The following is a 72,089-nucleotide window of genomic DNA, read 5'->3' on the forward strand; positions in this document are numbered from 1 at the left end:
CCTTACTTTGATCCCTAAAGCTTCATAACTCTCAACCTTCATGAAGTCTGATTGTTTAGTTCTCTGATCCATTTTAAAGCTACCCTCAGTGATCTTCTAGGAAATTCAACTACTCATCAAAGTGAGCTGGAGTTGATTTCTGTTACTTGCAACTGAAGATCCTTAATAGATGCAGGCAGAGGCTGAACATTATTTGTGTTAATATTCTCCATGTTCTACTGGTTTCACTGCTACACAAATACTCAGAAAACATGTGGTGGACTTGTTGACTGTAGAAACCAGCTTCTTTTATTTCTCTACATATCTTCCTTCAAACATAATTGTAGATCAGACACCTTATGGAAAACAGTTAAAAGAGAGGCTAGGCTACTTGGGTTGAAGCCTGTTCCATTTGGGACACCTTTCTCTAGGGTAGTATCTCTGCTTCAAAGTGCCTATCAGTTTCACTCTCAGCTAAACGTTTTATGTACTTGTCCCTTGGGTATTTCATGCTATTTGGAGAATTTATATGTCATTAAGCACAAGGCGGTCCAGGTTAATTGAAATTGTTATTTTTGGAATTGAAAATTATTATGTTTTTCATTAATTGTAGCCATTCCCCAGCATAAAATTGTCACAGTCTTTGGGATTCACAGCAGTGGCTCTGAAGATTCAGCACACAGAAAGAACATATGATCTCAATGCAGAATTTTGGGCATCAGCCCTGAAGATTTGGATTCCTTATGGCACCAGTGGATCCTGGGGATCTACATTTGTAAGATAAGGGAAGAACTATGAGAACATTATTGATTTGTTTTCATTCTTAATTGCAGTACTTTATTTAAAGATCTTAGTTTATTTAGTGCCTGATTTTATCGTAAGGACTTGATAAGTAAAAACAGTATTATTGTTAGTTTTGTTTGTGATATAGTATCCAGTGAGCAAATCCAGTACTTTTGCTGGATTCAAGCAGATGTTGAAGTCAACAACCAACCCCAAGGGTGGTATCCCTCAATTCAGTCTATTCTCTGCTTCTATTATATTAGTTTGGTCTTCCTAGGTGGCGCAAGTGGTAAAGCACCCACCTGCCAATGCAGGAGACACAAGAGACACGTGTTCGATCTTTGGGTTGGGAAGATTCCCCTGGAGTAGGAAGTGGCAATACACTCCAGTATTCTTGCCTGAAAAATTTCATGGACAGAGGAGCCTGGCAGGCTACAGTCCACAGTGTTACAAAGAGCTGAACACGACTGAGCCCATACACTCCAATTATAATGATGTTGATGCACGCACACACACACACACACACACACACACACACACGCACTATCATCTCACACCTGTGTCATCATCACAGCACTTCCCACAGCAAATTTCCTTAATTTCAGTCTGCTTGTTTGAATTTATTCTCAGAAAAACAGTAAGAGTTATTTTACTAAAAATCAAATCTGGTCGCATTCCTTTCTACTGACAATCCCTCCATGATGCCCCATTGCTTACAGAATGAAATCTAAACTTCTCACCTGCAATCTTCACAGACTGATTCATGAGTTCCTCTCTAACTGCAACTTCCTGTTGCATCTCTCGCTTTCTGTAGTCGGCCACCCTAAACAAACTGTGGGTCCCCCAAAATCTCACACTCACTCTTCTTGCAGGCTTTGCTCATTTGGTTCCCTCTGCCTGAAACACACTGGTCTCCCTTTGGTCTGGCCAAAGGTCGTTTAGGTTTTCTTTTGGCTGATCCTCTTCTGTTAAACCCTCCCTGCTCCTCAAAGGCTAGGTTAGATTCCTTTTTATGTGCTGTTACTGGATCCTCTGTATCTACTGTCATTGCATTTATCACACAGTTTTGAGGTTATCTGGGTCCTTTTTTTCTGTCCCCCACTAGATACTGAGCTACAGGAGGCAGGGACTGTTTCTTTAACACCTTTTAGTCTTCAAGTCCCAGCAGGATGAGTAGCATATAGTGGATTCAGGTGCTCAATAAATGCTTAGGAAAGAAGAAAGGAAGGAAATTTATTTCAACCGGACTATAGAGAGTGCTGGAAAATGCAAAGAGCAGGATCCAGTTCTACAGAGAAAGAACTTACGAGAGGCTCATGGAGTCATGGTCTCAGCAAGATGCCTTAGGTCACGGCAGGTCCTCTCTCCTAGAAGACACTCTTGGCGTAAAAGAAGGAGCACTGGGTTCAAGCAGTAAAGCCACAGTTTCAGTGTTGGCCTGTCACTGAAAGCTCCATGGTTAAGTTACTTTGTTTTTCCTGCATCCTCAGTGTCCTAAACTTTAAAATGGAGCCAATAACAATGGTAGTATCAACAACTACAATAGCTAACAACAACAATAGTATCTACTCCAAATAGCTGTTTTGAGATGAAATAATAAACTATTTATTTAAAGTACTTTGCATATTGTAAAGCTGTGGTCTTCTTTGCTAGGCTGTGAGCTGCTTGAGGGCAGGGGCTTTGATGAGACACATCTCTGTGCCCCAGTGTCAGACACGTGGAAAGTACTAGATGAAGTTTTGTTGAATAAATAAATGAAGGAATCAAAGGATGACTCACTGACTGAATGAATGAATGGATAGGAAAGTCCAGCTGCTAGGTTGCCTAAGCAACCTAGGCAAGAAATGACAGAGAGGCTCAGAATAACCTTGCTGGGATGAATTGCATACACATTGCTTTTTCTCTCCTCCACAGAAACTTCCTTGAGGTAGGGACTGTTCCCTAACTCTCCCCACAACTCCTGACTTAATGCCTTGCACACAGGAGTCAGTGCTTAAAAAAACACTTTGAAGCTTAATGTGAATTTGTTGACGACGTTACAATTTTCCAACAGTTTTAGTCAGATGTATAACAACATCCCCATTTTATAGATGAAGAAACTGAGGGTCAGAGATGTTTACATGAACTGTCTTAAGTTTGCATGGCTGGCAAGGGACCAATCCAGGACTAGAATCCAAGTCTCATTCTTAATCCAGTGCTTTTTTTTTTTCCACCAGTGTTTGTCTTCTTGTCTCTTGGCAGTGTTTCTGGAAAGAAATGATGCATGCACATGCCCAGCAAGCACATGGTGGGCCCTAAAGCAATGACAGCCCTATGTTAATGAGCAGGAAAGAACCCCAGCAAAGAAGAGTCTTCTGATGGGTGTTGATGAATGTTTACAGATGACATCTTTGCTTTGAACGGAAGGAGACCTAATTTTTAAAATGCATTCAATTATTGTTAAGCCTATGGGGCATTTAGAAATGACCATTGCTAATCACCCAGACTATGACATTGAGACCCTGCCCTCTGCAGCAGCCATCTTTTCCAGGGCTTGATCTCATGCAGGAGTGCCAAAGCACGGAATTTATGAAGTCCTCAGAGTTTTTGCAAATCACAAGACTTTATCAAACAAAGAGAAGCTTGCCTAGGAGGTTGAGAACACACTTTCCAAACATAGCGATGGGAATACAAACAGGCCAATTCAATTTCTTTTGGGGTCATGGTTTGTAGCTTTATTGAATGTGCAGCATTCTCTTTTGAAAGTCCATGGGATGTTTTCACTTCAGAGAATAATTTCCACATCTTGTTCGACATCAAGAAATGGGTAATTATTATATCGCTTGGCGGTTATTTATCACAGTTTGAATGGAAATAAATTGCTTCAAAGTGAAATCATGCTATGTGGTTACCCGTCTGCCCTATTACTCTTTCATTTAATTTTCTTTATTTTAATGTGCATACCAATGTTTGTGACCTGTCTCGTCTGTCTCCCTCATAATTCTCTTCAACGAATTTAAATTTGTTAAGAGAAATTAAATAGTGGGTTAAAGGAAGGCTTGGGATTTGGGAAACGGGGGGTTAGCTGAGAGCGGTAATTTATTTCTGAATTGGCTCTCTCACTTTCCGTGGAATAGGAGCCTACTGGAAATCAAAAATGGATAAAACACATGGATATATTTCTTCCATAGACCAGCTAGTTAGGGCACAAGTGATGATGCCTATTTTCTGAGTCCAGTGCTATCCACATTGCCCACTCTGGCAATTTTCCCAGTGATTTCATTTCAACTAATAAAAATCCACAAAATAACATTGCCTTTCTTTCATTTTAAAAGCATGAAATCAATCTTTTCTGAGCTTCCTTTCTGAGCTTCTGAGTTTCTGCCCTCATCATTTAAACTCTGAAAATCTAAACGATAGGGATTGTTCACTTTAATTTGGCAAATGTATATTGAGGGCCCACTGTGTGCTCACTATTGGTCCTTTCTCTGAGGGATGACAGTCTGGTGAGGGAGATTTCTATACTGTATTTCCCTTTCTGCGCCTGGCTCACTGATGTACGAATGTGATGAGGTAGACACTGTTTTCTTGGCGATCACTGGAGACTTCTTAGGAAGAAGTGTGCGGCATTGGGAGTACATCTAGATAAGACTTCTTGAAGCAGAAGCTGATCTTTCAAAGGGTCTGAAGGTGAGACCTGCCAGAGATGGGGAGAGGGAAGGGGATTTGTTGTTGCTCTCAAGTGGGAGTAAAAGTGAGAGGGAAAAGGAGCCGAGATGTGAGCCCCAGCATGAAAATACACAGCCATGTCCCTGGGACTCAATTTGACAATGAGTGGGACCATTGAGGAAACAGACCACGCGGCTGGTTCAAGGAAGACCAGGGGCAGAGGTGTAGGTTGGGAAGCCTGAATCAGGACCCCCAACTAGGGTTTGGCTAGTGCCTCACTAGCCCCCAGGACAAAGTTTAAGAAAGCGCCAAGAACTCAAGTCATCAAGAAAAATCACATTTGAGTGCTGTATTTGGAAAAAAAGAATCACAACAAATGGCAGAAGTTCCATAATGAGCACATTATCAAAAGTTGAAATAGTGACAAGATCAGTAGCAGGGGAGTTGTGGAGCCATACCGGAGCCTGAGGCAAAAGAACAACATCGATCATACTGAGCCTGTCTTTAAATATGTCAATATTTTGACATTTATTTAAATTATTTTGTAATTGGTTTTATTGGAGCACAGCCACGCCCATGCACATATATGCTGTCTGTGGCTACCTTTGAGTCACAATATAGTTTTTGTAGTTGCAACAGAAACTCACAAAACCTGGAATATCCAGAGGAGGTCTGCCTAGACTAGCTGATTACTGGGCTCCCTTCCGGTTCTGATATTTGCAGACTGTGTTTTCAGTTGATTCAATTAGTCACTTTTGATGCAAGATAGGCCCTAGCCTTTGAGAATATTTTTTATGCTTTGTAGACATTATATTTTGTATTATGTTAAAGAACCTTCAACAGACAGGTTACAGTGTATCACACAAGGTCTTGGGTGATAGCTTGGTGTATTCATCCCGTCTCCCTTTTCCTCTCAATTAGACTACGGGCTGCTTGAAGATCCATGAGGGCATTCAATCAGTTTCTAAAATTTGCCAGATTGGTTACCAGTGGTTCTCAGTCCCTTTAGGAGGCACTGGAAGGGTGGTTTTAGTGGTGTCTACAATGGCTTCAAGGTGCTGCTAGAGTACAGTGGTTGGGGGTGGGATGCTGAACACCCCGTAATATGCAGAGTGTTTCATCCCAGCAAGAAAAATTGTCCCTCCCCAGATGGCAGTAGAGCCTCCGAAAAAACCTCTGTTCCTGCAGATAAGCCTTGTCCTTTGCCTCCATCTATTGTCAATTTTCTAATTTTTTCCTGTGGTTAAGCTAAAATTATGTTTTTTGTGTAATGTTTTACCATTTTAATGGAAATGCTGGTTTCAAGGAATATGAAAATGACTGGTTGAAAGGCTTTGAATGATGCTTACCAGGCTTTTCAGTTATTTCTTATGGAGTTCTATGTATTCTAATTCATTAAATTCATTAAGGGAGAAAAAAGTCTTTGGGAATATGCACAGCTTGCTATTTCCTATTATTATGCACAAAACATAGATATTTCTTGTTCCAGTAAAAAAAAAAAAAAAAAAAAACACCTCATTTTGGTAAATTGACATCTCCTGTTTTTCTGGAAAAGTCCTCTTAAAAAACGTCCTTCTCTAAGATTTTGTTTTAAAAATAGGATTTGACCATCTCTGGATTAGAAAATATGGAGCAAGAAGATGGCATTTTATCAGTAGTTCTAGGACTTTGGGAAAGACAACAGCCTGATTCCTGGTGCCCCTACCCTGGCAGACAGTATCACTCTGAAGTCACCTCTGCTGCAGAGAGTCAAGTGCTTTCTGAGGTCCACCTTGATCACACTCTCTTCTTCCTCCTTCTTTATATTCTCCTTCCTCTCCCTTTCCTCTCTTCATCAAACCATCCCTTCCTTGGTCCCGTTCAACAGCGCATTCTGTGTACCATTGTGGGAAGCAGACAGAGTTGTGGGTAAAAATAAAGACTGATAGCTGGGTTTGATTGTAGCTCTACAATCAATTAGCTGTGTAGCTTTGGGGAAGTGATTTAACCTTCCTGTGCCTCAATATCCTCACCCCTAAATTGGGAATTAAATTAATTAACACATGAAAAGTACTCAGAAAAGCATCTGTCAGCCAGTAGGTGGGGAGCAAGTATCTTTGGAAGGATCTCTGGTAGGAATGATGGGGATGTAAGTCAGAGCTGGTATGAGACTCAGGGGTCAGGTGGCCCGGATGTCTGAAGCACAGAGAAGTCAACTTTCAGCCACTGTGAAGTGGACAGCTGAGGGATGGGGCTTTAGACTTCCAGCTCCCTCTTTGAATGGCCTTTGTGTTTACTCTTCTGTTTGGGATTCTGTAGGGAGGAAAATGTTTCTATAATTTAAAAAAATGTTTAGTTCATTGATCTCCTTATATCCACTATATTTACAAATAAAGAAAATAAATTACATGGAAGGGAAGTGATTTGCCTTTAGCTTTATGTCAAGTTACTGAAAGGCTGGGATTAGAAACCAATCAATTAACAAATATTTGTTAATACTTTGTGTGTGCCAAGTACTGTCCTGAGCCTTAAGTTCACAAAACATTGTGTAGGATCTTCTGTGGTTCCTTATGTTGAGCATCTCCCTTATCCACTATGTAGCCAGCCCCACTGTAAGCTCCTCCCCTGTCACCCCCATGGGGTTCTCACTCTCTGGTCTGATCCTTGCATCTCACTTCATCCTGGATGCCTCTCCCCCTGCCTCTTCTTGTGCATCTGTTGCAGGGAAAAGCCAGTTCTGATTCCATGTTGAAACGGTTTCTTTGACTTGCTTTTCTTTGCTTTTGTTACTGTAGTCATACATAATGCCCTGCCCCAGAGAATCCTGCCCCTCTACCTGACTGTTCAACTAAAGTGCCTTTGTTCAGAACCCTGTCCCCCTGTAGATGGCAGGAAGGAAGAAATTAACATATCCCTTGCCTGAGGCTTGCCATTCTAGGAGATATTTACAAGATTTATGGGCTTTTTACTTTACTTTTTAGTTTACTTTTTACTCCCACTATCTCTGATCTATAAAAGAACCTGGCATCCAGACCCCATAGACGGTTGAGGCATTCTTCTGCCATCACCTCGGTCGGGCAGCTTTCCGGAATTATATTCCGTGCCTCAACAACTCGTCTCTTGGATTTATTGGCCTGTCGTTCATCAAGCAGAACGAGCTTGGACTTGGTAACACACCTACTTTGTGCCAGGCATATTCTAGATATGTGGGATATAGCAGTGAACCAAACAGTAAGAAATTCCTGCCTTCACAAGAGCTTACATCCTCATGAGTAGTGACTTTCAGTAATCAAACTTTCTTTAAGTTCTCTCTCCATCAGTTTCCTCACATGTGAAATGCATATCATAATAGTTCCTACCCCCATACATTTGCTTAGAAGCTTAAACTAGTTATTTGCAAAGCTAACAAAACATAGATAAATAAATAACAAATTGGTAAAATATACGGTATGATAGATAGTTATGCTGGGGAGGTGTCACACAGTTTGGTGGTTCCTCAAAAAGGTAATAGAATAACCATTAGATCCAGCAATTTCAATTCTAGATAATATACTCAAAAGAACTGAGAGCTGGGCTGACAGATAAAGAACACACTTGTTCATAACAGCATTTTTCACAACAGCCAAAAGGTTGAAACAAGGCAAATGTCCATTAAAAGATGAATGGTTAAAGAAAATGTGGTTTATATTTACACACTAGAGTATTTTTCAACCTTAACAAAGGGTGAGATTCTGACATGTGCTGCAATGTGGCTGAACCTTGAAGATATTATGCTAGGTAAAATAAGCCACACACAAAAGGACAAATATTGTATGATTCCACTTGTATGAGAGAGCTAGAATAGGCAGGTTCTTAGAGACAAATAGAATGGTGGTTGCCAGGAGTGAGGGGGATCAGGGGTTAGGGAGGGAGTGGGGAGTTACTATCTAATGGGTACAGACTTTCTGTTTGAGTTGATGGAAAAGTTCTGGAAATGGATACTGGCAATGGTTTCTCAACATTGTAATGTACTCAAAGCCACTGAATTGTATACTTAAAAGAGGTTAACATGGTAAATTTCATGTGAAGTATATTTTAACCACAATAAAAGAGTGCTACATAGGCAAATAAAGCTTGAAAGAAAAGTAGTATTGGGGTGAGGTTAACTTTAGAAGGGAGGAATTGCTGAGTCTTTAAGCTAAGACTGGAGTTGCTAAGTCTTTAAGCAAAGACTGGAAGAAGTAAGCCATGTGACTCTCTGAGGGGAGCATGTCCCTAGGTGAGGGACCCATGCCCTGCTGCCTCCCCCTGCTCCAACCCCCACCACCATGCAGGCGCAGTGTCAAAAGACTAACTAGCCAGGGTGGGTGAGATCCCTGGTGTGAATCTTAGTCACATACTTATTTTCTGCCTGACTTTATACAACAATCTTAGGTTGTTTGTGTGCTTCGAGATCCTGGGTTTTATCATGGGGATGATAATACCAACCTCAGCTAGTATTCAGTGAAATAGTACACAAGAGATCCTTCAGCAGCAAGCCTAGTACCGGCTGGTCTTTAGCAGCCACGTGAGTCCAGCCACTCCTGTTTATGGCCAGCATCTGCTCTGACATGTTTGCTGGTGCCTGTGCTATATGGATTGTTAAGTAAGTTGCTATCACCCCTACCTGGCACATTTTGATTTAGGCAGTGTTAAAATGCTAAAAAGCACTTACAGTAGTCTTTGGAACATTGATGGTAATCAAGAAATGTTAGTTTTCTTCATGCAGTCCATTGGTCATTCGTTCATTTATCAGAAATAAATAAGACACAGTCCCTGTTCTCAAGATGCTCATTATTTTACTGTCTGGAAATCTGGTAAAACCATCCCTGGGGATTTGGGTAGTGAGGAGATGTGGCCTGGAGTGCACAGGAAGAGCTGTCAGAGGATGGGACTCGAGCTGAGCCTCCCGGCCTGGCTGGGATTGGGTAAGTAATCAAGGGAGGGAGGAAGCACAGGTACAATGGTAGGATGATGCTCCTTGATCAGAAAGGGTGAGCACCTGTGGTCCAGCATTGCTCAGGTGGGATTTTATCAGCCTCAGAGATGTTGTTCTAGCACATCACAAAATACCCGTTTCTGAGGCCCTGGTAGGACCTGCGCTGGCTCTCTTCCATTTGCCCCTCTATAGACTCTTTCCTTCCTTTCCCACCCTGCTCTTTGCCTTGGGAGGCTGTCCTGTATGGACCACATCAACCCACTTCCTTACCCACTGTATTCGTTTTCTAGGGCTGCCTTAGCAAATCATTGGATGCCTTTGGTGACAGAAATTTATTTTCTCACAATTCTGGAGACCAGAAGTTCAAGATCAAGGTGTTGGCAGTATTGGTTTGTTCTAGGCCCTTCTCTCCTTGGCTTGTAGATGGCCATCTTTTCCATGTCTTCATATGGTCTTCTCTCTGTGTATGTCTGTGTCCAAATGTCCTGTTTTTATAAAGATACTAGTCATATTGGATTAGGGTGCACCCTATTCATCTTATTTTAATTTAATTGCCTCTTTAAAGACTCGATATCCACATACAGATATATTCTGAAATACTGGAGGTAAGACTTCCACATGTGGATTTTTAGGGAACCCAGTTCAGCCTGTAACACCCTTTGACCTTTGGTTGAGTTTGGCCAATGAGGAGCATCAGCAGGAAGTTAGGGGTGGAGGTGAGTGAGTTGGGGTATTTATTCTCCTAGGTATTGCCCTGTACTGTCACCAAGGACAAACCTCCCAGATCCTATCTGGCAGACTTTTCCTCACAGCCCACCTCTCTCACTCCAGGGTCAGGTGACCACTGTATCCCCTGCTCCTTCAGAACAAGGATGATGACAGAGCCGGTATTACTATCCCCATGATTTCCCTTTACCCACCCTACACCTTTATAAGCGGGCCTTTTATTAAACTCTCCTCCAGTTGCTCATTTTGAGTGTGTCATCTCATCATTTCCAGCTGAGGCTCTGACTGGTGGTGGGGGGCAGGGATGATGGGGGGAGCACAGGGAGGAAGAATTTCATGCTAATGTTTATGATGAACTTGGCTAACAACGGAGATACCCCTATGTACTCCCGTAGACCTTGATTTCTCACTGTTTTTTGGGCCATCCTCTACCTCTTGCTCTGCCCACTTAAATCAGAGGCAGCATGGAGCAGTGGAAGGAGCAGATGTGTTTGGTCTACTGAAAGGAGTGTCTTTCACCTCCATGGTATGATGGTGGGCAGGGCACTTTATCTGTCTGATCCTTTCATTTCCAGAACTGTAGACTATAATGAAAGCCTCAAACATTTTGTTGTGAGGGCTTGATTATATTACATTAAATGAGAGAGCAAATGTTCAATAAATGTTTCATCTTCTTTCCTTAATATAATTTCATTTTGGAAACACCTGTGGGAATCCTAACTGAGCAGAAACAGCAAGGAGAGAGAGCCAGAGTCAGGTGTGGGGGACTTGATGGGTCACTTAGAGGGCACTGGCTGGGTGGCTTTCCACTCTCCTCTCTTCCCCACCCTGTTTCCCCATATGTACAACAGAGACAGCGGCAGCTTCCTGCTCTCCAGTGGGGTGCAAACATGGCTCTCCCTCTAGCCTCATCTGTTGCTTCCCTCCAACCCCTCTGAACACCACACTGGCTTCTTATAGTTTCTTCCATGCTTCACGCTCTTCTTTGCCTGAGGCCTCTACTTTCATCTTCCTTCTGCTTAGGAGACCCATATCTCTCTCAACCTGATGATCTCCTGCTTATCCTGGGGAACTCAATGCCAATTGCTTTTTCCCAGGGAAATCTCTGAGATTGCTCCTCTTCTTCTCCACAAGGATCAGCTCCCCAGTATGTGTTCTCAAACCTCCTGGAACATCTCCTTCATATCATTATTAGTCAAATTGATGCTTTATCTCTGTGTCTCCCATCATGGAGAAGCTCCATGAGGACAGGAGTTGTCTTTCTTCTGACAGCTGTGATAACTGGTAAGAGCAGACTGTCTGGGTGTCTGTTCAGCTCCATTATTTGACAACCATGTGGGCGTGTTATTCTCTGTGACTCAGTTTCCTCATTTGTAAAATGGGGATATGAATAGTGCCCATCTCACAGGGTCATTGTGAATATGAAATGTGTTTGTAAATGTACATTGTTCATTATAGAGCCTGCCACATAAATGTTAGCAATTGCTGCTGAATTCTCAGCTGGTCACACCCAGATATCCATAAAATGAAAAGAGATTAAGAGGGAATTTGGGGACAAGACTAAAGTGGGGCCTGCCTTCTCCCTTTAGGGTAGTCTCAGTGGTTTGACAAATAGCCTCAGATTTGCAGGACAAGGGAGGCTCCTTGGTAACAATATTATGGCAGGGGATATGCCCTTGACCATCCCATAAACAATGGGGTCTCAGGGGTAAGTAGACTGGCCTGTTCCTCCTACTAGGATTTCAGGTAGATGTCAGGAGACCAGGCCGTTAACTTGGTTTTTAATGCAGCCCTGGACTTCTCTATGTCTGCTACAAGGTAGCCTTGAGGAGAAGGTAACAGAGATGTTTGGGGGATTTGCCTTCAAGATGTAGGTAGCTTGGGGAATGTTTGGAGAACACAGATTCTTTTTTTGTTTGTTTATTTTGATTGTGCCTTCACGTGGGGACTAGAAATCAGGAGTCCTAGTTTCTGGGTGTGTATCCTGGCAGAAGTTGCTCAACCATCTTAATTTGTGGTTTCCTAGTTTATTAAGTAGGGACAATAACACAGTATCACTTTCTTATTGATTACTTTTATCCAGGGTCAAGTGATCTCATTAACAGATATGTAAATAAGTGTGTAAGCGTGCATATGTGCGCACGCGTGTGCGTGCATGCGTGCACGTGTGCACACACACACACACACCCGTGCATATTCTCACCACAATAGCTATCATAAAGCCCATGCATTAAAACTAATCTTCATTATTTAGAGAAATCTCAAAGCCTGGTATATTATGATCAATTTACACCTTCTTTAAAGCAGTTATAATAATCCTTGTGATCTGGTTTCTTGGTTTGAAACAAATTAGAAATAGATAGGCATGGTGGACCAAAAGGATGCAATACAAAAGGGATGATACTGTCATAAATAGGGACCCCAGGCACATCCCAGAAATGACATTAATTTTTAAATCCTGGTAGTTTGGGGTCATAATCATTAAGGGCAAATACTCTTCAAAATCTCTTCGATGATATTATTTGTTTTTAAAAAGCAATAGCATTTTAAAACCTAAAGCACCCAAATGATGCTCTATCCCAAAGCCCTTACTTTCTGGTGAGAAATTTAAGGTTATAAAAACACAAAACTAGCCTGCAGCTGAGTCAGGGTAAGAGCTGCCGATCCCCTTGTCTTCTCACTGTATTACTGTGCTCCTCCTTTCATTGGTCCACACATGTACATTATTAAATGCCCAGGTGGCTCCTGGACACAGAGCCTCTGACCTCCAGGGACTTAGACACTGTCAGGAATGTTTGTCCACATGAATGTAACTGCTAAATTATTAATAGTTTTTAAAGGCATTTTTAGATATGATAATTGGTCCCTTCAGGCTCAACTTCTACTTCGCATATGCTAAGGACACAGAGACCGTCAAGACATTTTCCTTGTGACCAGATTCACAGCGATAAGTGTTATGGGTGGAATATTTTAAAATATCAATCAGGAATACTTTGACAAGTACTTACCATGTACCCAGCACTACTATGGGAATTTAGAGTGATGGGGGAAAGAAAAAGGACTCTATGATTCCAGCTTTCCAGGAAAGTATAATAACGTCAGAAAAATCATGGAAAGGGACCTCCAGGCAAGCTCACTGCCTAGAGATACAGAGCCTGGACTTGGAAATCTGCCCTGGCTAGAAACCTGGCTTTCCTGTGACCTATGAATGCACCTCTAACATATGTGCCTTATCTGCAAAATGTGGATAATAGGAATAATACCTACCACTTAAGAGGTTTGTGAGCATTAAAGAATGTAATGTACTTAGTACTTTTCCTGGAACACAGTAAACAATAAATATTCGCTTCAGAGTTTCTAGTTGTACAGGGACTGAATTTGCATAGAGTACATACAATCAGACATCAGACATCTATTGAGTGCCTTCTGTATGCCACTGTCCTGAGACAATTTGATGAGCAGGAGGGGGCAGACTCTAGCCCTGGGGCCAATCCTACTCAGGGCCTATAAAGTTTCTATAAAGTTCTCCTGGCAGAGTTGAACAGTTATAAGGAAGTCTGTGTGGCTCCAAAAGCCTGAAATAATTACCACATAGTTCTGTATAGAAAAAATGTGCCAAGCTTTAGTCTAGAGACTTGCTACTCTTGGTATGATTCTTGGAGCAGCTAGGGGAAGTGAGTGTTACCAAATGCAAGTTCAGTGCCTGACTATACACAGTGAGGCCAAACAAACTGAAGCGTTGGACTTTGGAGCAGAGAAAGGTTTATTGCAGGGTCATGCAAAGAGACAGGTGGATTGTGCCCCCAAATAACCTCAACTCCCCAAAGATTCACCAAAGCATTTTTAAAGGCAAGGTGAGAGAGGGGTTTGGTTGGCTATTGCAAATTTCTTGGTTTTAGAATTCTTTGTTCCTGCAGTTGTCCATGTAGGTCATGTCACAATATTCCTGTAAACCTCCAAAAAGACAAATGTTATTCTCTGAATGGAAAAGTGTTATACCCTTAAAGGTCAGAGACTTGAGAATAGGCTATCCTGTATATTTCAGGCTACAGGCAACATTCTTAACTCAAAGCAAAAGCAATAGCATACAAAGGTTAAAGTAAAAGAAACATATCTACTATGGAGTCAGATTTGTTCTTCCCTATAACAATAGAAATGCAGAATCTCGGGTCCCACCCCAGACCTCCTGAATCAGAATCTGCATTTTAAAGCAATCACAGAGTTCTTTGAATGCACAGTCAAGTTTAACAAGCACTGCTCTAGGGGAAGTCAAAGACACTTAAACAACTTACCTGGTGAGTAAGCAGTGAAGTGCAATATGAATGGTGAGACACAGTGGAAAAGCATTATGACAGAGACAGGTATAAAGAACAGTTTAATAAGTGTTTGCTTTGAATAAAGGGCTGGACTAAGTATTTTCTATACAATAGAAAGCCCTTATGGACTTCCCTGGTGGCTCAGGCGATAAAGAATCTGCCTGCAATGTTGGAGACTGGGGTTCGATCCCTGGGTTGGGAAGAGCCTCTGGAGAAGGGAATGGCAATCCACTCCAGCATTCTTGCCTGGGGAATTCCATGGACAGAGGAGCCTGGCATGCTACAGTTCATGGGGTTGCAAAGAGTCTGACACGACTGAGTGACTACACATATAATATCTTATTTAGTTCTAATGATGGTTAAAATGAAGATACTACTTTTAACCTCAGTTGCAAAAACCCAGACTTAGATTAGATGATTTTAAGCCAGGCTTTCAGTTAGTGAATGGCTGAGCTGGAGTTTGAATTCTGGCCCCCCACACTGCTAAACATTTGCTCCTTGTCATGTTACTCTGTTTTCTAAAAGCAACACAAAAGAGAGAGTTAGGAGGGATTTCACAGAGAAATCGTAAGGAGCTGGCTTAGTGCCTACATCCTTCAGTGTCCAATCAGGAAAACAAAATCCATTCAAAGGATGTAAAACGGAGGAAATTTAATTCAGAGACTTGGTTACACCGTGATGGAGGAGCTGGAAAGCCATCAGGAGACTGGGAGGCATTCTGTGATTAGCCACAGCAGGATACCGCTACCCCCACCCCCCCAACACACACACACGTTAAGCTTGGAGGGACACAGCGACTGGACGTCACTGCAGCCAGGCAGCCAAAGTCACCAGGGAGCACCTGAATACTGGTGGACCTTTCCAGCAGGGGGTCTGGCCACGGTGACATGGAACTGCTTGCGGTGCTGCTCAAGGCAGAGCCCAAGAGGAATAAGGGCTCCTTATTCCTTCTCACTTTGCTTCTCCACTAGCTAGTAGACAGCTAAGGTAGGAGCCTAGTAAAATAAGGCCTACAGGGATCAGGATTCTACAGTAGAGAACAGAGCTAGCAAAGGACAAACAATGGATGCAAGAGCAAAAGGACCAGCGGAGGACCTGCTGGTACCTTGTCATCTCCTCCCTGTGCCAGCAGAAGTCCCCAGAACTGTCATAAAGTCCCCTCCAGAGTCTTAGGCAGTCTCTCAGAACTCTTTTCATGTCCCATATTGCTGTTCTTGGGCTTTCTCCCTCCTTTTCTTTTCTTTTATCCCCTTGGATGCACCCTTTAGTTAAACTGTCATGTTCCCAAATCCCCTTCTGTCCCTAGCTACTCTCTTTCAGCTTTCCTTGTTACACACTCTGCTGCCTTTGGGTCAATTTCACCATACCCCCATGCCCAGTAAACTAGATTCAGTGCTTTGGGCCTCTATTTATCTAGAAGCTGGAACAGAAACTCTTTCATGGGATCTTGAGTGATGATGAGCAGGGTTCTTCAGGGTGATCTGGTGTTCCCAGTGCTATAAGATAGCAGGAAATGGGAGGCAGATAAAGCTCAAGCTGGTGGGACTTCCCTGGTGTTCAGTGGTTAAGAATCCATGCTTTCAATGCAGGGAGCACAGGTTTGATCCCTGGTAGGGAAACTAAGATTCTACATGCCAACAAAACAAGACACAAATCAACAGAGAGAGTAGAACAGTGCTTGCCAGGGACTGGGGTGAGGGGGTAATGGAGTGTTATTGCTTAATAGTTTATATATGGGGTGATTGAAAAGATTTGGACACAGTGGTGATGATTGCCCAGCAGTGTGAATGTAATGCCACCAAATTGTACACTTAAATATGGTTATTGTTGCTGCTGTTCAGTCACTCAGTCATGTCTGACTTTTTGTGACCCTGTGGACTGCAGCATGCCAGGCTTCCTGTCCTTCACCATCTTCCGGGGTTTGCTCAAATTCATGTGCATTGAGTCGGTGATGCCATCTAACCATCTCATCCTCTGTCGTCCCCTTCTCCTCCTGCCTGCAATCTTTCCCAGCATCAGGGTTTTTACCAATGAGTTAGCTCTTCGCATCAGGAGGCCAAAGTATTGGAGCTTCAGCTTTAGCATCAGTCCTTCCAATGAATATTCAGGGTTGATTTCTTTTAGTATTGACTGGTTTGATATCCTTGCTGTCCAAGGGACTCTCCAGAGTCTTCTCTAGCACCACAGTTCGAAGGCATCAGTTCTTCAGTGCTCAGTGTTTCTTTATTGTCTAGCTCTCACATCCATACATGACTACTGGAAAAATCATAGCTTTGACTATATAGACCTTTGTTGCACAGTAACATCCCTGCTTTTTAATACACTGTCTAGCTAGGTTTGTCCTTGCTTTTCTTTCAAGGAGCAAGCACCTTTTACTTTCATGACTGCAGTCCACAGTGATTTTGGAGCCTAAGAAGATGAAGTCTGTCACTGTTTCCATTTTTCCCCCATCTATTTGCCATGAAGTGATGAGGCCATATACCATGATCTTAGTTTAGTAAACATGGTTAAAATGACATTAAAAATAATAATACAAAGCTCAGGTTTAGGGGAGAGTTTGTATGATGCCCCAAAGTGGTGATAGGGAGCCACTGAAATATTGCAGTGGAATGAGATATAATTGTATTTGCGTTATGCAAACTTCACTCTGGCTGCAAAATGGTTGTTGGGTTAGAAGAAATCAATTTGAGAGTAGAGAGCCCACTTAGAAACTTGTTATAAGAATTTGGGGTAAGGGATAAAGGCACAACATTGGCTGAGCTATGGAACTTTGGGGTGGAAAAGGATGGGATATGTGAGAGGGTTTACAGTGGGCAGAGCTGGCTGTGCCCCCAGTTCTCTCCCTTCCCTGCTACTTCCCTGCTAATGGAGACCTGCTTTTGCTTGGCTGCTGACTCTTCATTTAGCCATTGCCCTAACAAGGGACCCTCCCCAGATCATGAAGTAACTCATGATTGTTCAGCCATGGCCTGTCTCCTCCCTCTCCTGGGGTTTGGGCTAATAAGGACGTGTGATACAATTCTGGCTAATGAAAGGAACTGGAATTTTTCTGGAGACTGGGGTCAGGGAGCAGAAGGTGCTTCAAGGAAGCAGTTTCTTACTCTTGATTAAAAGGAGAAATTTGTCCTTTTTGTCTCTAGTTGTAACTGAGGAAGGAACCCAGCATAGGCATCCTGGCATCCGTCCTGGGTCTAGGGGTTGGTAAGCTGAAGAAGTCAAGCCAGTCCCCTGGGGACCTAAGAACTTACCATGAAAATTCAATTGAATCTCTTAATTACCCAACTCCAGAATCTCCTGTGCCATATGACAATGAGCCACTTAAAGTTTTTTTCAGTCCTTTTTTTTTTTTTTCTTTTATAAATTTATTTATTTTAGTTGGGGGCTAATTACTTTACAATATTGTAATAGTTTTTGCCATACATTGACATGAATCAGCCATGGGTTTACATGTGTTCCCCTTCCTGGACCCCCCACCCACCTCCCTCCCCATCCCATCCCTCTGGGTCATCCCATTGCCCCGGCCCTGAGCCCTTGTCTCATGCATCGAACATGGAATGGTGTTCTGTTTCACATATGATAATATACATGTTTCAATGCTATTCTCCCAGAACGTCCCACCCTCACCTTCTCCCTCAGAGTCCATAAAATTGTTCCATGCATCTGTGTCTCTTATTCTGTCTCGCATATAGGGTTATCGTTACCATCTTTCAAATTCCATATATATGCATTAGTATACTGTATTGTTGTTTTTCTTTCTGGCTTACTTCACTCTGTATAATGGGCTCCAGTTTCATCCATCTCAGTAGAACCGATTCAAATGTATTTTTTTTAATGGCTGAGTAATATTCCATTGTGTATATGTACCACAACTTCCTTATCCATTCGTCTGCTGATGGACATCTAGGTTGCTTCCATGTCCTGGCTATTGTAAACAGTGCTGTGATGAACATTGGGGTACACGCGTCTCTTTCAATTCTGGTTTCCTCGGTGTATATGCCCAGCAGTGGGATTGCTGGGTTATATGGCAGTTCTATTCCCAGTTTTTTAAGGAATCTCCACACTGTTCTCCATAGTGGCTGTACTAGTTTGCATTCCCACCAACAGTGTAAGAGGGTTCCCTTTTCTCCACACCCTCTCCAGCATTTATTGCTTGTAGACTTTTGGATAGCAGCCATTCTGACTGGTGTGAAATGGTACCTCATTGTGGTTTTGATTTGCATTTCTCTAATAATGAGTGATGTTGAGCATCTTTTCATGTGTTTGTTAGCCATCTGTATGTCTTCTTTGGAGAAATGTCTGTTTAGTTCTTTGGCCCATTTTTTGATTGGGTCGTTTATTTTTCTGGAATTCAGCTGCAGGAGTTGCTTGTATATTTTTGAGATTAATTGTTTGTCCGTTGTTTCATTTGCTATTATTTTCTCCCATTCTGAAGGCTGTCTTTTCACCTTGTTTATAGTTTCCTTTGTTGTGCAAAATCTTTTAATTTTAATTAGGTCCCATTTGTTTATTTTTGCTTTTATTTCCAATATTCTGGGAGGTGGGACATGGAGGATCCTGCTGTGATTTATGTCGGAGAATGTTTTGCCTAGTTATATATTCAGTCCTTTTTGAGAAACAACTTTCAGTCAAAAGCATCTTAACAGATATGGCAAAAATTAGCAACCCATGGGACTTGGTGGATCTTTTGGCTGTGGGTGGAAGGGAGAGATGAGTGTAAGAGGAGTCCTTATTTTTGAGCTTGGCTCATTAGGTAGAAGATAGTACTAGTTATTAACACTAAGATGAAAAGCCTAGGAATTGGTTTTAACAGAACAGTGTAAGAACATTCATCTTTTGAAAAAGCAAAGTTTGTTGGTTTATAGGATATGCATGGGGGATTACAGTGAGCTGAGAGTGGAAAGGACAATGGTGTTTATATGTTTTTTTCTATACTGACGCAACATGGGTGGATGCCTAGTATAGAAGTTACCATCTCTGTGACACTGGGCATGTTGCTTAACTTTTCTGAGTTTCCACTTTTTAATCGATAAAATGGGCTTCCCTGATGGCTCAGGTAGTAAAGAATCTGCCTGCAATACACAAGACCCAGATTTGATAAATGGGTTGGGAAGATCCCTGGAGAAGGAAATGGCAACCCACTCTAGTATTCTTGCCTGGGAAATCCAAAGGACAGAGGAGCCTGGTGGATTACAGTCCGTGGGGTCGCAGAGTAGGACACGACTAACACTTTCACTTTCAATCAATAAAATAAGGCTAATACTGCCTAACTCATAGGGTAATCATTGTCAGGATGAAATGCAATACATACATAAACCAAACATAATAGTTATTATTTCACAGGACACACAAGGGGAGCTCTGGGTGGTGATATGCTGAAGGCTGCACTGGGTTTCAGCTGTCAGGAGAGCTGTGTCATGGTTAGAAGAGCATGGGCAGTGACAGAAAGCTCAAGCCAACAGTCTCTACTGGGGTCTAGACCTGCAGCTGGCACATATCCCATAGGCCTGGAGCCTGTTGCTGGAAAGAAAGCTTATTCCAAAGAGTAAATAAATAAAACAAACAGGCCTGCTTTATTAGAAGAAGCAGGGAAAGAGGGACCCAGAACAGTTTGCCCTCCTGTGCTTACCTTGGTAACTCCTCAAAGGGATCCCCAGGAGTCTGTGGATCCCTGTGGGAAGCGGGTTGGAAGTTGTTGATCTAGACAACAATGGCTGTGGAGAGGATGTGAGAGTGTGAGATATTCAGGGGGAGTGCCTTTGAGGGAGCATAGGGTAATAAATATGTGTAACACTGAATCAACTCATTCAACTGAAAAGTCCCTTACCTAGAGAACTCCTGCTTATCCTTCAGAATATAGCTTAAATGCTGCCTCCTCCAGGAAGGCTTCCTTAATTAGCACCCAGGTATCTTTTATCTGTGAACCCTCTGCCAGAGAAATCACTTTCTTCCTAGCTCAGATGGAAGTCCCCTACGCTACCCCACCTCTGACTCTGAGCTGTACTGTGTCTGTTTTATCTCTGTAGCTCCTATAGTGCATAGCTAAGTACTTTGCAGTTGTCTGAATTCTTTCTCTAAATGAGTAGTGGGAGGAATAATTGAGGTGCCAGCCTAAGGATTTGGAGGTAGGAATTGGGAGGCCTAAGGGCTAAAGGTAATACAGGATGCCCACCCTAAGAAGGTTGTGGTTTGGATTAAGGATGAGACAGAGATAAGGATGGGTTAGAGCCCAGATTCTGAAGGCTAAGTTTAACCTTCAAGGGGCAGGAGCCTAGAGGTAAACAAACAGGAAGAGGGGCCAGATAGAAAGTGCTGTGTGCTGTGCTTGGTCACTCAGTCAAGTCCAACCCTTTGCAACCCTGTGAACTGTAGCCACCAGACTCCTCTGTCCATGGGGATTCTCCAAGCAAGAATACTGGTGTGGGTTGCCATACCCTCCTCCAGGAGATCTTACCAACCGAGGGATCGAATCCAGGTCTCCTGCATTGCAGGCAGATTCTTTACCCTCTGAGCCAAGATGCAAAAAGTTAAGTAAGATGTCCCAGATCCTGCAGGCAGTAGGACCAAATGTGGCCTTGAAGTCAGGTCTCTGACTCTAAAGCATGGGACCCTCTTGCTCCCTCTCATCTTTCCCTTCCTTTTCCCTCCAAGGGCCTGCACAGGAATGGGCATGCCTTTCCAAAAAGACTTGTTGATGGAGTGATTGGATGAAACCTTGTCATCTTGATTCCTTTTCTGAATTTCAGCCTCTTGTTTCAGTGATATTTTTCTGACCCCACTTGGCATTTCAACCACACAACATCAGTGGGCCGCGTGTTGTTACACATCAACACAGCACCTCTTCTCCTCCCTGCCTCCCCACGCTGCTTCTCGGTGTCCAAGATCAAAGAGAAATAATGTTCAAACCGCAGATGAAGAAACAAGGCTGGCTGCCTTTGATGTCAGGCAGCAGTGCTGTAATCTGTGCCCCCGACTTGCTTTTACTGCTGATGCAATTTGCAGCTTCAGTGTGGAGTCTAGGTAATTGTTTCTCCAAACCAAATGCCACTACTATTTTTTATGTAAGTATAAATTTTAATTTGGCTAAATAAAGAGTTCCTGTCTACCCCCAGTGGATGGTGGCCTGAAACACAACAGGCCTGGGGGTTTTTAGGAAAACAGAGCCCAGGTAATCAAGAAGGCCTAACAAGAGGCCATTATGTAGAGTGCACCCTTCTTTAACTTTCCTTTTTATTGGAATAGTGTAATTTCAGTTTCATAAATACTAAGAGGTTTACCACTGGGCACTGGGGCTATCCATCTGATTCCCCTTGGAAATTAAGGCTTCTGCCTTCCCTGCCATGTTTCTCTTTGTCTCTAATATCCCTTTAGCTGCCTTTAGGAACCAAGCCAGGATGTAAAGAATTCAGACCATTTTACTTTTTACAAGGTCAAATTGCTCATGATTCCTAATAGAGAACATTGAAAACCTTTTTATTGAGGGGCAATTTTTCTTCTAATATATCTCTCCTTCCAGAAGCAGTTGCAGTCAAAGGCATTAACTTAAAACCTTAATCTTTGTTCACGATAATAATAGTAGTGATAGTAGCAGAAATAACAGTGGCAGAAAAATACCAGGTACTTGTAAACATTGAACAGCCCCAGTCCTAGGTGCTACATGCACAATATCTCATGGAACACTTATGATAACCCTGCTAGGCAGCTATTTTAGCTCTATTTTGCAGAAGAGGATGCTAAGATGCTTCCCTCTTAGCACAATAAGACAGAGGCAAATGACTGGAGCCATCATTTCTCTATATGTTTTTGGACTGTGTTTTTCCTAAAGTATGATATAAATTTTCACAAGTCTGTAATCTACAATCAAGTCAAAAGTAATGACGTGTCCCTTGGACTGCAAGGAGATCCAATCAATCCATCCTAAAGGAGATCAATCCTGGGTGTTCATTGGAAGGACTGATGTTGAAGCTGAAACTCCAATACTTTGGCCACCTCATGCGAAGGGTTGACTCATTGGAAAAGACCCTAATGCTGGGTAGGATTGGGGGCAGGAGGAGAAGGGGACGACAGAGGATGAGATGGTTGGATGGCATCACCGACTCGATGAACATGGGTTTGGGTAGACTCCGGGAGTTGGTGATGGACAGAGAGGCCTGGCGTACTGTGGTTCATGGGGTCGCAAAGAGTCGGACACGACTGAGCGACTGAACTGAACTGAACTGAACTGAGGTAGTGGAGCAAGGGGCCCATGCCCCATTTTACTGAGTTGTGGTTTATAAAGTGATTACTGCTAAGTTATCAGGAATTCTAATCCATCTGCCTTGGAATGTCCTCCCCTCTGTGCTTTGAGTTCCATTTCTGGGACTCTTCCCCCATCTCATAAGTAGTCCCTTCCATGCTGTGCTGTGGCTACTTTTGCTGACTTCTCTCATGGCACTGTCAAATTGTACTGTAACCTTGGTGACTGTCCCTTCCACCAGAGTGAGCTTCTTGAGGGCGGAGATCATGTCTTATTCGATGTTGTATCCCAGTACCTGACACTGTGCATGCTACATGGATGGTCCTCAAGAAACATTCATTGTATGAATGAAGTGAGTAAATGAACAAATAGGTGAGCAATCTGTTGTTTCACTTTTGAAATAGTTAATATTATTTTCCAAATTCAAACTTAAATTGAAGAAAGTGGGGAAAACCACTAGACCATTCAGGTATGACCTAAATCAAATCCCTTATGACTATACAGTGGAAGTGAGAAATAGATTTAAGGGACTAAATCTGATAGAGTACCTGATGAACTATGGACTGAGGTTCGTGACATTGTATAGGAGACAGGAATAAAGACCATCCCAAGAAAAAGAAATGCAAAAAAGCAAAATGGCTGTCTGAGGATGCCTTACAATAGCTGTGAAAAGAAGAGAAGTGAAAAGCAAAGGAGAAAAGGAAAGATATACCCATTTGAATGCAGCATTCCAAAGAATAGCAAGGAGAGATAAGAAAGCCTTCCTCAGTGATCAATGCAAAGAAATAGAGGAAAACAATAGAATAGGAAAGACTAGAGATCTCTTCAAGAAAATTTGAGATACCAAGGGAACATTTCATGCAAAGATGGGCTCAATGAAGGACAGAAATAGTATGGACCTAACAGAAGCAGAAGATATTAAGAAGAGGTGGCAAGAATACACAGAACTATATAAAAAAAAGATCTTCACGATCCAGATAATCATGATGGTGTGATCACTCACACTCACCTAGAGCCAGACATCCTGGAATGTGAAGTTAAGTGGGCCTTCGGAAGCATCACTACGAACAAAGCTAGTGGAGTTGATGGAATTTCAGTTGAGCTATTTCAGATCCTAGAAGATGATGCTGTGAAAGTGCTGCACTCAATATGTCAGCAATTTGGAAAACTCAGCAGTGGCCACAGGACTGGACAAGGTCAATTTTCATTCCAATCCCAAAGAAAGGCAATGCCAAAGAACACTCAAACTACCTCACAATTGCACTCATCTCACATGCTAGTAAAGTAATGCTCAAAATTCTCCAAGCCAGGCTTCAGCAATATGTGAACCGTGAACTTCAGATGTTCAAGCTGGTTTTAGAAAAGGCAGAGGAACCAGAGATCAAATTGCCAACATCCACTGGATCATCGAAAAAGCAAGAGAGTTCCAGAAAAACATCTATTTCTGCTTTATTGACTATGCCAAAGCCTTTGACTGTGTGGATCACAATAAACTGTGGAAAATTCTGAAGGAGATGAGAATACCAGACCATCTGACCTGCCTCTTGGGAAACCTGTATGCAGGTCAGGAAGCAACAGTTAGAACTGGACATGGAACAACAGACTGGTTCCAAATAGGAAAAGGAGTCCGTCAAGGCTGTATATTGTCCCCCTGCTTACCTAACTTATATGCAGAGTACATCATAAGAAATGCTGGGCTGGAGGAATCAGAAGCTGGAATCAAGATTGCCGGAAGAAATATCAATAACCTCAGATATGCAGATGACACCACCCTTATGGCAGAGAGTGAAGAAGAACTAAAGAGCCTCTTGATGAAAGTGAAAGAGGAGAGTGAAAAAGTTGGCTTAAAACTCAACATTCAGAAAACTAAGATCATGGCATCTGGTCCCATCACTTCATTGCAAATAGATGGGGAAACAGTGGAAACAGTGGCTGACTTTATTTTTCTGGGCTCCAAAATCACTGCAGATGGTGATTGCAGCCATGAAGTTAAACGACTCTTACTCCTTGGCAGGAAAGTTATGACCAACCTAGATAGCATATTAAAAAGCAGAGACATTACTTTGCTAACAAATGTCCGCCTAGTCAAGGCTTTGGTTTTTCCCGAGGTCATGTATGGATGTGAGAGTTGGACTATAAAGAAAGCTGAGCACCGAAGAATTAATGCTTTTGAACCGTGGTGTTGGAGAAGACTCTTGAGAGTCCCTTGGACTGCAAGGAGATCCGATCTGTCCATCCTAAAGGAGATCAGTCCTGAGTGTTCACTGGAAGGACTGATGTTGAAGCTGAAACTCCAATACTTTGGCCACCTCATGCGAAGAACTGACTCATTTGAAAAGACCCTGAAACTGGGAAAGATTGAAGGTGAGGGGAGAAGGGGATGACAGAGGATGAGATGGCTGGATAGCATCAGTGACTCAATGGACATGGGTTTGGGTGAACTCTGGGAGTTGGTGATGGACAGGAAGGCCTGGCATGCTGTGGTTCATGGGGTTGCAAAGAGTCAGACACAACTGAGTGACTGAAATGAACTGAACTGAACTGAATATTGTTTTCCATCATTTCTGGTTGAGTGTACTCTAGAATCAGATATGTCAGAATCTCTCTAGAGTAGAATCTCTAGAGTAGGTATGTCTGGCTTTCCTATTTGCTCTACTAAGTTGGTGTTAAGAGGACACTCAGTATTTGTCCATGATAGCTGTTTCCTAAGTGGTTCTGTTAAAGAAGATATGAAGAGTGCCTCCAAAAGACTTCCTTCATTAATCAGAAGATGAGTTTTTATTGGTGGACAAATGCCTACATAATAGCACACAGCAGATGCTGGGTGAATGCAGATCCTTCTCTGTCACTTGGATTCCTCTCAGCAAAACATCGTTCTTCAATGTCTCATTTTTTCACTGTCTTTCAAAATACTCTCTCTAAAATTATTAAAGCAGAGTTCTTGCTCAGACAAGACCTTAATGTTCTAAGGTTCGGGACAAGAGCTGTAAAATAGGAGCCTCTGCTTGGGGAGAGATTTGGAATCCTCTGTTTTCATCTGTATGTTCTCTGTTGTGAACTCTGGTTTAAGTGTGGGAAGAACTTAGCTTTCTCCCTTGATCGCCTTAGCATAGTAATGCCAGGCTGACATTTACAAAAGGAACTTTACACAAATGGAGAACAATAGAGGAAATGGTTGATAGAAGCAGAGTAAAGAGATTCATAAGTTTGACTTCCCCAGTAGAATGTGAGCTCTAAGAAGAGAGGAACCATACTTAATTCCCATTTCCGTGGAATTCATCTGCAATACAGTGGGTGTTAGATAAATATGTGAATGAATAAATACATGAATGTAGAAAGGAATGAATAAACCAAACATTGACGAGCTTGGCTGGGCCTTAATATCTCTTAGATGTTATCACTTAGGTCATGTGTGCTTAGCTGTTCAGACATGTCCAACTCTTTGTGACCCTATGGACTGTAGCCTGCCAGGCTCCTCTGTCCATGGGATTTTTGAGGCAAGAATACTGGCGTGGGTTGCCATTTCCTCCTCTGGGGGATCCTCCCGACCCAGGAATCGAACCTGAGTCTCCTGTATCTCCTGCATTCCAGGTGGATTCTTTACCTGCTGAGCCATTGGAGAAGCCCAGATGCTGTCATTTAGGCCTTGACAGATTTGTGAAAATTTCTCTTTCTTTCCTCCTTTCTCTTTTGCTCCGTTTTTTCATCTCAGCTTCCTGTTTCCAAGTGGCAAATGCCCCTCTACTTCCTGGCAGAGCAAATTTCCTGTCCTGCCCTGGGTTGAAATCCTGCTCTCTGTCCACCTACCCTCCAACTCCTCCCACTCAGTTCTAGTTTCCCGTCTGGGGATCATATTTAATTCACAGCTATTGGCCCAGCCAATGTTATTGGCATTCACTGAGCCCCAGTATCAGGTCAAGCTCCTCCAATCTGAGATCCTTCCATTTTTGGAGCCTTCCTGAAGAAGCCTGTATTTGTCAGTATGACCTAACAGACATACAATGAGAAGGGATATGTGGGCAATAACAGGATGGTAATCTTTTATTTTCAATGGTTAATTGATTTGCAGTAAATTTGCCTTCTTAAAATGCTACTCTGAAAAAAAAAATGCTACTCTGTTAAGTGTTAAATGCCTCTCAACAGTCATACCTAGAGAGTCATAAGGCTCAGAACATAGCTCTTGAGTCCTCATTACAGATCTGGGGATACAATCATAGCTATGACATCTGATACCTTCTACCTACTAATCACCTTACATATGCTATGATATTCAGTTCTCACTTCAAACATGCCATGCAGGTTTAATCATGTTTCCACACAGTTAGTCCCATAGTATATTTGAGGAACCTGGGTCTTGGAAGTTACACATTTTGCGTAAGGTCCAGGGCCAGGAGGTGAGTGAGTGGAATTGGAACCGGTGAGTCTGACTCCAAAGCTCACGCTCTTTGCACTCTAATGTACAGCCTTTCCACAAAGACCTCACAGTGTATAATGGTGCTGTCTGGTGGGAAGTACTAGATGCCAAGGGTCATTGAAGCAGAGAGGCAGAAGAGTGAATGGAAGACATTTTAATGGGCTTTGAGGAGTGAATAAGGCTTTGCTGGCCAGAGAACAAAGGGGAAAGAATGCCAAGCAGAAGGAACAGTGGAGGTGAGAGCACAGAGGTGTGGCAATACATGCATTGCCATAATCAGGAATGGTGAGCAGTCCTATGGGGCAAGAAACGTGGCGAGCCAGTGGGGGTAGAGGTGGGGGCCAGGGGCCCGAGCTGGGACTGGAGGAGTAGCATAGAGCCTTAGAAGCTCAGAACTTTAATCTGTGGTTATGAGACTACAGAAAAGACTTCTAAACAGCAGATCAAGTGACTGGACGATTCCTTCTCCTCAGGGCCTGATCCTAATAGCAGAGCTGTGTACATAGTGACAGATGGACAAGAGAAAGGGTGTGAGTTGGGCAAACCTTTTAGCAGGATGCTTTAAATCACTCCCATCACATCTATATATAGGAGACTTCAAACCAAGAAATATTCTTTAAACATCTGTGTGTATGTGTGTATACACATACATGTTCACATGTCGTGACAAACTTCAATTAGCGGTGTTGAGCTGAAACTTTTCCAGGCAGCAGCATCACCAAGGGAGGCTGGCCCGCCGTATGCAGCAGCTCCGCTAATGAATTCCTTTTCCAGGCCCCCTGTTTGAAATGGAGCATAATGAGAGTGATGATTCTGACCCATGCAGGGCAGACGTGGAAAACAGTGCCTTATCATCGTCTAATTAAAAACATTTAAATACTTTAACGGAATATGTACTAACACACCAATAGGAAAAGTGGGAGGAGGATTGGAGCCTTTAGGAGAAAATAATTTTATTTTGCTGGGAGATTTTTAGCACTTTTTAAGGGAGACCGATTATATTTAAAATATGAGGTTTTATATAGCATTTCAAACTTAGAGAAAGTAAAATATCAAGATGACTTCAAGCCACTGAATCACTTACCTACCCCGAGAGCAGCACCTTTGTGGTATTTTTCTTATTTTTTGAGAAGGAACATTCAACCCAGACCGAGGCTTCTAGAGCAGATCACCTAGGAGAGACAGATACAGACCCAGTTGTCCTGTCCCATTGCTCCTGGGTAACAGGCAATTTCCTAAGCCAGCATTCTCTATAAAAAAGGATTCATTTTCTTCCTCACAATCAAATACCATTCTTTCATTTCACTGGCCCTCATTAAATGCTTAATATAAAATCGCTTGTATTCTACCCATCTGCTTTCTAAGGCAATCTCATCATCGTGTAACAAAATGCACCTATGCTATTAACCCACTTGTGAGATGCCGGTCTGTGTAGGCATGCAATTTTTCTAACATATTTTACCTGACATAGTCATTATCATTTATTCTACAGTTCCTGTGATAATCGCATGTTTATGCAACTTAAATATTAAATATTTTCTCTCTCTCTCTTTTTCAGAGATAAGTATTTATTTTTCCATTTTACAGAGAAGGGAACTTAGGCTCAGGAAAGTAGGACAGACTAGCCCAGGGACCCACTGCCCAGTAACTAATGAGACTCAGGCTTGAACCCATGACAAGCAAAAGATAGGCTTTTCCACTATAATATGCTACCACCAGCACTCAGCTGGAAGTCTGGTTCCACTTCTCTGTTTGTGTTTTGAGATTGGAATTACCCAGCTCTTACTGCAGCCAGAAGTACAGCATTCCTTTACCCCTGGATGTGTTTCATCAGTGAGTCACCTTTTAAAACAGGATTGATTGTGAATACATACCCCTGGCCACTCTCCTTCCCTCCCTATAGCAGAAAGGAAAACAGAGACACACAAAGGAGACAGTGGTACTCAGTGATGTTACAGGCAAAGCAGAAGTGAAAGAGGAGGAAAGCCCTGAGCTTCGTATAAACCTTTCTACTCCAATTCTAAAACAGAGAGACAGTAAAAGTAATGACAATAATATTAATAACTGCTCACCTACTCTGTAACATTTACTGAAGTTCATTTTATGCCAGGAATATCTCATCTGATCCTCTCAACAATCCTATGAGGAACAATTACTCTCATTTTACAGACGAGGACGTCAAGGTTTAAAAACTCAAGATTTTTAAAAAGCTATTTAAAGGCTTTAAACATATAAAATTTTTAAAATTTTAACATTTTTTATTTAAGTATAATTGACATATATTAGTTTCAGGTGTACAGCATAGTGATTCAACATTTATATATGTGTGTATATATACACACATAAATATAATGTATACACAAATATAAAATATATACATATATATATAATGTATACATATATAAATATGCACACATATATAATATATACACACACATATATATAAATGTTGAACACTGTGTCATACACTTGAAACTAATATATTAGTTTATATATATATATATATATATATATATATATATATATATATATGCATGATGAACTGATCTCCTTGAAAAATCTAGTAACCAGACTAAAGTAAAATATGTAGTGTTTCAGTAGTGATTTGGAGGCCATGCCTATGACCCCAGGATGTCTCTGACCTCATTTTTCCCCCACTCCCCTTTCTCTGACCATAGTGAACTTTTTGCTTTTCCCAGGGCAGAGTGAGCGTTTGCAGACCCTGCTCTTACTATACCCTCCATCCTGGACTGTTATGTTTGAACAGATTTTCACCATTTACTTCTCACTGCATGCTGGTCTCCTCTCAAATGTCACCACCTCAGGAAGCCTTCCCTGATCACCACTAGCTACTCCTTTAATGTTGCTCAATTTTTCTTCTTCAGAGTCATTATCCTACCTGTCATTGTAGACTGTTCATTGACCTCTCTCTCTAGGACGTAAACATCATAACTAAAGATTTTGTCTGTTTTATTTCCTGATGCTCCCCAAAAGCCTAGAACAATGCCTACCCAATAATGAACATTCACATATCTGAGGAATGAATGATTTGTTAAATGTACAACTAATCGTTATCCTAGGTTGATTTCACTGTGAGAACTTCTGCATAACTAAATTCACAAAATACAGACTTAAGTTTGCCACGTGGACTCAGCCATCCTTTCGATTATTCAGCACTTCCTGAGCTCCCTTGCACCCTCCTTGACTCCAGGCTTTGTGAGGCATAGACAGAGTACATGGAAGAGAAAAGTCAGTAAAAAGATGAAAATGCTGTGGTGTGGTTGGAGGGAGTGGCACAGGGTGATGAGGATTCCTGCCCAAGGAGGAAAATATGGCCTCTGTGCCCAAAGTCTTCTACTGAGTCAGTGAAATCTATTTGTTTGTCCTTTAGCATGAGCCTGCTTATTCTGTGATTAGGAGAATCAGAAAAAAGAAATGATCAGATGAGAGTTGTTGTTTTGTTTTTTTTTCCCCACCAGAAATATCCCTCACATGGGGACTGGAAGAGAAAAACAATGTAAAAAAAAAGTGTATGCTTCTACTCTGGGGGCTGAGGAGAGCTAAGCCGGGTCTTGTGCTGTTTTATTGACATCCAAGAATGCCACTTATCAAAAATCACAACTTCGAGCTCTCTTGAAGTGGGTTCATTTTCTCCTCTAAACCACTTGACTGCTTTTTGCCAGAGAAGAGTGAATTTCAAACCCCTTAGCAGCCCATCTTCCCACAGCCTACAGACTAGTCACAATAATAATCATAATCTCTGCTCCTTCAAGCTTTCAGATGATGGATGTCCATGCTTCTCACTTGGGCTTACCAAGGCCTGGAGAACTGGCCCCTGGCTGTCACTCTCTTATGGCCTATCCTTTTTGCACAGACTCCTGGACGCAGCAGACCCCTGAATGAGCTGTGCTATGTTGTTTATCCTTTTCAGTTATCTGTCTGGGCTCCTCCTTCTGCCTGGAATGTCCTTCTTCCTTGCTTATCTCCCCCATTTCACCCTCATCATCCTTTAAGGATTTAGCTCAAGTGACACTTCCTCCAGGAAGCTTTCCCTGACTGCTTCCCATCCCACCCCTTCTCCTGCACACATCCCTTCTTCCGGATTCCCCTTTAAGTTAGCCATCTCAATGCTCTAATTTGTGTCTATACTCACATCACCTTGCTCACCAGACAGGAAGCTCTTTGAGGACAGGATTTTTATTTTTGTCATTTTTTAGTTACTTTTTAAAAAAATTTAAACTTTTCTATTGTGGTATAGCCGATTAACGATACTCTGATAGTTTCAGGTGAACAGTGAAGACTCAGCCATTCATATACTGGTATCCATTCTCCCCCAAATTCCACTTTCAAAAAAATCACTGTTTATATAATCTTCCTTGAGGAACAGGTATTGAATACTGAATTACGCCATTGCAGGCTGGTTAAAGACTTAGAGATGACCCTACTTGATTGCTAAGGAATGGTTTGGGGGTATAACTGAGAGCTTAAAGGATAAATAGATTAACTGCAGGCCAGGCTGGATTTGGAATAAACATTCCATATCATAATGAAAAAGCAGAGAAGAGAAACTGACAGCATGATGCAGCTGAGAGGCAGGAGACCTGAACCCTGGTCTTGGCCCAGCCACTGTCTTGCTGTGTGACTGTGGGTACAGCCCTTCATGGGTATGGCCATGGACAAGTTATGGCCCTTCTCTGGGGTTCTCTTTTCTTGTCTGAAAAAAAATGTGCATGTAGGCTGAGATCTTCACATAGGCTGGAATCCTCATGATCTAAAAATCCTACTATTCTATGATACTTCTCATGGATAACACTCTTTTTTTCATGAGCTCAAAGTTTGCATTACCGTTTCAGTGTCTTACAGTAGTGAAAGGTATGCTCTTTTATTGCATCCTGAACTATTAGATTAGGAAATGCAGGCTTCTGACCTCAGCAGATAAATTTAGAAGTCCCTCTCAGTCACATTTCTCAGAAGAAAGTGAATTTAAATGGGGGAGGGAGGAAGAGATAGAGAATTATTTATTCACTGCTTTTTAAGGCTCAAAAATGTAGAATTTATTCTTTATACTGCATTTTTCTACATAATGTCTCATTTCCTACATGTTTTCTCAGCTAATTTTACCAGCATCCCTCTCAGGCAGCCAGCATGGGGAACGAGGTAGCCATTAATGTCATTCACCAGGAGGTTCTATTTCCCCACTCCTCTAAGAGCATAGTAGGAGAATGATTCCTGGCCTACAAGTGCTTGGGGGAATCATACAACCAGTTCTGTCCAGAGAACGTTGAGCTTCCAGAAATAACGTTTGTCAAACTCAAGCTGAGCATTTAAGTAAAAATATGAGGCCTTCATGGTTTTTCTGTTCCCTCTGCCAGGATGGCCGTTAATATTCCAGTCAGTGACTGTTCCATTAGCCTAGGTCCTGGAATGAGGCTAACATAGAGAGAAGTCTCCAAATGAACTGGGAAAGATATATAAGCAAAATAATCTTTATTATTTTAAGTCACTGAAAAGTCAGTGCTATTTGTTACTGCATCCCAACTTAGCATATCTTGACTGACACAGGCATTAGCCCCATTTTTCACATGGGGAAACTGAAATTCAGTGACGAATTAATAAAATAATATCAGACTTTCTCAGTGTCATCAAAATCTCGTAAATGCTCAAGCCTGGGATCTGAGCTCAGGTCTTCTGACTTCACATTGTTGCTATTTTCCCTATACTGCATTACCACTTTAATTAGCATTAGGTATTAGGCTTGAGTTCATTTACGATCACCCTGTGACATGGAACAACAGACTGGTTCCAAATTGGGAAAGGAGTACATCAAGGCTATATATTGTCACCCTGCTTATTTAACTTATATGCAGAGCACATCATGAGAAATGCCAGGCTGGATGAAGCACGAGCTGGAATCAAGATTGCCAGGATAAATATTAATAACCTCAGATATGCAGATGACACCACCCTTATGGCAGAAAGTGAAGAAGAACTAAAGAGCCTCTTGATGAAAGTGAAAGAGGAGAGTGCAAAAGTTGGCTTAAAACTCAACATTCAGAAAACTAAGATCATGGCATCCAGTCCCATCACTTCATGTCAAATAGATGGGGAAATAATGGAAACAGTGAGACACTTTATTTTTGGGTCTCCAAAATCACTGCAGATGGTGACTGGAGCCATGAAATTAAAAGACACTTACTTCTTGGAAGAAAAACTATGACCAACCTAGAAAGCAGAGACATTACTTGGCCAACAAAGGTCCATCTAGTCAAATCTTTGGTTTTCCATTAGTCATGTATGGATGTGAGAGTTAAACTAAAAAGAAAGCTGAGCACTGAAAACTGATGCTTTTGAACTGTGGTGTTGGAGAAGACTCTTGAGAGTCCCTTGGACTGAAGGAAATCCAACCAGTCCATCCTAAAGGAAATCAATCCTGAATGTTCATTGGAAAGACTTATGCTGAAGCTGAAACTCCAACACTTTGGCCACCTGATGTGAAGAACTGACTCTTTGGAAAAGACCCTGATGCTGGGAAAGATTGAAGGTGGGAGGAGAAGGGGACAGCAGAGGATGAGATGCTTGGATGGCATCACCGGCTTGATGGACATGAGTTTGAGTAAGCTCCGGGAGCTGGTGATGGATGGGAAAGCCTGGTGTGCTGCAGTCCATGGGGTTGCAAAGAGTTGGACATGACTGAGTGACTGAACTGAGTGACTGTGAGTCCTGGTTTTGTCAGTCTTTGGAGGGTAAAACAGGAGAGGGTCAAGATCACAGGTTTTAGAATTAAGCAAATATGAGGTTGAGTCCTGGTTCTGCCAATTATTAGCTAGTCCTTGGCATGTTGCTAGAATGTGGTCTAATACGTCTTCTGGCTCAGCCAAGACTGCCGCAGGTGGGAATGCTTAATAGTAGGAAATACTTAATGCTAATGGTACGATATCAAGCATCGGTGGCAGAATGAGTAGATATTTCGATGTGGGGTCTTCCGTCCAGCATCCTTAAATCAGAGAGGCTGAGTGACTTGCCTGAGGTTATACAGCAGAGCCTCAATCCCAATCTAGACCTCTGTCATTCCCCTCCATTTGTCTCACTGCCTCCGAGAGGAAACTAGCTCTGCTAAACATCTGTGAGGAAAGAGAGGCATAGCCTGATTGTGATGATTAACTTCAGCACAAAGAGCCTTCTCATTCTGTTTGTGTTTGCCTTGGAGCTTCAAGTTGATTTATTCTTTGAATATATCTCTCCTTTCTCTTACTCTAGCTTAGCATTGAGAACAGCAGGCATTGCCTTGGCAAGGTTACAGGATAAACTTGCTGCTTTTAGGACATCTGCATCAAGCAAAATCTTTATTTTTTCTCCCTTGGGCATAATCTGGGAAAACCACATCTGTTAGTCCCGGTGCTTACCTGGCTAGGCTTATGTTTTCTTTCGTGGATGGAGAAACGTTCTGTCAAGATATGAGGAAGAGTTTTCACACCCTCTGAAGCCACAGACCCTTAATGTATTTAAAAATAGAACCCCTCAGAATATTGATTGACTGAGGTGTGGGCAGTGGTTGGCAGTTTGAGTGCATAACAGAAAGACCCTACACTTCCCAGATACCTGCGCCAGAACACATTCCCCCCTCCTCTTTCTGTTCCCTGAGCAATATTTACGTATGGCTGCCTCCATCTCAACCTCTCCAGTGAACTTTCCAGTACCTGGGGAAGAGAAACAAAGACCAGGGTCAAAGTTTGAAACTCAGTTCTGCCTCATTCATTCATGTTAGAACAATTACCGAGCATCTACAATGTGCCAGGCACTGTACTAGACACTGAGCAAACCCCAGTAATCCAGTCCCTGACTTCACCGTTTTACATAGTAGAGATTTGAAAAATGACAAAGCAAGTATAATATGGTGTGATGAACTCATTAGTAATTAACACATAATTTGTTTAACAATACTGAACACAATTATATGCCAAGCACTGTTTTAATGCTGGGAATAGAGGGTAAGCAAAACAGACAAACATCTCTACCCTCATGAAGCTTACCTTTAGATAATGTAGGCAGACAGTAAAATAGGTAGGTGTACGGTGCAGTGGTAATGATGAACATCATGAGGGAAAATGTGGTGCAGCAAGTGGCGAGAGTGTGATGGAGGGTGCTGTTCTAGCCTAGGTGATCTGGGAAGGGTTCTCTGAGGAGAGGATGATAGAGGGGAGCCCATCGACACCAGAGCCATGACACCAGAAGCAATGCATCTCATGGGGCATGGGGAAGGTTATCGAATCTGTGTTCACTTGTGATTTTGGTTGAGCTGAGTGACTTCTCTGAGCTTTTTGTCTCTTCCTACCTTTAATGTTCTTCCCGCTCACCTCCTCCAATGGTGGAAATAAAAAGAGAAGCTGTTCTTGAAGGAGCCTCCTTGCCCTCCCTACTTGGACCTGTGAATTGCTCTCAGCAGCCAATTCTGCAGAAGGCCCAGACTCATACCAGCCTCCCAGCTTCAGTGGTGCTGATGGAAAGCCACAGCCTCTGCTCTGAATCCTGCCACCAAAAAGCAGGTCTCCCAAATTCCCTGTACAATGGGGATAATGAACAGAACTCATGCTTTCCAGTTATTGTCAGGATCAAGTGAGTTTGTGCATTTCATGCCCTCTAACAGGACTTGCCCTGCACAAAGTGCTTTGACACTGGGTTCACTGAAATAATATCACTGTCATCTTATTTATTGATAGTAAAATAACAGTGAAACATGTGGAGGCATCCACTACGACTGGCATGTCATCAATACGTAGTGACTATTATTGCCCTTCCCTTCTCTTCCTCTCCTTTTCCACCCTCTCTTTAGTGATGCTACCCCCTTCCCCTCGGTTCTGTTTGATCTAGGACTGAGGTTGCAGAGAGCTGGCATTTGAGGTTAGGCTCAAGGAAAAGAACAAAGTAAAGAAACCTTAATTTCCTTTTTCCTGGAAACTTTCATTTCACATCAATAGAACTCCAGGCTCTGTTCTAACCATTCTACACGTCTATGAACGGATTTTGCTGCAGGAAGGGGGACCCCTTCCAGGGCCTGAGAGTGGGCTCTTGTCTAATATTTGGAGATGAATTGTCTGAGGTGATACACGTGCTGACAAAGAAAGAGACTATTGGGAGGGGGACACCTAGGCAGAGAGCAGCAGGCTAAGGGAACCCAGAAGAACGGCTCTGCCATGTGGCTTGCTGTCTCTGGTTTTATGGTGATGAGATTAATTTCCGTGTTGTCTCTGGCCAGTCACTCTGCCTCAGGGTCCTTACCCCTGGGGCACACATCACTCAGCCAAGATGGTTTCCAGTGAGGATTCTGGGAAATTGTTAGGATATATGGACTAGAGTCTCCTCTCCCTTGCTGACCTTTCCTGAATTCTTCCTCTTGGTGGTAGTTTGTCAGTTACACATTCCTTACCAGGACCTCCTGTTGTAAGATAACTCATGCAAGTGCTTACAGTGGTGCGTGGCCAGGGTGGGTGGTTTCAGTCAGTGGTTATCCTAACAGCTCCTCCCAGGAGACTGGGGAAACCCTTCCTGCAACTATATATATATATATCCCCATTTTATAGCTATGGGCACTGATGGGTATAGTAAGTAAGGTATTCTCCAAGGTCACTGAGCTAATTTTCAAGGAACTCTTTAGCTCAAGCCCCCCAAACAAGAAAGAATTTAGGGACTCAGAGCAGGAGTTCTTCAAGGAATTAAGAAAATCTGTGGAAGGCTTCCGAGTATTGTGTCTCTCCAAGCCTGAAAGTAGCAGAAGAGGTGCAGAGGGAGCCTGAAGCCCGACTGGGAGACACTCTGTGCTGAAAGGCATGTGGTAGGGGGATTTCTCCTGTCACTTGTGTTCTGCTTACCTTACCTTCTCTGATCCTCCTCTCTCCTTTCCTGGGGCAGGCAGGCATGTCCACAGACAGTTGTAAATTGCTGATCTTTGTGAAAGGCACTGAGGAAAGACAAAATGAATCATTAAAGAGAAAAAAAATAGAGCCTCCTGTCTTTGAACTCTCAGACTCTGGAGCGGCACAGTGCTTGGAGCTCAGCGCTGCTTGTTTCAGAACTCTGGGATCAATAATTGCCAGCTCCCTACACCCTGCCCTCTGAGAACTGAGGCATCCCCCAGGCACTGAGAGGCACAGTGTGGATTTTCAGGCAGAGAAGCAGCACAAGGGGGGATTGGTCCCCAACCTTTGGAAACTGCTGATCTTTCCTTCATCTTGTTTTTCTTCTGGAAAAGTACCTGGCTTTGAGGAATAGCAGGCATACTTAGTCAATTAGACTGCTGGCACACCCATTGATCTTTGGGGAGTTAAGGTCAGAAGAACAATTACCCAGTCTGTAATCCTTATCTACCTTTCTCTCCTCTGGACCTGTTGGAATTACATACAATTGTCAATGCAAGCTTTGTTCTCCTGACACGTCTCTCCCTCCTGCTATTTCTCTCTTCCTACCCATTGCTTTCTCTGTCTTCTTCAGTCTCATTATTTTCCCAATTTCCCCTTTTTCCTTCTCTTTGCTCCTCATCTAGGGAATAATGAGCCCATTTGGTCAATTTCAAGGCCCTTCCCTGACTTGCTACAGATCATGTGTCTACTGGAGTGACTCCGTGGTGCAGATGATAGCTTAAGGAATCAGACTGATGGGAATTCAAATCCTGGTTTTTGGCTTATTTGCTTTGTGACCTTGGACAAATCATTTAGCTTTAAGCATCTCTTCTTTGAATATGGACTGGATCAGCACATGAGTGTGCTTGTGATTGGCCCATGACAAGTGATTCAGATTGTGATCTTCATCATCGTTATTAAAAATTATTATTCCTTATAGAGAAGGGATGTGGGTAGTGTTATCCTCTGCCTGTCCCAGCCTCACCAGATCTCAGCAACAATCATTGTCCCTTAAGGTTCCGATTTCTCAGGAATACGGAATATGGAATCTTATGGAATAATAACCAATATGGAATATTAGGAACTGGCTTCCCTAATGGCTCAGACAGTAAGGAATCTGCCTGCCATGTGGGAGACCTGGATTCGATCCCTGGGTCAGGAAGATCCCCTGGAGAAGAGCATGACAACCCACTCCAGTATTCTTCCCTGGAGAATTCCATGGACAGAGGAGCCTGGCGAGCTACAGTCCACGGGGTCTCAAAAAGTTGGACATGACTGAGCAACTAACACTTTCACCTTTTTTCTCAGAAAAAGAGTCTAGATAAGTCAGATGTGTGGTTACCCAAGGTAAAGATGAAGAAATCCCCTGTTTTCTTTGGGCCGCAGCTTCCCCATCTGACTTCTCCACGTGTGTCCACTCTGACCACCTGACCTGTTCCCAAGTTCTTGGTTCCCTCTCCAGTTTCCTACTGGGATGGAACCCAGCCCAGAACCCCTAGCCTGGTGAGATTTCAGGTTCCTACCAGCTCTGCATGCCAGAGGTCAGTGATTCTTCTACTTTGGCTTGGAGTACAGATGATACTACAGAAGCATGGTGCTGGAGGGTGCAGCTGGGGGAGGCCTCGAGGTCGGTGTCTCTGCTTCCCCAGCACCACTGCAGGAAGGAGCCCTCTGTCACTGCCTTCAGAGCCATCAGCGATAGTGCCATGTGAAGGCATTAAGCAGGGGGAGAACAGGATTTATTCATGATTCTTGGCATCAACAGATATATCCTGGTATTTCTGAAAGAGCACTGGATATGGAACCAGAAGACTTTTTCTGAGTCATGGTTCTGCCATTGACTAATTATAAAAACCTGAGCAAGTCATTTAACTTCCGGAGAGACATTCCCTACCATTCAGTGACAGCAGTCATTTAATATGGATACATCTACATGGCGGTTAGTAACACTGGCTCCTTCCTTTATTAAAACAGTGTTATTGGTGTGAGGGATATTTGTCATGGGTTTCTACTCTGCTTGGAGAGACAAAGTGTTTATAGCAGTTGCCAGTTACAGTGTAAAAGGCAACATGGCTTTGGGGCTAAGGACAGGGACTCCTGTGAGTGTGAGACTGCCAGGATTCACATCTCTCATCTACTTATCTGCTGTGACCTTGGGCAAATTAACCTCCCTCTGTGCATCTCCATTTTCCCATCTGTAAATTGGGGCTTGTGATATTAGTACTTAACTCATGGAGGTTTTCTGAGGATTTGGGGAGTTAACAGACATAAAGCTCTTAGAACCATAACTATCACAGAGGAGTCTTTGTCTCAGTGTTAGCTGAGTATTATTATAGCTATAGCATTATTATATGTCTAACTGACAATAATTCACCTTAAATGCCTCTTTCATAAGTAGCCATTTTCTTTCTTCACCCCCTGGCCATATTTGATTGCACTAGGGAGTAGGTCCTGGTCTTGAGGGTTCAGAATCCCTTCCCTGGTAATTTGGGGAAGAAAACAAATAATGATGTGTGTATGTGTGTGGGAAATATAAAGACAGGATGAGGGATTTGTGATAAATATGCTCAAAAGGTTTGTAACAAACATCTTGTCCCTAATTCCCACCAGGCAGACTAGAGGTACATGAAGAGAAACAGAGAGACTCACAAAGAGAAGCAGACACACAGAGACAGAGAGAAACAGTCAGAGATGAAGGGAGCAAAAGAGGCCAATACACACATGCAGAATGGAACACAGATGAGAGAGAGAGAGTCAGGCAGCTTTATCGACCATGGTTCTAGTGCCTCCTTGAAGCCCAGCTGCATGTCTAACCTTAGGTTCCAGAGGACACTCCTATGTCATTATACCAAATCCCTCTGAATCAGTCAGGATAGGCTAATTTATGCTGCTATAATAAACATACCCCAAATCACAGTGGTTTCATGCCACCTAGGTTTTGCTCTTTCCATATGCCAACCTATGTATTCTACCAGAAAGCCATTTCTTATCATCCTCACTCAGGGATGCAGTCTGTATCCTGACATGCTTCCACAATAGCTTTAGTAGGAAATAAATGTGGCAAATGTGCACTGGCTCTAAAACTTCCTCTTACTAGTGACACAGATTGCTTCTGCTCACAATTTCATTGACCAAACAAGTCACTTGACTATACTTACTGTTAAAGGGATGAAGGAAACTTAAACAGGTAGCAGCAAATGGTACACAGACTATTTCTGAAAATCCTCTGATAGCTGCCATACCCTCTTTTCTTCTCAATTCACCTTGAATTGCTTTCTATTAAATAACAAATAATAAATCACTGCAGATGGTGATTGCAGCCATGGAATTAAAAGACACTTACTCCTTGGAAGGAAAGTTATGACCAACCTAGATAGCATATTACAAAGCAGAGACATTACTTTGCCAACAAAGGTCCGTCTAGTCAAGGCTATGGTTTTTCCAGAGGTCATGTATGGATGTGAGAGTTGGATGGTGAAGAAAGCTGAGCCCCGAAGAATTGATGCTTTTGAACTGTGGTGTTGGAGAAGACTCTTGAGAGTCCCTTGGACTGCAAGGAGATCCAGCCACTCCATCCTAAAGGAAATCAGTCCTGGGTGTTCATTGAAAGGACTGATGTTGAAGCTGAAACTCCAATACTTTGGCCACCTCATGCAACGAGTTGACTCATTGGAAAAGACCCTGACGCTGGGAAGGATTGGCGGCAGGAGGAGAAGGGGATGACAGAGGATGAGATGGCTGGATGGCATCACCGACTTGATGGACATGAGTTTGGGTAAACTCCGGGAGTTGGTGATGGACAGGGAGGCCTGACGTGCTGCGATTCAAGGGGTCGCAAAGAATTGGACACGACTGAGTGACTGAACTGAACTGAACCGAACAGAAATGATAAGAAAAGAAATTCTTGGTTCCCTAGATGGTTAGATGTTAATTTGTCTGGGACTAGCAATCAATGCTTTTGGACCCCAGAGAAGAAGCAAAGCAAAGGGAAGATAGAGTTATGGAGATTGGATGAAAGGTGTGGTATTTGAGCTGGGCTGTGGAAAGGGGAGTATTTGCTTAGCACTGTCATGACTCAGTCTTCAAAACCTTAAAATCATACACGATGTGGTGAACCTTGGGGGTCATGCAGACTGGAGTCTGTATCCCTGCTCTTTAGGGACAGAGTAAGCTGACTAATAACAAGCACCTAAAATATCACATGACACTGACTAGCTGTCGTGGAAAATGTTGCTTGTCTTCCCTTATCTCCTTACACAATGATCTCCTCTTTTTTAGTTCCTGCTGCTGCAAGATTTTCATCTTATTTTCCCCTGGGGAATCGAAACACTTCATACTGACAGTATCATTGGGAGCCATGTGATTGAAGGGTTTGCCATTTTACTGGGAAGACTAGTTTAATTGTTGGCATAAAGTTCGTTGCCTTGGTGTTATCAGCCAACAGACTTGAGGCTCTGAGATACCATCTGTTTCTCAAAACATTTTTTCTCCCAGAATCTTCCCTGAGAATATAATTTTCCATTTAACTTCAGAGTTTTATTTTTGCACTTATTAGTGGAAATTTGAGGATATTATTATTCTTTCCTTATTAATAGTAACCTATAAAACTTAAGACAAAAAGAGATGTAGCTATAGTTGGAGCCTAGTGATACAAGGTTATATCTCTAATACAGAGCTTGAAACTGACTCTCCTTTGTCTAAGGGTCTCTATTGGGTCTCCAATAACCACAGAATTAAGTTCAGGGGAGATTTCAGTAATATCTTCCACTATGCATTGTTCCTCCCCACTTTTTTGTTTGGCCCATATTATTCTTCATGTTGTAATCTCCCTCACATCTCCAACCACTGAAATCAGCTGCACAGAAAAATATTTAGAGTGCATTTGGTTGCAAGTAATAGAAGACCCAATTCAAAGAGATTTAAATAATAGTGAGATTTATTGGCTTATGTATTTGGGGAGTCCACAGATATGGGAAAACTCGAGGTTGGCTCACCAGTATCACCGAGTGATGTTCTTTCTCTTTGATCTACCTTTTATGGAGCCAATTTCACTCCTTGAGATTGCAAAATAAGTGATAATATCCCCTTGAACTACATGCCTTCTGCTTCCCTGGGAAATAGAATAACATTTCTGTTTATTCAGCTTTTGAACTAATTTCCAAGTTTCCTCTGATTATACCTTTATAAGTCAGTTGTCCACTCTAAGTTACTCTGAATAGTGTAATGGAAGGTACTGAATGCCTTAAGCTTGGATTATATGTGCATTCATGAACAAGTCATAGAGACAAGTTGACTTAGACCCGTCAGCACCTCCCCCATCCCCATCTCTATCCCAAACCCTACCTGAATTTCTTAGCTTGGAATTCCCCAGTTTGAGTTTCAGAATCTAGAAGAAAGGGTCCATGAAAGTATGCAAGCTGGGGCTGCAACCATCAATACATCTAGCATGGTCACACTCAATGTTGTCTATAGACTCAAAAAATATTTATGGAGGACCTACTCTGCTCTAGGTATTCTATAAGATACAATTTTAGACTTAAAGGAAGTCAAATCTAGTGGGTGTGAGGTGCATGCTTAGTCATTCAGGCGTGTCTGACTGTGACTCTTTGCGAACCCGTGGACTGTAGCCCCCAAGACTTCTCTGTGTGGGATTCTTCAGGCAAGAATACTGGAGTGGGTAGCCATCCAGTTCTCCAGGGGGTCTTCCCATCCTTGATCTCCTGCACTGCAGGCAGATTCTTTACTATATGAGCCACCAGGGAAACCCTGGGTGTGAGGTGGGGGAAGACAAAAACAGAAGCTTTTTGAGAAGCTTTTCTGTGCAGATACGGTGATAGAAGTAAGCACACAGTGCTGTATGAGCCCAGGGAAGAGGAGAGGGCACTCATTATGGAGGGAAGGGCTGAGTGAAGTCAGAGAGGGTTTTCAGGAGAGATGTTCTTAAGGTTAACCGAGGGGACACTTGGACTTAAACAGGTTGGAATGTGGAAAGAGGGGAGAGGAAATAATGGCATTCCAGACAGGCACCATGGTATCTGTGAAGACAGAGCAATGAGAGAAAGCATAGCAATTTGGATAATGCAACTAGTTGAGTGTAGCATAAGGTCAAGCGTGTGGACTCTGACATTAGAATGCCTAGGATTACATGCCAATTCTACCATTTTAGTGGCTGTGTGATGGGTAAGTTTTGTGACCTCTCTGAGCGTTAGTTTCCTGATTATAAGTAAGTGTTAGTCACCCAGTTGTGTCCAACTCTTTGCAATCCCATGTTCTATAGCCCGCCCAGCTCCTCTGTCCATGGGACTCTCTCGGCGAGAATACTGGAGTGGGTTGCCATTTCCTCCTCCAGGGGGTCTTCCTAACCCAGGGATCGAACCCGAGTATCCTGCATTGCAGGCAGATTCTGTACCATCTAAGCCACCAGAGAAGCCCCTTTCCCATTATAAAATTGGCATAATAATAATAGTAACTGCCTCATTAGACTGTTGGTGATGATTAAATGAGTTATTATTTTTAAAACACTTGGATTGAGCTCTACCATAAAAACTCTGTTAAAAGTGTTGGTGATTATTATCATGGTCAGGACTGTGTGTATGTAGGGACCCACCCACTTATCTGTTTGGAAGAAACTGAGTCTGGGAAGTGGATGAGAATCGTGGGAGAATTTATTATAGATAATACAGTCTTGTTTTACTTTTGGTCTCAGCCTTGGCAGAAATTCAAAGCCTGAGAACTATAAAGAGTGTCATTGTTCTCTTCTAAATGGATGGTCTGAGCTGCTGAGTCAGGGATATTCTGCATGATTGTGTCAATGTTGTCAGCTTACCATTACTATAATCATTTCTGCTTAGCAATCTCCTCAGCTCAAAAAAATAAGTCATGAGAGCTTATGCTTAAAGGTTTGTGCTTTGGAATCAGACAGTTCTATCTGGTCTGATATATGACATATCTTTTCATATGTGTGTATCTTTTAAATCTCACACCAACTCTGTAAGCTAGGTCTGGTCATTCCCATTTTGTACATGAGGAAACTGGGGTTTGGAGAAGTTAAGTAGCCCTCCTATTGCCTTTAAAAAATTCTTTTTTTATTGAAGTACAGTTGATTGATTTACAATGTTATGTTAGTTTCTGGTATATAGCAAAGTGATTCAGCTATGTGCATACGTGTATTCAGTTCAGTTCACTCAGTCGTGTCCAACTGTTGCAACCCCATGAACCACAGCACGACAGTCCTCCCTCTCCATCACTAACTGCTGAAGTTCACCTAAACTCATGTTCTTTGAGTCGGTGATGCCATCAACCATCTCATCCTCTGTCGTCCCCTTCTCCTCCTGCCCTCAATCTTTCCCAGCATCAGGGTCTTTTCCAGTGAGTCAGCTCTTTGCATCAGGTGGCCAAGTATTGGAGTTTCAGCTTCAACATCAGTCCTTCCAGTGAACACCCAGGACTGATCTCCTTTAGGATGGACTGGTTGGATCTCCTTGCAGTCCAAGGGACTCTCAAGAGTCTTCTCCAACAACACAATTCAAAAGCATCAATTCTTCAGTGCTCAGCTTTCTTTATAGTCTAACTCTCATAACCATACATGACTACTGGAAAAACCATAGCCTCGACTAGACAGACCTTTATTGGCAAAGTAATGTCTCTGCTTTTTAGTATGCTGTCTAGGTTGGTCATAACTTCCCTTCCAAGGAGTAAGTGTCTTTTAATTTCATGGCTGTAATCACTGTCTGCAGTGATTTGAGAGCCCCCCAAAATAAAGTCATCCACTGTTTCCCCATCTATTTGCCATGAAGTGACGGACCAGATGCCATGATCTTAGTTTTCTGAATGTTGAGCTTGAAGCCAACTTTTTCACTCTCCTCTTTCACTTTCATCGAGAGCCTCTTTAGTTCTTCTTCACTTTCTGCCATAAGGGTGGTGTCATCTGAATATCTGAGGTTATTGATATTTCTCCCAGCAATCTTGATTCCAGCTTGTGCTTCTTCCAGCCCACTTTTTCGTGTGATGTACTCTGTGTATAAGTTAAATAAGCAGGGTGACAATATACAGCCTTGATGTACTCCTTTTCCTATTTGAAACCAGTCTGTTGTTCCAGGTCCAGTTTGAACTGTTGCTTCCTGACCTGCATACAGGTTTCTCAAGAGGCTGGTCAGGTGCTCTGGTATTCCCATCTCTTTCAGAATTTTCTACAGTTTATTGTGATCCACACACTCAAAGGCTTTGGCATAGTCAATAAAGCAGAAATAGATGTTTTTCTGGAACTCTCTTGCTTTTTTGATGATCCAGCAGATGTAGGCAATTTGATCTCTGGTTCCTCTGCCTTTTCTAAAACCAGCTTGAACATCTGGAAGTTCACGGTTCATGTATTGCTAAAGACTGGCTTGGAGAATTTTGAGTATTACTTTACTAGCGTGTGAGATGAGTGCAATTGTGTGGTAGTTTGAGCATTCTTTAGATTTGTCTTTCTTTGGGATTGGAGTGAAAACTGACCTTTTCCAGTCCTGTGGCCACTGATGAGTTTTCCAGATTTGCTGACATATTGAGTGCAACACTTTCATGGCATCATCTTTTAAGATTTGAAATAGCTCAACTGGAATTCCATCACCTCCACTAGCTTTGTTGTGTATTCACATATACAACACTAGTTTGTATGTGTATTCACATATATGCATATGTGCTTATATATATATATATATATATATATTCTTTTCCGTTTAATGTTTTAATGCAGGATATTGAATATAATTCCCTGTGCAATAGACTAGGAAGGACCTTGTGTTTTATCCATTCTGTATGTAATAATTAGCATCTGCTAATCCCAAATGGCACCACCAACTCGATGGACATGAGTTTGAGCAAGCTCCAGGAGTTGGTGATGAACAGGGAAGCCTGGAGTGCTGCAGTCCATGGGTTGCAAAGAGTCGGACAAGACTGAGTGACTGAACTGAATGCCAAATTTCCAATCCATCCTTCCCATCCCTCAGCCACAAGCCTGTTCTCTGTGTCTGTGACTGTTTCTGTTTTGTACATATGTTCATTTGTGTCATATTTTAGATTCCACATAAAAGGGCTATCATATGATATTTGTCTTTCTCTTTCTGACTTACTTCACTTAGTATGATAATTTCTAGGTCCATCCATGGTGCTGCAAATGACATTATTTCATTCTTTTTTTATTGCTGAGTAATATTCCATTATTCAGAGGAATTAGGCAGAGGAACCAGAGATCAAATTGACAACATCCGCTGGATCATCGAAAAAGCAAGAGAGTTCTAGAAAAACATCTATTTCTGCTTTATTGACTATGCCAAAGCCTTTAACTGTGTGGATCACAATAAACTGTGGAAAATTCTGAAAGAGATGGGAATACCAGACCATCTGACCTGTCTCTTGAGAAACCTGTATGCAGGTCAGGAGGCAACAGTTAGAACTGGACATGGAACAACAGACTGGTTCCAAATAGGAAAAGGAGTACATCAAGGCTGTATATCGTCACCCTGCTTATTTAACTTATATGCAGAGTACATCATGAGAAATGCTGGGCTGGAAGAAACACAAGCTGGAATCAAGATAGCCAGGAGACATATCAATAACCTCAGATATGCAGATGACACCACCCTTATGGCAGAAAGTGAAGACCTAAAGAGCCTCTTGTTGAAAGTGAAAGAGGAGAGTGAAAAAGTTGGCTTCAAGCTCAACATTCAGAAAACTAAAATCATGGCATCCGGTCCCATCACTTCATGGCAAATAGATGGGGGAACAGTGGAAACAGTGTTAGACTTTATTTTGGGGGGCTCCAAAATCACTGCAGATGGTGATTGCAGCCGTGAAATTAAAAGACACTTACTCCTTGGAAGGAAAGTTATGACCAACCCAGATAGCATACTAAAAAGCAGAGACATTACTTTGCCAACAAAGGTCCATCTAGTCAAGGCTATGGCTTTTCCAGTAGTCATGTATGGATGTGAGAGTTGGACTGTAAAGAAAGCTGAGCACTGAAGAATTGATGCTTTTGAGGAGAAGACTCTTGAGAGTCCCTTGGACTGCAAGGAGATCCAACCAGTCCATCCTAAATCAGTCCTGGGTGTTCATTGGAAGGTCTGATGTTGAAGTTGAGACTCCAATACTTTGGCCACCTGATGCAAAGAGCTGACTCACTGGAAAAGACCCTGATGCTGGGAAAGATTGAGGGCAGGAGGAGGAGCGGATGACAGAGGATGAGATGGCTGGATGGCTTCACCGACTCAAGGACATGAGTTTGGGTTGACTCTAGGAGTTGGTTTTGGACAGGGAGGCCTGGTGTGCTGCAGCTCATGGGGTTGCAAAGAGTTGGACACGACTGAGCGACTGAACTGAACTGAATATTCCATTTGTGCATTTATTGTACGAATGTGTGTTTTATCTAGTCATCTGTCACTGAATACTTCGGTTGTTTCCATGTCTTAGCTATTATTAATAGTGCTACTATGAATATATATCTGCATCTGTCTTTTCAAATTATTGTTTTCTCCAGATAGATGCCCAGAAATGAGATTGCTGGGTCATATGGTAACTTTATTTTTAGTTTTTTATGGAAATTCCAATATGTTTTCCATAGTAGTTGCACCAGTTTACATTTCTACCAACAGTGAAGGAGGGTTCCCTATAGGTTTGTTGTTAAGATGTGATAGTGCTTGTGAACCACTCAGCACCATGAAATAAATCTTTGATAAATTATCTCTGATAATGATGATGACATTTGGCTTTTTCATATTTTTAACAAGGATGAAATTAACTAATGGGCATGCAGGCAAATGCAAGGAGAGGAGACCATTCATTGAGACTATTGTTAGAAGAGTTCATGATTAATCTGGTTAAATTGCAACCCTCCTACATTATTTATTTAAATCATTTTTATTTAGTTTTCTGCAGAAAACTCTTCACCATCTAAAATACTGTATTTTACTCATTTGCCTTTTTGTTTTCACATGTTGCCCACTGGATATAAGCTCCATGAGGGCAGCAATAACAGTCTGTTTTGTTCATTGTTGTGTCCCCCATCCCTAGAACATGCTTGGGAATAATATGTGCCCCATCAGTATTTGTAGAATGAATGAACTAGGCGGCAAGTTAATTCATCAATTATCAATTAGGATTATGACATTTCAGGTCCCTCCCAATTCCACGATCCTATGATTTTGTGTGTTTCCATGAATTTCTCAGTTATTTCTAGATTAAAGAACGGGATAATGGGAAAGTATCTGTTTCCATTATTTTGCTGGCAAGGTCATGGGTACTTCATAACTCTCTAGCCTTGGGTAGCCATGAGCATTATTCTCCATGTGTTCATTCTTTAGGTTCAGGAAGGGCCACTTCTGTATTTGGTTGTCATCACCTGTATGTCAAACATTAATGCCATGTCAGAGAGCAACAGCACAGTGCTTTTCTCAGCACCTGCTCATGGAGGGAAGACCTGGCCAGAGTCGTTGCACATTCTTCCATGAGCAGGCCAGCAGCTGGGACTTCACCGCCTTCTCACTTTCTCCTGTGGTCTAGACAGTTCTGACTTGTGGACTGCAGATCTTTCCCTATCCACATTGCATTTTTCCAGGATGATACAGATCACATCAGACATTGTTGTCTCAACTGGATTAGCAGTGGTCTTAACGAACATCCAGTGTAACAGGTCTCCTCCTTCCTTCCTTTCCTACCTGGTCTTGCTAAGCCTTTTGGGAGACTCTTGCTCTTCTTGGAGCTCTGTTCTACTTTCCACTTAAACATCTCACTGTGCTCCTTTCCACAGCAGCTCCATTAAGTCCATGGACTTGGACTTCCCCACTATCTTGTCTGTCTCCTGAGCTCCAGACCCTGGTTTCCACTATAAGCTGGACATCTGTCCCCAGCTGGAAGTCCCAGGTTCTCTGCATGTTGAGATACAGATGACTGAAGTCATCACAAGTGCCTTAAGCCTGCGTTCTTCTGTCAGGGAATGGCAGCATCATCCCATCCATCTAGCTTCACAGACCAGACACCTGACGTTCCTCTCCCTCTCTCTTCTTTCCCACTTCTTGACCTCCGGTTGGCCTCCTGCAGATATGGATTCAGCATCATGATGACTCAAATCTAGCCGCTCCTCACTATGTGTCCTAGTAACAGGCCCTCATTATATTTTGAATATAAACTTCTAAACCTTTTGCCTTTAGTGTTTGCTTTCTCAAATACATTCAATTCATAACAACAGATTTTTCTAGAACCCATTTCCAACCATATCATGCTCCTAGTTAAAACTCTCTGTGCCTTCTGTAGGAGTGAGTCTAAGCTTCTTGATCTGGCCTTGACTTAGCTCTCTGGCTTGTCTGCCACCATGATCCTTAGTGTCCTCCTCTACAAATGGCATATATTAATCCCTCTTGGACGGCCATAGTGAGGATCAAATGAGCTCATTCAGGTAACACAGGTCATTATTTGTCAGGCACATAGTAAGTGCTTAATAAATGCCAATCCCCTTCCTGTCTCTTCCTGAACCAACATTTGGAATTATTAAGGCCTTCAGTAGGACTTTCCTTGTGGTCCAGTAGGTAAAGAATCCACCTGTAGTGCAAGAAATGCAGGTTTGATCCCTGGGTCAGGGAGATCCCCTGAAGAAGAGCCTGGCAACCCACTTCAGTACTTTTGCCTGGAGAATCCCATGGACTGAGGAGCCTGGCAGGCTATAGTCCATAGGGTCGCAAAGCATCGAACATGACCGAAACGACTGAGCACGCGTGGACTTCAGTGGATTCTCTCTCCTGTAAACCGAGCCTGGAGTCTTTATACCTGCCTTTCCTTTGCAGTGAATGCCATCCTCCTGCCCCTCCCCCATTCCATCTCTGATGATGGATCATCAGGTAATTAGGACAGTGAGCGTTTGAAACTGTGTCAGCTCCCTGATGGATCAGCTCCTAAGCGCCTGGCCTAGTACTGAGAGAAGCATGTGCTTCTCTCCACGCTTCTCCCCCAAGAACCCCAGATCTCTGCCTGTGATGTCTGGAAGGGGGAGAAGGGGAATGCATACGGTGCTGATGCTGTGGGCAGCACCAGCGGCTTTCCCTCTCTCCATAGGAGGCTTTTGGGTGGGTGTTTGGCAGTGGACTTTAGTGAGAAAAGCAAGAGTGTTGGGATCAGAAGATAGGGATTTGATTCTTTGCTCAAACCCTTACTGCTGTGTACCTGCTACAAGTTCCCTAAATTTTATGAGTCTCAGTTTTCTCAGCTCTTGAAATGAGGATAATGCTCTTTTTCTCACTGGGTTCTTGGAAAATTGCAATTAAATAATGGATGAATTATATAGGATATCATTCTGAAATGGGTACATTAAATATTGATACTAGGTGTGCTCTGCCGAGAAGGGATTTAGGGTTACAAGTGGTATTCTCATAGCAGACTTGCTTTTTTACTTCCTATGTGGGAGAACTGAGTGAACATGTTAATTATTATAGTCTTAGTCTTAGTATATTTCTCAGTCTTAGTATATTTAGTTTTAAAACAGGGATAATTGCCCTCACACTTTGTAGGATGAGTTATGTATTATGTTCTTGGTAGACTGTAAAGTACTAACAATAGTTGTTATTGTTACTCACACGAATGGTGGTGGATCTAATTATTTATCTTAATTAAATCATGACAGTGAATAATATTGTTCTTAAAGGCTGGTACACCCAGTGGAAGCTATGCGTGAGTCACTTAATCTCTATATCTGTTTTCTCAAATATAAAGTTAAAAGGTTAAGTTTGGTAGGCACCTAGAATAGGAGCTGGTATACAGCAAGAGAGCGATAAGTAGAAACAGTAAGTGCTCAATAAATGCATGTTGAATAAATTAATGAATCAATGAACAGTAAAAGCTATTTCTTGGAGTTATTTTAAGTGTTCTACGGAATGAGAAAGTGCCTTATGTACTGTGGAGGGAAACAGTGCAGGGACTGTGTTATATGGCAGGCCAGTCCCGTAGACTGCCTGGTTTTCTCCTGCCATCTCCTGCCACAGTAACCTCCTTCAGCGTTTTGTATGCTCATTTCATGCAGCAGAGATGGGGTTCCCACATCCAGCCCTCTGGGGACAGGGCCGAGTCTGCCTGTGAAGCCCATGGAGACCGTGGTGTTTTTAGTATCAAACAGGCTGACAGTAATAAACACATGGGCGGGGCCTTTGCTTTTCTCCAGTCTCCCTTGTTCTTGTACATCCCAGTTTGGAAGAACATCTAACTCAAGAGCCAGAGATTTATGCTGGTTTAACACATGACATTCCTTTTGAAGTTTTAAAATATTTCAGAAATCTGTGCAGGCAACTTTTTAAGCTTTTCTATGTTCCTGACCAATGCTGAATGAATATGTCCTCTTTATTCTAAAGGTAGCTGAATTTAAAAAAAGAAAGCACTTATCATGGAGTTTGGAAGCATTAGAAAGTTAGGTAAAGGCTTCTACCATAACCTCCCATCCAATTTCTCTTACATCACTCTTGGAAGCTGACGGATCAGCCTCTGTGTGCCTACTTCCAGAGATGAGACGCTATTTTATTCAGCATCTCATCTGCTGGCCCAATATCCACCTGCCTGATTTTACCTCCTGGATCCTAGTTCTGTCCTTTGGATTGTCACGACACAAACCTTGTCCCTCTCCCATCACTTCTGTTGAAGTGACCCCACTTCGAATGGGGGAGACTTGCGCTCCTGGCTCCTTGTTTCTTCTCTTCATCCTGAGCCTGTCTTTAAATCTGTCTTGCTGTTTTACTGTTTTCAATAATAAATGAAATTTGTTGAGATAAAGTTTATTATGTGCCAGACTCTTTCCTAAATGCCTTAGTTAGTTAGCTGTTAATTCTTACCCGAGTCATGAGGGCCAGATGAGAAGTGCAGCCTTTCAAATAGGAAATATTTTGTTTTGTTTTGAAAATATCACTATGACTACAGGGTAGAGAATGGACAGGTGATTACAATACCTAGTGGTGTCTGATAAGCAGGACTCTTACACCTGGAGCGGGACTCTCTGCGTCTGTTAAGACAGCAGTGATCCCTCCTGGGGTCACAGCACAGGAGCCCCACCCAGGAGCCCAGATGCCTGAGTTTGAAATTTGACTCTTCTTACAAGTGATACAAGCTTGGCTAAGTTACTAATCTCTTTTTGCCTCAGCTTCCTTGTCAATAAAATACCACCTACTTCTTGTGGTCATTGTGAGATTATGTGAATTAATATATACAAAGTGCCTAGTATGGAGCCTGGCATATAGTCTTCCTCATATGGATGAGAGGAGAAGGCAATGGCACCCCACTCCAGTACTCTTGCCTGGAAAATCCCATGGATGGAGGAGCCTGGTAGGCTGCAGTCCATGGGGTCACTAGGAGTCGGAGACGACTGAGTGACTTCACTTTCACCTTTCACTTTCATGCATTGGAGAAGGAAATGGCAACCCACTCCAGTGTTCTTGCCTGGAGAATCCCAGGGACGGCGGAGCCTTGTGGGCTGCCGTCTATGGGGTTGCGCAGAGTCGGACACGACTGAAGCGACTTAGCAGGAGCAGTAGCAGAAGCATATGGATGAGTTCTCTTCTGAAAGTGCGTTCATAAGTCCAATTTGTTCTTAAGTCCAATAAAATTAGCCTAAGTACCCAACTAACACAATTGGCTATGTAGTACTTACTGTAATAGGGTTATAATGGTTTTCACACAAATTATACATAAAAAAGCACAAAAATAAAGAAAACATTTTTAATCTTACAGTATAGTACATTGAAAAGTACAATAGTACCAGCTATATATCACCACTGCTTTTACACTTGTTTCTGGACATCTTAGGCTCGAAATAGAGAGATTGTACTACTGCTCTCTGTATAATACCATACAGTAAAGTACATAAAAACGCAACCACTTGTAGAGGATGCAAGCATGTGACAGTGTACACCAGCCATGTGAACTAACTTACATGATTAGACATGTGAATGCACATTCTCATCTTTGAAACCCTGCATATAGCTTGAAGGTTCTTATGTAAGGGACTTAATAAATATTATTTTTAAATGGCCATTCACATTGTTGATTGAAAGCAATTGTGGTTGATTAAATCCATAAGATCATTATTACATAACAAAAAATAGTTTATGAGAGCTTTAAGCATAACAGATTAGTCTAACTAGCCAACTAAACAGCACAGGTCCTGCTGAAGGCTTCCACTGCTCATGAGTAAGTGGTTGCTTAAAATGAGTGTTGTGTGTGTACTTCCTTTTCTGTCTCATGTACCCACGTATTGCTTTCAGGACCTGCCTTTTCTCTCTGACTGGAGGAGCATTCCCCTGTTGGTGTTGCTTTGGGCCACCTCATCTCTTTCTCTTTTCCATCTTATTCAGGATTTAGCCTCAGAGAGCTCCCTCCCTAGTCTCTTGTAGGGAACACTGTGAGGTGCTCCCAGATCCCCTTTCAAGGAGGGATATTTGTTGGCCCAGCTGCTGGGACTGCTGTGGGAAGACAGCTTCTGCTTGCTGGCCCCTCCTGGGATTTCTCAGCAGTAGTGGTCAGATTCTCCCTTGGGTAGCACCCATCCAGTGACTGGTCGACATGGAGAGAAAGAGCTCCAAATGGGACAGCTCTGCACGGTGGGTCCAGCACAAGAGCTCCCCCAGGGTTGACTGTGGTTGCCCTTGCAGGTACATCGCAGCTTCATGTCTCCTTCTAGGGACCCCTGCTTCCTGGGCCTCCTCCTCAAACATGGGCCCCAGGGCTCTGGACATCCTAACATCCTGCACCCTCCTCTGTTTCTGAGCTGGCCTCAGGGGGCCCCATCCACTTGTGGCTCTGCCTGCTGCCCCCTCAGAGCCAAAAGAAGATCACCTCACCCCACTCTTACCTGATGCAATTTCTTTACAGCACAAACAGAGTCTTTCGTGAACTGGGTTTGTTCATTACTTGTTTCCTCTCTCTCCCTAGCTCCTTATCCTAAAATACAAGATGCTTGTCTGCCTCAAAGGCACTCAACAAATATCAGGTGAATGAATCTGGTATAATACCACAGTTAAGTTCACTCAGCATTTGAATCTAAACTTCCTGGGTTCAAATCCTGACTGTGAAACTTATCAGCCCATGACCTGGCACAAGTTTTGAAATTCTTGGCCTACAGCATGCATAGCACAGAGTAAGTGCCCAACAAATCTTAGCAGTCAAGGGTCAGTTCATTCACGGGGTTGTCGTGAGGATTAAACGAGGTGATGCACGCAGATCACTTAGCACAGTGCTGAGCTCAGAGTAGGTACTTAGTTAATTAATCTGTTGGCATCAGAGGTTGTCTATGCAAAGTCACTGCAAAGCAAGTCTGTGTCGTCAGCCTCAGCCCCACAGCCCCCTGCAGTGCCAGACACCATACTGAGCATACAGAAGGTGAAAAATAAAGGCACATCAGTGAATTGGTGAACCATCCTCCCCTCCCCACAACTCTCGAGGCCTTTCCTCTGAGAACTCCACCCTGCCTAGGCCAACCCCATGGCAAATTCTTCACACACCCATTTCAGAGCGGTAGTTTGAACCAGATTTCGGTGTCATATCCTTGCTCCAGTGTAGTCTCCACGACAACTCCCAGTCCAGCAGTTTGAGGAAGGTGCTTCCAGATCTGAGGGCTGGCACGCTTGCAACCTCCAAACACGTGCCATATATTTTTTTTTTCACATTTCTCAGACAGATTGTAGGTTGTGTGTTCATTAACTAAAATGAGAGTAATTGGTCCCAGCAAATAGTCTGCACGTCAGCTTGCAAATTGTGTGCACAACAAGGCCCGGTGGTTGTTCTTCTCCCATCTCATATTTCTATAGCTGGCTCCTTGGCTCCTGATGGTTTCCCCAAACCCCCAGACCCTCATTTTATGGTAACAGTTGAAAAATAAAGGGGGAATAGAATTGGAAATAGAATTTTCTTAACTTATTGGAAGTCAGTTCATGCTCAGGGAGGGAAGAAATAATAAACCCCCTCATATGTGTATGATTTTTGAAGAATTTGTTCACAGGTGCAGTGTCATTTATTCCTCATTTCATCTCTGGGAAGCAGCTACTATTATTGTTAGAGGTGTTAAGATCTCAGGCTCAAGTCGTCTCTTCCACTTAGTAGCTGTGGAAATGGCAACTTGCTTGCACCTTTCACGTGTCATGTTCCTAATGTGAAATATAATAACTTCGGACCCAGTTCACAGGGTAACGTTATGGACTAAATGAAATCATGCAGTGAAAGCGCAGAGTCCACACTGTGGGCTCCTAAGGTTTTTTTGTGAATATACCCATTTCACAGATGGAAACTAAGGCCTTTAACATCTCTAGCTAGTAATGGGCTTGACAAAAATTTAGACTAAAAGTTATGTGGTTCCTAAATAGACCTTTCATAGCAGCCACTATGGGCTGAATGTGTGCTCAGTGTAGGGCTCTGGGCTTTATATCTGACCTTAGATGACAAGCGTAAAGAGGTCTATAGAGGGTGCTCTGAAAAGTGGTTATGTGCAGGGAGCCTTTCCTCCGATGAAACATTTCCCGATTTTTTTCCTATGATGAGGTTAACTTTCAGTCATCATAAAAGGTGTCATTCTTCCCCCTCATATGACAAGGTAACCTGTACCCTTTCTCAGTTATTGGACCCCCAGGCCATTTCAGCATGCTGTTACTTACAGCATGGTGACCCCTGAGTGGCCAAAAGGCTCTGTCACTTGCCTTACTTTCTGTAATTATTTTGTTCTTTTCTATCTCTAAAACAATTCTGGTTATGGGCCTGACCTCTTTTGACATTCTGCTATCAAGGACCAGTGTCTGACTGGGGATGGGGACCAGCTAACTATTGATACTAAACAGTGCAAGCACTGGGCCTGTCACATAATACTCTCTGCATCAGTGCTTGGTGCATGGTAAATGGACCAAATCTGTTAACCAATAAATCAAGGATATTAGCTCATAGGCTAAGCTATTGAATTCTGGTCTTCTCTGACTTTTTAGTTGTGTGCTCACTCGTGCCCACATGCAGTTGTCTCTTTTTGTCTGCTTTCCTGACATTTCATGCAAGTGACTCACCCAGGTCCTGATGCAGGTTCCTCTGGGCTCATCCATGGGACAGTGAGCATAAGGCCTTGTTTCTACCCCTCTTGGGGAGGAGTAGAAGCTGCAGAAGTCTCTCAAAGCATAAAGCTGCCTGAGTGCCCAGGCAGGCCCCCTGTCATATATCCCACCTGACTGTACACCGAGGCTGGAATTCCTGGCACTGTAGTTAATGTTTCCAGCCTGCGCTAGGAGCAGGACCTGGAGACTTTGGTATGTTTACCATGTGGTAGCTTTGTGTCTTTAGATGTCATTGAGCAGTAGAGTGGCACAATGAAAGATGAATGTTTCAAAAGGAATCTGGAATAGCAGCATGGATGGTTTTTGAAGCCCGGAGAACAGCCAGAGGCTGCTGGAATCATGGAGGCAGACACCCTCCCAAAATTGCATAGCTGTCCTCTCTTTGAAAATGACTGAGCTGAAAGAAAAACCAAGCAGTAGAAAAGAAAGCCCTGAACAAGGACTGGTAAGAGTCAAGTTCTGATCCTCCCCTTCTCATTGATTAGGGCTATGAATGGCAACCCACTCCAGTATTCTTGCCTGGAGAATCCTGTGGACAGAGGAGCCTGGAGGGCTGCTCTCCATAGGGTCGCACAGTCAGACATGACTGAAGCAACTTAGCATGTATGCATGCATTGGAGAAGGAAATGGCAACCCACTCCAGTATTCTTGCCTGGAGAATCCCAGGGACAGAGGAGCTGGTGGGCTGCCATCTATGGGTTCGCACAGAGTCGGACACGACTGAAGCAACTTAACAGCAGCAGCAGCAGCAGCATGACCCCTTTGATAAGTAACTATCTAAGCCTCAGTTTCCTAATCCATCCAATGGGGACAAGTCATCCATGCCCTGGATGATTCTGTTGTGTTGCAGTAAAGCTTCAACAAGATGACTATGAGAGAGCTTTGAGAAAGAGGGCACATGCTACATAAGACACATTTTTAGTGTTATTACAGGGAAGTGAGGAGCTATAAATAGGATATTTTAATATAGTGAATGTTTCCCTGGATCAGATGGCTTCTTATTCTAAGGAAAAAATTTAGTTAAAGCCCAAGGCTAGTCATTAAACCAGCAAAACAATTTTCCTTCTGTGGGCCTCAGTTTCCTGGCTCTTTGAAATGGAAGTTAGATTAAATGGTCTTTAAATTCCTACTAGAGGCATGTTAGGATAGTAAATTCGGTTAATTTATGGAGAGCAGATTAGCGACATAGAATAGAGTTCTCTGCCCTTTTCAGGCAAAGGAAATCACATCAACTGACTCCTGACTGCTCTGTGTCAGGTACTTCTCTTCCCTCCCTCGTTTAACTGTCACAGAGCCCTGGGAGGCAGGCTTTGCTGACCTCACTCCACGGAGAAGAAAGCTGCTTCTCTGAGCTGTGGGTTGAATTCCCCACCCCCAAACACACAGTCACATGTGGAGTCCTGACCTAAGTGCTCAGAATGTGACCTTATTTGGGAAGAGGGTTATTGCAGGTGTCATTAGTTAAGATGGCATCATGAGGATGAACCCTAAACCAATATGACTGGTATCCTTGTAAAAAGGGGTAATTTGGACACACACACACACACACACACGGAGATTTCTGGATTAAGAAGACAGATATCAGGGTGCTGCTTCTGTATGCCATTGAATGCCCAAGATTGCCTGCACCCCACCAGAAGCTAGGAGAGAGTCAAGGAATGGAATGGAGTCACCTTCACACCCTCACAGACCTTTGAAGACCCAGTCCTGCTACTGTCTAGATCTCAGATTTCCAACCTCCGGAACTGTGAGACAATGAATGTCATTGGTTAAGTCGCCCGGTTTGTGGTATCTCATTATGGCAGCCCTAGAAAACTCAGAGAGGCTAGGAAACTTGCTCAGGCTTGCAAAGCTAGTGCTCAGATTCAGGTCTGTTTCACTCCAGAGCCTGCAGACTTGTTAGTGTGCTCACCCTCCTGGAATGTCAAACCCACGCACATGAAGGAATGGCACCAGGGAGCCCGCTCTGGAGTGCATCTCAGACCCTCAGCATCCTCTTCCGCCAGCCTCTACTGGTCCCCTGCCCTGCCTAAGGGAAAAGGATGGAGTCTCTGAGGATCAGGGGCCATCCTTCTTGCTGGCAGCTCTGGAGGAGGCAGCAAGGAGGCAGACAGCCCCGGGCTTGGCTGACTTCCCCACACAGTGGCCTCCCACAGTTAGAATGTGGCATCCCCCTGCCGAGGAACCAGATGCCGCACGTTGGAATGTGATGTCATGGCAGGAGGGGGTGTGTGAGCAAAGGTAGTCAGGGAGAGGCTGCTCAGACTGGTGTCGCCTTTTGTCCAACAGCTCGTGGCTCCTGGCCGAGACAGCTGAGAGTTGGCAGTCTACCCCTGGATTCGTGTGCACTCACTTACAAAACTCGAGGTGGGCATTCCTGTTGGCAGTCCAGAGCTTAACGGGTACTCGAGCAGGTACCTCTGCTCCATGCACAAGCTTCCCAGAGGGCGAGAAGGAAGGATAGTGAGGAATAAGCCTCAGAAGGAAGTCATCCCTGCCCACATGCACGTAGTTTCTCACTTTGACTTCTTACCTACCTCCTCTGCAAGGTGGCTCTCATCAGTCCCTCTCTGCTCAAATGGGAAGTAAATGAGCACAGAAAGGTAACGAGGGTTTTCCAAGGTTTACACAATAATAAGAAGAGAACCTAGGGCTAAAAACTGACCTGTCCATATGTGTCTCAATAGCTTTTTCTCTGCAGCATAGACTGAAATAGAGAGAAGCTGGGACACAAAGCTGGTTCTTTTCTCTACCCGCTGCTCAGCTTAGGGAGGCCAGCAGAAGATAGAGAGAGAACTCAGCACCCTCTGGGAGACAGTTTGAATGTTGACTTTCTTCCTAAATTTCAGAGCTAACCATGTCTTTCAGCAGGTGAGTTCCCGCTGGCTGAAAGAAAAAGTCAAGGCTCCTTTAGCTGGACTCTGCCTAACTTTCAGCTCCTTTCCCACGCTCCCACTGCCCATTGTTGCTGTCCTCCGGCACACAGAGGTCAGCTCCTGCCACCCCTGGAAGATGATCCTGAAATAGCAGGATCTTCATGCTAAGAGACAAGATGCAGTGAGGGAGGCAGGATGGTGCTGGGCTATGTTGGAGCAAGCAGCTGGGGTTGAAACCTTCATTGCAAATGGCCCTGGTAAGTTCCTCACTTTTCTCTGTGAGTCATTCCAGTTGTCTTAAAGGAACTGAGATAGAGCAGGGGGCCATCAGGCAGCAGGTGTGGTCCTCCCTGACGCCAGGAAAATGATAAGACGGTTCCTTCCTTTGGTTTTGTGTTGAGTTCCTAGCTCTAGTGGAAGGCCTGCAGAGTCCATAAACACATGACAATACATAAATACCTGGCGATAAATGGATGAGAAATCAGGAACTCCAGGATTCAGTGGCTTACACACATATCCAATTTCCACTTCTGTTACTTTAAGCCACTTCTCATCTGTATGCCAGAAAGCCTGGCTTAGGGGACAGGAGTCTTTACATGATGAGATTTTGCATTTTCCATCCCTGACTCGGGCAGCAGCCTTTGAGAGTCCTGCTCTTCTGGAGCTCCAGCAAGCATTGTTATGAATGATGAGGCCCCCGGATGGTCTTGGTGCTGAGCAAATATTAACACTTTGAATCAATTGCGCCTCCTTGATTACTGGGAAAACTGTTCAGAGGCCGGCAGAGAGTTATTACACCATGCAACAGTTGAGCAGGGGCGATATAGTGGGAGCGGAGGCATAAATGAGTTTAAGGCAACGATGGATTTGCACTTGGAAACCGAAATCATACGGTGAGGTTTGCTGGTGGAATTGCAAAAAGCACACCTGGAAGAATGCCAAGAATAATGCAGATGGGCCTGTACTGGCTCAGCCCGCACTTTCCATTGTGGCCAACTGTAGAATGGGGAAATTAATAGTACCTACCTCATTGAGTGGCAAGGAGGAGTAAATGAGTCCATGCAAAAAGTGCTTAGCACAATGCTGAGTGTGCAGTAAGCACTCAGTGAGCATTACTCCGCATTAAAAGTTCTGGGTACCATGAATATAACTAAGAATAAGAGACTGGGTCCTCTTGTCCTTATGAACCTTATAGTGTTTGGGCAGCCAGTCACTTAACGTTGTCTGATGTAGTGGAGGCCGTGATGCAAAGATTCAGGGCATTGTGCAACTCACAGGGGATTTCCCCAAGCTGGACTTGGGGGGTCAAAGAAAACCTTGCAGATGACACAAATGACACATTGGAAGAAATTAACAAGCAGGAGGCAGCCAAGCGGAGATCTGAGATCCATCCAAGAACAGGGATTAGTTGTCTATACAAAGACCTGGAGGTAGAAAGAAGGCGTCCTCTGGACTCAAAGTACAGGCTAGCTACAATGTGCAGTTAGTAGATGTCCTAGTTCCTAGGGCTGCTGTGACAAAATACCTCAGACTGAGTGGCTTAATACAACAGAAATGTATTTTCTCACACTTCTAAGGTTCAGAGTCCAAAACCAAGGAGTTGGCAAGGTCATGCTCTCTCTCAAGGTTTTGGGAAAGAATCCTTCCTTGCTTCTTTCATCTTCTGGTGGTAGCCAAAAATCCTTGGCATTCTTTGGCTTCTGGCTACATACCTCTAGTTTCTGCTTCTTGTGGCTGTCTTCCCTCTGTGTGTCTCTGTTTTCTTATAAGAACACTAGTCACTGGCTTAGGTCCCACCCTAATCCAGCCTAACCGCGTTTGAACTAATTACATTTGCAAGGACTGTTTTAACAAATATGATCATATCTGAGGTTCTGAGTGGAGTGCATTTTGAAGGGACACTATTCAATCCAGTACAACAAAGATGGCCAAAGGGAGTGGAAATGAATGAGAGTGAGACAGAGTTAGGAACCTGATTCTCAAGGGATTCATAATAAATAATAATCATAAACCAGCATTCGCAAGCACTTGCCATGTATGGAAGACTGTGGTAAGCACTTTATATAAATTAAATGCAGACCCCCTTTAAGGAGGGAGAGCCAAGTTGAGTGAGACCAGGGGAAAAGTCAGAGCTCAGAGTTCAAGTCAGGGTCCCTGTGGAAAGCAGAGGGCAGGCTTGGATTTGGATTATTCAGGGAAGGTTTAATAATGGGACTGCTCACTGACATATGAGCAAGGCATAGGAAAACCACAGAGATAGAGCAGGACACTGGGGTGTTGCCACCCCTGGGTCTGAAAGATGCAGCAAAGGGAGCCGGTACTGGAGCTCAGAGAGAACACTGTGCAAAGAGGACTACCTTGAGAAGCTGTGGGCTCTGGTTAAGAGAGGCAGCCAGCTCAAGGTGACCGCAGAAAGAGGCAGCTAGGAGAACAGGTACCCTGCCTTGACTCTTTCTTCCTTCTGATCTCTTGTTGAGACCCCATTGGCTGGCCCCAACCAGAAGCGAGGACAAGAGGGTCCATTGATGTAGTCCACCTGTATCAGCCTCATGGGACACGGAGCCAAGTGGAGAGGACTAGAGAGTGGATCTGGAGAGGCGGACAGACAGCATTTTATGCTAGAACATTGATGAAAAGGGAGAGCATAGGAGACAGAAAACTGGAAAGTTAGATTATGGTGGAAAAGTAGATATAATCTAACATAGAGAATAGATATATAAAACAGATAACTATATAGTACATGGAACTATACTCAATATTTTATAATAACCTATAAGGGAAAAGAATCTGTAAAATCAAAAAAACACACATACGTATGTTGTTGTTGTTCAGTTGCTAAGTTGTGTCTGACTCCATGGACTGTAGAACATTGGGCTTCCCTGTCCTTCACTATCTCCCAGACTTTGCTCAAACTAATGTTCACTGAATCAGTGATGCTATCCAACCATCTCCTCCTCTGTTGCCCCCTTCTCCTCCTGCCCTCAATCTTTCCCGGCATCAGGGTCTTTTCCAATGAGTCTGAATAACTTTGCTTTACACCTGAAATTAACAGGGTGTTGGAATCTGGAGTGAGACAGGCTTGCATTCACATCACTGACTCACTCCATCTCCAGCCAGTTGTGTAACTTTGACCACCTGCCTCCTCTTGGGGTTAGTAGGATGATTATACAGACCAAGACAATTTAAGTGCTTAACACAGTGCATGGCATTTGTGATAAACCCTCAGTGACTACCCACTACTATTGCTATTTTTATGAACAGCAATGAACAGTAATCAGTTGCTGTGGGGCCTTTCTTGAGGGCCTGTGGCCAGTTACTCCATCCAACATTCATTCATCCATTGACCTGTTCAACATGCATTTGTGAGCATCTAGTGTGTGCCTATCTTGGGTCTAGCTGGTTGTGGCAAACAAAGCCAGCAAAACTCTCTGCCCTCATGGAGCTTACATTCTGATGGGGAAAATAGAATTAAACAGACATATAAGGACAGTCAGTTCAGTTCAGTTCAGTCTCTCAGATGTGTTGGACTCTTTGCAACCCCATGGACTGCAACACACCAGGCATCCCTGTCCATCACCAACTCCCAGTTCAGTTCAGTTCAATTGCTCAGTCATGTCTGACTCTTTGTGACCCCATGGACTGCAGTATGTCAGGCCTCCCTGTCCATCACCAGCTCCTGATGTTTACCCAAACTCATGTCCATCGAGTCAGTGATGCCATCCAGCCATCTCATCCTCTGTCATCCCCTTCTCCTCCTGTCTCCAATCCTTCCCAGCATCAGGGTCTTTTCCAATGAGTCAATTCTTTGTATCAGGTGGCCAAAATATTGGAGTTTCAGCTTCAACATCAGTCCTTCCAATGAACAACTAGGACTGATCTTCTTTAGGATGGACTGGTGGGATCTCCTTGCTCAAGAGTCTTCTCCAACACCACAGTTCAAAAGCCATCAATTCTTCAGCGCTCAGCTTTCTTTATAGTCTAACTCTCACATCCATACATGACTACTGGAAAAACCATAGCCTTGACTAGACAGACCTTTGTTGGCAAAGTAATGTCTCTGCTTTTTAATATGCTGTCTAGGTTGGTCATAACTTTGCTTCCAAGGAGTAAGTGTCTTTTAATTTCATGGCTACAGTCACCATCTGCAGTGATTTTGGAGCCCCCCACCCAGAAAAAAAAGTCAGCCACTGTTTTCACTGTTTCCCCATCTATTGGCCATGAAGTGATAAGATCAGATGCCATGATCTTAGTTTTCTGAATGTTGAGCTTAAAGCCAGCTTTTTCACTCACCTCTTTCACTTTCATCAAGAGGCTCTTTAGTTCTTCACTTTCTGCCATAAGGGTGGTGTCATCTGCATATCTGAGGCTATTGTTATTTCTCCTGGCAATCTTGATTCCAGCTTGTGCTTCATACAGCCCAGCATTTCTCATGATGTACTCTGCATATAAGTTAAGTAAGCAGGGTGACAATATTCAGCCTTGACGTACTCCTTTTCCTATTTGGAACCAGTCTGTTGTTCCATGTCCAGTTCTAACTGTTGCTTCCTGACATACATACATATATCTCAAGAGGCAGGTCAGGTGGTCTGGTATTCCCATCTCTTTCAGGATTTTCCACAGTTTATTGTGATTCACACAGTCAAAGGCTTTAGCATAGTCAATAAAGCAGAAATAGATGTTTTTCTGGAGCTCTCTTGCTTTTTCGATGATCCAGCAGATGTTGGCAAAATGATCTCTGGTTACTCTGCCTTTTATAAAACCAGCTTGAACACCTCGAAGTTCACAGTTCACATACTGTTGAAGCCTGGCTTAGAGAATTTTGAGCATTACTTTGCTATCGTGTGAGATGAGTGCAATTGTGCGGTAGTTTGAGCATTCTTTGGCATTGCCTTTCTTTGGGTTTGCAATGAAAACTGACCTTTTCTAGTCCTGTGCCCACTGCTGAGTTTTCCACATTTGCTGGCATATTGAGTGCAGCACTTTCACGGCATCATCTTTTAGGATTTGCAATAGCTCAACTGGAATTCCATCACCTTCACTAGCTTTGTTCGTAGTGATGCTTCCTAAGGCCCACTTAACTTCACATTCCAGGATGTCTGGCTCTAGGTGAGTGATCACACCATCGTGACTATCTGGGTCATGAATATCTTTTTTGTATAGTTCTTCTGTGTATTCTTGCCACCTCTTCTTAATATCTTCTGCTTCTGCTAGGTCCATACCATTTCTGTCCTTTATTGTGCCCATCTTTGTATGAAATGTTCCCTTGGTATCTCTAACTTTCTGGAAGAGATCTCTAGTCTTTCCCATTCTATTGTTTTCCTCTATTTCTTTGCATTGATCACTGAGGAAGGACAGTAGACTGTCCAAAAGTGATCAGTGCTGTGGATAAAACAAAACAGAAAAGGAGAGGGGGAATACTTAGGATGGGTTTGCAAGGTGAAATACAGCAGCAAGAAGAATCACTGAGAAGGTGTTATATGGGTCAGAGATCTGAATGGGGTTGAGGGAGAAAGCCATTCTGATGCTTGGGAGATGGTTCCAGGTAGAGGAAAGAACAAGGGTGGAGGCACTGAAGGTGGAGCCCACGAGAGTGTGGGCAGCAAGGATACAGCTCCCTGGAAACTGAGTGCAGTGAGGTCAGAGGGGTAACAGGAGAGCCCATGGTCTTTAGAGGACTGGGTTCTACATGACACAGCAGCACATTCTGAAGTCCTAGACCTCTCACATTAACAGTCTTCCCCATCTATAAAATGGGAACATTTATCCCCGTTTTCTTTATTCCCCAATTGGATTAAAAGGGTCCAGTAAAAAGATGGGTTATTCTGTTGTTTTGAAAATAATTATTAGGCAGGAGAATGTTCTTACTGCTTAGTAATTTTGCCCTAGGCCACCTACCACTGAGGAGAAAGCCTGCCCATGCCCTCAAGAATGTGGCTGTGCCGGACCATTGCTTGACAGCGGGTTGTCATCTCTCTCTCAGCAAAACTCATCTTCTTCCTTTGCTTCTTCAGATCTGGGGCCTGGATTTTAAAAGAGCAGTTTCTCCCCACTGTGTTCCCTGCCCCAAACCTCCTCAGTGGAACTGCAGACAAGTAATTCACAGAGGCTTGTTATTTATCCTATATGCAGTCAAGACTTGCTGTAGGTTATAGGAAAATAAATGTGCTTTTTACTGTCATCTGTGGTTCTTATTAAACTTATCCCCTCAGTGGGGAAATATCTTTGCAGGACCAAGCAGTTTTATGTCCAAACAGCCAATGAGCTGATAATGGATTTTATGTCTAGCTGTAACCAGCAGCCTTGCAGGCAGCCCTTTCTGCATTGCAGTCGTGGGTTTCTGAACCTGCAGCGTGTAAATACTTCTCATTAATGTGGTGGTCTGTGCTTGCAATTACAGAAACTGGTCTCCCTATACCTGTCTGCCAGAGGAAACATTGAACTGAGAGGCCTGATGGAGGTGAGGCAAAAAAACTGAACCGAGAATGAGTGGCATGAGATTATGCAGAAAGGTGGAGCAGTGGCAAGAATATTTTGCACTGGTGGAGTCTTCAAGCCAGGAGTAATTTTTTTTTTTTTGTAGATACAGGAGCTGCTCTGTTATCTCTTAGTGGGAAAGTGTGTGTGTGTGTGTGTGTGTGTGTGTGTGATGCATGCGCATGTGCGCATGCTTCGTCGCTCAGTCATGCCTGACTCTTTTGTGACCCCGTGGATTGTAACCCACCAAGCTCCTCTGTCCATGGAATTCTCCAGGCAAGAACACTGGAGTGGGTAGCCATTCCCTTCTCCAGGGGATCTTCCTGACTCAGGGATTGAACCCACATCTGCTGCATTGCAGGTGGATTCTTGACCACTGAGCCACCAAGGAAACCCTGAAGGAGCAAGGCAACTAAAATTTATTTGGAATTATTCTGTGCATCAACCACTTTACATAGACCATTTTTAAAATATTTAACTAATTAGTTAGGTTGCCTCAGGCCTTATTTGCGGCATGTGGGGTCTTTCGTTGTGGCATGAGAGCTTCTCTAGCTGTGATGCATTGGCTCCTGAGCACAGGCTCAGTGGTTGTGATGCACTATGCAAGCTTAATTGCTCCGCATTATGTGAGATCTTAGTTTCCTGACCAGGGATCAAACCCACGTCCCCTGCATTGCAAGGCAGATTCTTAACCGCTGGACCACCAAGGAAGTTTCCCAGACCATGTTTTTTGATCTATGATAAAAACTGGTGAAACTGACATTTTAATACTGATTGTAAAATGATGTCAAAGAAGATTGAGGATTTAAAACCTTATAGTTGATATATCACTGAGCCAAGATTATAACACAGGTTAACTGCATCAAGTCAGACAGACCAGCTTCTCACCTCAGAAAACTTTGTAAGATGTAGTATCTTTATCTGTCAAATAGCAATGATAATGTCACACCTGGAGATATGTGGTTTAAAAGACCATCATGGTGCTGGTGTGCAGGTCATGTTTGACAAGAAGCCCTGACTTCTAGCCAGCTTTATTCTTCCTTCCGTACTTCTTCCCTTACTTTCTTCCTTCCTGTTAGTATTACATATTACATGAAAGTAACCACAGGCAATAAAGGTGAGACCACAGCTTTGGTGAGATAATGGAAAGTTAAAATCTCAAACCTTGCTTAATTGTGTGCTTTGCGAACTCGCTTCCATCATGTCCTACTCTTTGCAACCCTATGGACTGTAGTCCACCAGCCAGGCTCCTCTGTCCATGGGATTCTCCAGGCAAGAATAATGAAGTGGGTTGCCATGCCCTCCTCCAGAGGATCTTCCTGACCCAGGGATCAAACTCACATCTCTTACATCTCCTGCCTTGGCAGGTGGGTTCTTTACCACTAATGCCACATGGGAAGCCCTAGGTGTTAGATCCCAAACCTAGGTGTTACCAACAGAGTATGGTTGACACTATGGGAACCTCAAACTTTCATTTGGAATCACAGTGTTGGTTTAGTCTGCAGAGTGATTTCATATAGAGTTGTTTAAGTGTAAATCTAGAAAGTGGATTTCTTTTCATTACAATTGGAAACGAGAGGAAGAAAGTGAATTAGTACTCTTCAGAGCCTACCATGTGGCATCTACTTGTAGATGATGTTTCAAACTCAAGGTCACATAGCAAATGACACATTTGGGAGTCCAATCTGAGCCTGACTCCAAAATCCATGCTCTTCCCACTATTCCAAATTGAATTTTTCCAGCAAATCAAATGTCCTATTTACTGGGAGATCCCAGTGTATGTCATATGCTTGGTGCTGACTTTCAAAGAATCAAAACATACCAGACAATCATTTCTTTCCCTGTTGATTCAAAAGGCCCTGGAGAGTCTCTCGGTGTGGCTGCTAAATGACTCTGGGCATAATTATCATTGAAAGAGAGTGTGAAAATAGTGCAGGTAATTTATGTTTTCTTTGTTCTGGATGAACAGTCTTTGACTAGACTTTCAGGTCAAGCAGAGACATGACTAATTCACTTCCTGGCCTGAGACCATGTCACTGGAAGAGCCCATATTTCTCACATGAGTGGAACAGCATGAAGATCTTCAGATCTAAACAAGTGAGAACAGTTAGCAGGACACCCAGGCTGGAGACTCCACTGCATCACCCCATCCATTCTGTGAGATGTCACTCATTTGGTACACCCATCAGCAGGCATCAGTATCAGAAAAGTCCAGTTTCCCCCATGCCACACTCCATACCGTGCTCTCCAATATGGCAGCCATGGGCCACAAGTGGCTATTGAGAACTTTAAGTGTAATTAATGCCACCTGCTAAAATGATAATATTTGGTTATATTCAGTTAAAGAAAATATATTGTTTAAATTAATCCCATCTGTTACTTTTTACTCAAATGTGGCTACTGGTAAGTTTAAGATTATATATGTGGCTCTCATTCATGCCTGCATTTTCTCTTGGTCATCAGATACAATCCATAGAATACAATGCAATATTATGGTATTATATTGTATACAACCCATAGAATAATAAACATTTTCAAAATAACTAAAATTTGAATATAATTTTTCAGCCTAAATATGTTGCATAAATATCATGTCATGATAAGAATTAGGGGGGATCTTAGAGCTTATCTAGAATGTCTGTATTTTACAGCTAAAGAAAGTGAGACCTAGAAAGATGAAGCAACTTTGCCCAAGGTCACACAGCCAGTAAGCTAAAGAGCTGGGATAGAACTCAGGCCACTAGCACCAAATATATTTCCATTCGATAAGTGACCCACAGAATATAGCCATCATGAGACTTAAACTGTCTTCCTGGGAGCTCCCCACCTCTGTCCCCAGCACCAGTGCCTGGCACGTGGCAAGAGCACTTTTATTCAACACCCACTCTGTCTGAGATGCTTTACCATATTGCACAAAGTATATAAAGATAAGTAATACTCTCAGGTTCTGTTCTCCAGAAGCTCACAATATGGTGGAAAAGATACCAGATGGATAGTAACCAGTTAAAAATCATAAAACAGAGGTACTGGCAAAGTACAACTGAAAGCTAATATGGAAATATATTCACCTCACTTGTAACTTTAAAACTGCAAATAAAACTCTAATGTTTCATTGTTTGTTACTTTATTTATATTCTTTCTAGTTTCAGAGGGATTTCAAGTAGTTAATAATCCTACATTAGAAAAAAAATTAATAGAAAAAATAGAAAACAAAAGTTATTCTTCCTGCAAACGTGTCCTGTGGAGGGACAAGTCTTCAGCCCAAGTAAGGGGTTTGGACTACATAAACATTTCAGTTACCATGGTTCCTTTACCCTCATTTTCTTGGATTTAGAAAAAAATAGTTGCATTTCATTGGACATTTGATATATATTAGGCAAAACCTTTCCCCTGGAAGAAAGCATGGCAACCCACTCCAGTATTCTTGTCTGGAGATGCCCCATTGGCAGAGGTGCCTGGCAGGTTGTAGTCCATGGGGTCACAAATATTCAGACACAATCGAGCGACTCAGCACAGCACAGCACAGGAACAAACTTTATCTTCATTTTCTTTTTTAAAAATCCAAAATTCCCTGGCTTCCATCATATCAAAATGGGAAAGTTCCTTGGGGAGAAGAAACCAAGTCTTGTTTTGTCCCCTCAGTGTCTGCCATAGGATTTCACACGTAATAAAGACTCAATTCACTAAAGCTTTGCGGAATACAGTATGGTGCCCAAGTTTATTCTGTACCAGTTATGTGCCCACATACTTTACAAGCCTCTTCATATAAATGAACTCATTTAACAATCTCGAAATCCTGGGATGCTGAGTCTCAATTTGCAGATAAGAAAATAGAAGCTCCGAAAGGTTACAAACATGCCCCCAATTCCTCAGCTACCAGGGATTTGAATCCCTAACATACTTGGTTCCAGAGCTTGTGCTGCTATATCAGGTAAAGAAATAGAAGAATAAAGGGAAAAAGGGAGGAAAGAACACAAAGGGGGGGAAAGAGACAGAAGGGGAGAAAAGATTGTAGGGAAGGGTGGAGAGAAAACCAGAGGTGGGAGGGAAGGAGGGGGTGAGTGGGTGTGGAATTACATGCCTTTTGGCTCATAGTCTGAGAAGAAAGACAAAGAGAAGGATCAGGGTTTCCCTGGAGAAAATAATTCCTGGCAATTTAGAAAGAAATTTTCTAAAATGGCAGGTTAGGAACTCAGCCACTGTTGAAGGCACGGTGCTCCAAATCTCCCCCAGGACAGTCTCCTCTCTTGCCACCTCATTATCGCCGGGAACAATCTGCATGACCAGTAATGAGGGAATCTTAATGCAGGCCATCTCAGGAGTGGGTAATGGCCTTGCAGGAGGGGTTCAGGTCACAGGTTCAGGCCTGGCTGCTAAGGAATAAGCTGTGTGGAGCTGCCAACTCTCCCTCTGGACCGACAGTCCATTAGCCCTTACCCCCTCAGCAGGGCAGTAATGAGAAAGGGAGGCCCACCCCGGGACCCCCTGCCAGCATATCATGGGGTGTAAGGGGGCAGTCCCCACAATGGTTAGCACGTCCTGCTGCTGACCTTGACCCTGATTCTCCCTGCAGTGCTCTTGGTCTGCCTGCAGGAGAGCCTTCCTCAGGGTTCTGGCTCCTCAAAAACTCTGCTCCAAATTAAAGCACATGTAAATTATTGGAGAGATAAGTAGCCCCCACTTTACATTTGGAACATCCTTTGTAGTTCCCAGTCTGTTTCCATTGGTGAGCTCACTCTGTAAAGTAGAAAAAGCAAAGAATTGAAATCAGGATTTTAATCCTAGCATCTCTCTTTATTAGCTACAATCTTGGGCACGCTATTTCATATCTATGAAACTCAGTTCCTTACATGCCAAGAGGAATAGTAACATCAGCCTCATGCGTTTATTTGGATTGTTATTTATTTGTTATTAATAATCATAGCTAACTTTGAGTACTAGGTTCTGGGTTCTGTACTAATTGCTTAATAGGCTGTGCCGTGTTGTGCTGTGCTAAGTTGCTTCAGTTGTGTCCAACTCTTTGCAACCCCATGGCCGCCAGCAGACCCGCCAGGCTCCTCTGTCTATGGGATTCTCCAGGAAAGACTACTGGAGTGGGTTGCCATGCCCTTCTCCAATTGCTTTATATGTGATCACTAATCCTTATAACTCTAAATGTAGATATTGGTCTTCTCCCTAATTTATACAAGTACAGTTGAGGCTGGGATTGACTTAGTATGTGTCAGAACTGAGACGCAAAGCCTTTTCTCTCTGAAAAAGTCTGTAATGTTAACCACAATTCTATTCTGAAATTATGAGCTTACATCCAGAGCAAGAACCTGACACAGTATTTTGGTGATATGACTTATTTTCTCCACTCCTTTTCTCTTTGATTAGTATATCAGTTAGTTTCCAGCCATAAAACAGAAATCTCTCCAGGTGTTTCAAACAGAAGGAATTCAATGCAGGAGTTGGTTGCATGGATGATGGAAAAGCTGAGAAGCCAAAGAGGGAGACTGAGGCAAGCCAGAGATCAGTGATGGAAGAAAGCCATTGTAATCCTTAGGCGTGAGGAACAGAGGGAGAAAGTGGTGCCAGCAAATCTCAGAGATGTGGGTCACCTTCAGAAGCTAGAACCACAAAGGAGCCATGGAAGAGATGCCAACTGAAGCAAAGAGACTTGGGGGTGGATACCCTGGCCTCTTTCCTCCTCCTATCCTCCAGTCACCCCATAATTCCTTAAACTGGTCATACAGGCTAGGAAAGCTAAGAGCAGGGAGCTCGGAAAGTGTTGTTTCCTGGCAGGTTTGACAATGAAGGACAGAGAAAAGACATCAAAGCAAACAGGCAAGTGCCTAGCCCACCTAACAACCTTATGAAATAGTTAGGTTGAGATTAATTTATTTGGCTCCACCAAGCACTCAGTCCATGGCATAATAGTGACTCTATTTTACAGATGAGGAAATCAGCAGTCAGTCAATAAATACTACTAGAACTCCAAAGAGGGAATGATTGTTGTTGTTCAGTAGTTAAGTCATGTCCCACTCTTTGTGACTCCATGGATAGCAGCATACCACGCTTCCCTGCCCTTCACCATCTCCCAGAGCTTGCTCAAACTCATGTCTGTTGAGTCAGTGATACTATCCAACCATCTCATCCTCTGTTATCCTCTTCTCCTCCTGCCTTCAGTCCTTCCCAGTGTCAGGGTCTTTTTCAGTGAATCGGCTCTTTGCATCATGTGGCCAAAGGATTGGAATTTCAGCTTCAGCATCAATCCTTCCAATGAATATTCAGGGTTGATTTTCTTTAGAATTGACCGGTTTGATCTCCTTGCAGTCCAGAGGACACTCAAGAGTCTTCTCCAGCACCGCAGTTCAAAAGCATCAATTCTTTGGCACTCAGCCTTCTTTATGGAATTCAAGGAAGGCTTCAGAATGGGAGTGGCTTTGAGGACTTCATGGGTTATGGATAAGTAGGGTATTGTCAGATGGCATAATTTAGAAGGGTACTCCAAGCAGTGAGAACAGAAGAGGTAAATAAATGCAAGATCCATAAATTGAGGAGTTTATATTGGACGGTATAGTCCCTGTATTTCCTGCCAAATTTAAATTTTTTAAACCTTGAAATTCTACTGGAAATTGAAGGGCTATATAATCTATATTGTTTTCATAACACCTTAGGGGATCCACTTTCTAACACTGAATTAAATCCCTGAACCCCTGTTGACACTGGCTCCGTGAG

General features: G+C 43.0%; 1 long non-coding RNA gene and 1 pseudogene across 9 annotated transcripts; both read right to left on the reverse strand.

The window, feature by feature from the left end:
- LOC145505284 (non-histone chromosomal protein HMG-17 pseudogene) overlaps positions 1–1,560 on the reverse strand; it is a 22,306-nt pseudogene extending 20,746 nt beyond the window's left edge.
- Positions 1,561–13,820: 12,260 nt separating this feature from the next.
- On the reverse strand, positions 13,821–37,941 carry LOC145505053 (uncharacterized). Of its 9 annotated transcripts, none has more exons than XR_014052789.1 (9): positions 37,398–37,914; positions 37,233–37,288; positions 36,907–36,990; positions 34,688–34,732; positions 34,439–34,479; positions 28,120–28,207; positions 27,686–27,814; positions 20,015–20,099; positions 13,821–14,018 (listed from the first exon to the last, which is right to left on the reverse strand). It is a non-coding gene; the product is annotated as an uncharacterized LOC145505053 (long non-coding RNA). The 9 variants fall into 9 exon arrangements; XR_014052790.1 differs by having other exon boundaries at positions 13,821–14,026; XR_014052785.1 differs by adding an exon at positions 29,108–29,174 and having other exon boundaries at positions 37,233–37,914.
- Between the last annotated feature and the right edge of the window lie 34,148 nt (positions 37,942–72,089).

This window comes from Giraffa tippelskirchi, chromosome 5 (genome assembly GCF_054371585.1).
Source record: "Giraffa tippelskirchi isolate mGirTip1 chromosome 5, T2T-mGirTip1v1.2.pri, whole genome shotgun sequence".
Lineage (NCBI taxonomy): Eukaryota > Metazoa > Chordata > Mammalia > Artiodactyla > Giraffidae > Giraffa > Giraffa tippelskirchi.